This window comes from Cavia porcellus, unplaced genomic scaffold (genome assembly GCF_034190915.1).
Source record: "Cavia porcellus strain 051 isolate PalLab524CR breed Dunkin Hartley unplaced genomic scaffold, mCavPor4.1 scaffold_12, whole genome shotgun sequence".
Classification (NCBI taxonomy): domain Eukaryota; kingdom Metazoa; phylum Chordata; class Mammalia; order Rodentia; family Caviidae; genus Cavia; species Cavia porcellus.
The window spans coordinates 7,874,644-7,946,732 of NW_026947495.1; the positions used below are offsets into that span (position 1 = coordinate 7,874,644).

At 38.2% G+C, this 72,089-nt stretch overlaps 1 long non-coding RNA gene across 1 annotated transcript; it reads right to left on the minus strand.

Annotated features, from left to right (window-relative positions):
- Window positions 1–15,771: 15,771 nt before the first annotated feature.
- Window positions 15,772–46,319, minus strand: LOC106025372 (uncharacterized). Its single transcript, XR_001198971.2, has 4 exons — window positions 43,017–46,319; window positions 42,827–42,861; window positions 42,314–42,522; window positions 15,772–16,938 (listed from the first exon to the last, which is right to left on the minus strand). It is a non-coding gene; the product is annotated as an uncharacterized LOC106025372 (long non-coding RNA).
- Between the last annotated feature and the right edge of the window lie 25,770 nt (window positions 46,320–72,089).

The window sequence follows — 72,089 nt, forward strand, 5'->3', positions numbered from 1 at the left end:
CTGAGCCCTCATCCTACAGGACTGACTGCTCTTCCTCTTTCTCCTTAGGCTTATCAGGAAATACTCCAAGTCAGTATAAGACAGAGTAACATGCAAAGTACCAGTATTTGGCATTGGTACTTCATATTTTGTTTTACAAAAAATATCAAATTTCATGACCATATTCTTTATGTCCTTACAGGACCCCACCTGCCTCTTCCTCCCCCTTGCATAGATCATCAGCACTCTGGAGTTGCACCAAATTTGGAAATTCATATGCAACATACAGTACTTTCCAGGTGCTTATAAAAGCAACAAAAATAGCATATTACACTTTTTCTACACAAAAGCTTTATTGTCTAAGATTCGGTCATGTGGATCTGTGACCTGGCCTGTGGGTAAGTCCATGGAGACCCTAGAGGGGGAGTGGGGATGAAAAAGGGACAAGAGACACAAAGGATGGAGACAAGATGAAGAAGTCCAATCAAGTCTTGTTTATTCAAGGAATGAGTATCAAATATATAGGGTAATGAGAAAGAGGGATTTGGGTTCTGAGAGGTCAGTAGGTAACTTAGCAACAGTGGCAAGACCTAGGGTTATAGGTCAATTTAAATTTCCCTGGATAATGGGCCAGGCTAAATAAGCTAGGCAAGGTGCTGCTTAATTACCAAACTTAACTCCTAGAGGAAATTAAGGCGGTGTGGCCTGCAGATATAAGGTGGCAGCCAATTACAGGGCTTCCCACAGATCTGAACCATGCATCTAAATCTATATAGGATATGGGTGAAAGAAGATAACACAACTCACTTGTTTTCTCACCGATGCCATGTTTAACCAGCTTCCCATCATTCTAACAAAATGCTGAGGTCATTGACTTGAAAAGAGTAAAGGTTCACTGTCTGGAGGGTGCAGTCCATGGTCAGTTGTTCCCGTTTCTGGGCCTGTAACTAAGCAGACGACACAGCAGGAACACATGGAAGGGAAAGCCACTTACTCTGCAGCACCAGAAAGCAAAGAGAAAGAAGAGATTTCCCTTCACAGGGCACACCTCCAGTGACCTCAACTGTTCTCCAACCTATCTCCCATAGTCTCACACTGAGGACAAACTTAACCCACAGGCCTTAGGGAGGATCCCAGATTTAAACTATAGCAGGTGTTTTGTTTCCATCTAGCTGATTAGAGCATTTGAGGATAGGCTCCTTTCACCTGCCTCCCGTTTTCACCACACAAGCCCTGGACACTATTTTCTTGTGCACACCACTTATCAGGGTGTACAGCTCCTATGCACATGTGTTTGCACATGCTCCAGCACAGCACCAGGCCTGTCTCCTGTCTGACACCTTGCCCTGTCAGATTTATTTTGCCCCACACAGGTGAGGGTGAAGCAACATCCTTTCGTGGTTTTGGATGCATTTCTGACTCTTGTGTGGCTTAAGCATCTCATCAGATTTGTTGGGTGAGCCTAGCCTTTTCTCCTTTGAATCACTGGCATGCACTGTCTCTGTTCACTGTGATGAAATGCTTTCATTTTGATCTCCAGAGTCCCATAGTACACACCTGTAGTCCTAGCACTTGGGAGGCTGAGGAAAAAGAATCCTAAATTTGAACCCAGCCCGGGCAATTTAGGGATTTAGTGAGACCCTGTTTCAAAATTAAAAAAGGATTGGGGAGGTAGTTCAGTCCAAAGACCCTCGGTTCTAACCAACTGCCCCCCCCCCCAAAAAAAGAACCTAATAAAAGAAATAAAAGGAAGAGACTGGAAATGCAGCTCTAGAAAAAAAGAAATATAGGAAATATATGGGATGTGTCTAGATTGGACAATGTAGATCAATAAGAACACAAGTCCAAAATGCCAGAGAAGAGGCAGTAGAGCAACAAAACCCCAGATGAGACCGAAGAAGCGCTGCAGTCAAGGACCCAAAACCCCAAAACCGAGACCAAGCAACATAGCGATGGATCCATCCCGAGCAGAGCCATGGTCACCTGACCAGAAGCTCTGAGGAAACAACAGGGCCATGAGCAGACTGGAAAGAGACCTGGGGTGCAGGTCTGCGGGCTCAGAGCCCCTGGACAGCAAAGCCAAATGCGTCCTCAGAGCTGAGATCGCCTCCCCTATGGTGACCCCCCTCCCTTCCCTTCGCACAAACATTTGTACACTGTCCCAGGGATGTGGGGGAGATGAGTTAACCCCAGGAGGTCACCGATCAAGGTCCTGTCAGCAGGGGGAAGACAGACAGCCCTGGCTTTGTCTTTGCTGCCCTTCAACGCCCTAGGGACAAGACATTAATTCTAAATGTTCTGAGGAAAAGAGTAGAGTGTTCCAGGAAAACCTCGCTAGATGAGACATCTCGAGGGCAATTCATGGCCAGAAGTAACAGCATCTTGTACTCAGCTCAAAAAGGAAACAGTACAGCTAAAGGCCACAAGCTGCCAGGGCAGCCAGCTGGAAACTTAGGAAGGAGGAGGCCGGTGTGGGGCATGGGAAGGCTCGAGGTCCTCAAACCCTGGTCACAGAAGTGGAGTGTGGCCATGGGGTGGGGACAAGCCATGCGATGACTGGCCAGAGTCCTGAGAACACCCGTGTCCTTCCCATCTCTCATGGCCTCTCTCCCGCCCTTAAGGAGATCTGTTACATGACAGATTTCTTGTATGAACAGACATGTCATTGCAAGCCTACTAATTTGACCTCCACAAATTATTATTCTATTAAATTCTAGTAATAGTAGACTTTTAAAGACTCAGTGTGCTTATCTGTATATTCATTTCACTCTCATAAAATGATGTATTCAACACTGTACTGGCCTAAATTACAGTAGGTATTTATAAATTATGGGATTTGAGGAAAATTGTTGTTTCAAATATCTGTTTCTTCTCACTTTGGCTAGTTAAACATAATGATGGGGACAAATATGTCATAATTAAAGGTAAAGAAGAAAAATGCATTATTTAATAGTGGATGGCAGAACCCATGGAAGGTCTTTGTTTTCTTTGTGTGTTCATTCATTTGTTTTTTCAATACTGGAAATACAAGGCCTTTTTGCTAGGGTAAAACCCAGCCCTTTTAACATTTGTATTTTGAGAAAGAGTCCCACTGTGTTGCTAAGTTGCCCAAGCTGGGCTAGAATGTTCAGTCCTCCTGCCTCAGCCTCTTAGAGTGCTTGCTTGGGTTACAGGGCCACCAGCATGTCTGGCTTCCCTGTTTCTGTTCTTATTTGCATTTTTGAATTTCCCTCCCTTCCAGTGACCGCTTGTGAGGCGTGAGGCCCCAGGAGGAGTATGCACAGGCACTGTGGAGCTGCCCCTCCTTGAAAGACTTACTCTCCTCTTGCTGACCCCAGCCCAGGCTGAGTCCCTGGCAGTGATGTGGAGTGTCCAGGGCAGCACATACACCATGGGGAGCTCTGTGCATCTCCTGTGCCAGCACACGTACCCACATGCTAGGGCAAAGGCTTTCTCTGTAGCTTGCTGTGAACAGCTCACTCAGTCATTCTGCTGGGCTTGGCAGAGACAGGAAAGCTGACAGAAGCCAGGGAAAGCTCTCAGTAGAGGAGAGAAGGAGTGGCTCAGATGTGCCAGAATCTAATTCTCTGGCTGAGAGTAAAAGCAAGAGTAAAGGTCTGCACTGAAGTCCTGGCTCTTCCCGGCCTTCGACGGAGCTGCCTGGCCAGCCTTGCAGGGTGTGCAGCTGAGTTCTGGTACTCTCTGTCTGACCACTGTCCATTTCCACGTGTGGCCTGCCCTGAGGCCATCAGCCACCTTTGCTCCACAGCCCATATCTGCTCTCCCTGACAGCAAAGGAGAAGCCAATGTGTCAGGACCTGAAAAACATCCACAGAGGCCACTCGAGGGGATGTCCACAGTCAGTGTGCCATCCCTTGGGTAAGTCAGTGAGGACAGTGAGGCATGGGAGGGGCTTTAGGAAACTAAAAATGTTTCCCAAGGCCTGAGGGTAGGAGGAGGGAGACAGCTTGCTTGGCAGCATGCCAGGGGACTGGCAACAGCTGCCCCAGGCAATGGACCAGGCTGGCAGCAGGCGGAGTGGGAAGTGGGGAAGGAAAAGACAGCAGAGGCTTGGAATCTGCAGCAGGTCATGACAAGAAAGGGTCTGAGGGAAAGGAACTCACACAGCAGTCACCATGTGGGAAGGAAGGGTACCACTGAGGCATGGAGGAGCGGGTCAGAAGGGAGGAGCAGCCATGGTGGGGAGGCTGCAGTTGCAGGGGGAAGAGCAGAGGTGGGGCTACATGATAGGAGGTCCAGGGCTTGGGGGACACATCACAGAATACCTGGAACCACACTGGAAGCAATGCGAAGGGCTACGGCCGGCTGGACAGAGGCACGGGTGGGCAGCACAGCCAAGCCGACCTTGTGCAAGTGATGTGGAAGATGCCACCCTCTGAGTCAGGTGCCCTGGAGGGAGGCCATTCCCTGGGTCTGCTCCTGCTCTACCTGGCAGCGACACCACAGAGCACTAAAATCTGCTTCACTAAAGGTGACACAACGTCCACCACATTTATTAGATCACTCCTCAAACGCTGCAGCAATCCTAGAAGCAACCTACCTGCCGGAAGGTGCCCATGCTTTGAGAAAACCCAAATTAGCCCACCTGTGGAGACAATTTAGGAACATAATAACAGGGTGTTTGCTATTTTAAGCCACTAGATTTAGAGACATTATGCAGCAATTGATAAGCAAACCTCTTTAGCACTGGTTACTCCTCATTTAATCAACCAGGAAACTAGGGTTTAGAAAGGTAACTTCCATAAGATAAGGCAGCTATTGAATGAAAAAAACTAGCTGGGGATTTAGCTCAGCAGCACAAGTGCCTGCTTGGCAAGCACTAGGTCATGAGTTTGATCCCCAGGATCCTATAGCGCTTATTGGAGAAACCAGAAAGAGAAAAAAGTACCAGGGGTATTAGGGTTTTGTCTCCTGAAGCCTCATGTGCTTATAGGTAGGGCTTTTGGAAAGTGACTGGATTATGGGGGTGTGGTCCTCATGGGTGAATGAGTCCACTGGCGGGTTTATAACTAAATGTGAGGTTGGAAGGTGCAGCTTGGCTGGAGGAGGTGGTCCCTAGGGGCGTGGCCTGGCAGGGTCTGTCTCCCCCCTCCTCCCTTGATCTCTCTCTCTGCTTTTTATTTCTCTTTCTTCCATGCCCCTCTACCAGGCTGCCCCACCTTGGAGCCAGCAGAAGATGGGCCAACACCTGTATAAACTGAGCTGAATAAACCTCTCCTCCTTTAAGTTATGGATGTTGGGTATTGCTTGTCAGGAACCAGACAGTAAAGAGGGGCAGATGGGGCTGTGCAGGGCCTGCTGTCATTCAGGAGTGAAATCTGTGATGCTCCCAGAGCCAGCATTGATCTTTACATTGTCCTCAACAGTCCTTTGCTCACTGAAGGTTTTCCTTTCAGTTCTGCAGTGACTATTTCCTAAAGTGCAAAACAAAGTGTGAAAACCTCTTCAGTAAAATATGTAATTATATTGTATTTCTTTCACAGATTCAATAATAACCAGCACCAAACTAGGGTAATTGCAGGTGGAAGAGGTCCTTTCGTCTCAGGGCCATTCCTCCTCCAGGAAATGATAATGGAGTTGGCACAAGTTGAAGCAAAGTCTTTCTGCAGAAAGAGGCGTTGCCTTCTAGATCCCTTCCAAGAGAAAAGCTTCCTCCAGTGCAGAGGCCCAGCAGCATGGCTCCTGCTTACCATGGAGTCCGCATCTGGGCTGCGGGATTGCAGTACCAGCTGTACTCATCCCATATCCCCTTGTCCTTCTCTGCTGCCACCACAAAACAGCCTCTGTGGAAGTCTCTATGCTTCACCATGGAGCTGTGCTAGAACGTTTTTAATAAGTACTTTAAAATCCAGCTGTTTTGTTCCTCTTTGAATATATATAGTAGAAAGAAGGATGCACAGGCTTAGCTATGTGTCTTTCAGCAATAAAATCTCAAGGGAGATTTGCTGCTTGCATAGAGATGTGTTTGGGGAACAGAAGGAAAATATGAGGTAGGTGGGGCTAGGATTGTGTGGAGAGACAAAGCCATTGGGAAATCCTCTCAAGAGAGCTGACTCACACAGGTGAGCTGGGAGAACAAACTTCAAATCGCCCCTCCTGGTTTCCCTGGAAATGGACCATGCAGTGCACTACTGCTGAGGCAAAACATAGTGTTTCTGTGGCTGTACTCTTCTGCTGTGGTCAGTGATGGATGCAATGGAGAACAGACTAGCATGTCTTCCTGTGTGTGGAGAAGAAAGGCTGCTCGCTAAGTCAGCAAGTCATTTGCCATGATGGAGACAAATCTTACCTCAACAACGTATTTCTTTGACAGATCCCTCTTATCTTCATTAGGAGATGTTGCACAATACCTCACTGTTTAGCATTTAATTTTAGGATCATTTTTCATACCAGAATACTTTTGCAAGTAGCATACAATTCTGTTAGAATTTATGAAATATTACAGAGAGTACCAATCGCCACTGTGGTTAGCAATGTCCTTACTTTAAAAATCCTTGTTTTCTAAGGGATATAGTGTAACATGTAATTCAATTTCTATGTGCAAAACCATTTCCACTGTGGAAATAATCTGGTGGCTTGAGGAAGAAATATTAAATAGAAAATATATTTGGTCAACATAAATTTATGTAATTGGTGCACACGTTTTTAAGGATATCTCAGTCTGTTTTCTGTTCCTCTAACCAAATATGCAGACTGAGTAATCTCAAGTTTATCTGGCTCATGATTCCGGAGCCCTGAAACCCCAAAAGCACAGTGCTGGCATTTGTTTAGCCCCTGTCGGGCATTTCCTTACTCATAACATGGCACAAGACCTCACATGGTGAAATCTGGCCCAAGTGCTAGCTCAGATCTCTCTTCTCATGAAGTCACTAATGCCAGCCTGAACTCCAACACTATGCAGTCATCTAATCCCATTACTTCCCAAAGGCCAAACCTACAAATATTTAAGAATCAAATATCATCAGGAAAGTTGGGAATTAAATGTCTGTTGCATGAGCTTTGGGGAACATATTCAAACCACAGCAAAGTGTAAGAACTAAGGTTTACTGGAAGACCACCACTGAAACTGAGGAGAGTGGAGAGAGCTGTGGTCTAGTGTGATGACCCTCACACTTACTGAGCTGCAGCAGAATCTCTCATCCCAGACATCCAACATGGTTGTTGGGCCCCATTCCCAGAGCTTCTAGTTCAGCATGTGTAGGATGAGAACCTGGCAAACGCACAGGTGGTGCCATGTTAGCAGTGAAGGTGCCACTGGTACTAGGATGATGCACTCATCTTGATGTCTGTCTGTCTGAGGCTGCAGTCCTGTAAGTACTTGCAGGTCAATGGGACTGTGTTTTTGATTTCCCTAATTATGGTTTTCTTCTCTTAGCCAATCCCAAACAGCTTTCAAGATAATCAGAAAGATGAAATGAGACTGTATAAATGTCTTAGATGAACGGCAGCAGTGTAGGTATTTAATCAGCAATCATGATTTTGCTCACTCTTAATGAAAGGGCTTAGCCAATTAAATATCTGCCTTTTAGGAGGTGGATAAGCAGATAGGGGTGTCTCAGCACTTAATATATGACACATTGTTTTTTAAATTTTATTAAAAAAATAAAACAGTAAAAAGGAACAAGTAATACAGAATTTCAAAAAATAAACAGTAAGAAATCACTAGCTAATAATTACATATTGTCATCTTAGAAATAGTTGTTCAACTTACAAAATTAAAGCATATAAAGTGGACATTCAAACAGTGAGACTGCAAACAGTTATGTTCAATGATCCAACAAAACCTTAGTAATATGGTCATTTATCTTACACACCTAAACACGCTTGCAGTTGTATCTTTTAGAACACTTTCTTTTCTTCTCTTTTTTGCAATAGCAACTACACATTTTGGGTTTTATTACTCCCACAGTTCTTATTATGTTTTTTTGGAAGAGAATAAAACCAAATGTGACAAAACAAAGCAGAGTCAGTCAAAACAAAGGAAGGGCATACTACATGATATAAAACAGAATTCAAGGTAATGAGCAATAGTTACCATAATGCCTCGTGCTACCTTAAATAGAATTGCCTATATCATCAGGTATAACAAAATTGAACAGAACAGAACAGAACAAAACCAATAAAACCTAAAGATTAGAGACATTACAGGAGACAAAGGAAGATAATTGTCAAACAGTAATGGACATCATAGTGAATCTTACTGCCTTCAAAATAATTGCCTATACCCTCAACCTTGATACTATCAAACAAAACAGAGTAGAGTAAAATCTGTCAAACCAAGATGGTGAGAGCAATACAGGGCTTCAAATCAAGTTAATAGGAAATCAAAAAAGTTACTATAATATATCCTGCTGATACTTTAAAATTTTCCCTTAACTAAAAAATAATAAAAATAAATAAATTTTTATAGGGGGGATATTGAGATAAAAGAAGACATAACAACATAACAGTACAGGTCAAAACAGAACACTTTAAACAACATAGTATTTCACCACAAGATAACCTGACTTAATAGTAGTTACCATAGTGTCTCTTTCCTTGGAATATTTGAGTATAACTTCATACACTATAGCATCAAACATATCAAGAAAGTGTGAAACCAATCAAGAGGGTGAAAGTATTACAGAGTATTTAGAACCAGCTAACAGAAAAGAAACAGTAGTTTCTATATTATATCTTGGCCTATAAAAATTTCATTTATACTATCACATATAATAAAATCCAATAAGATACAACATGATAAAAGCAATGGAGACAGAAGAACAACAGTTTGATGGGACTTCAAAACAAGATGATATTAAATCGGCACTAGCTATTATGATGTTTTCATCAAAATAGCTGTTCATATCATCACAGACAATAAAATCAAACAGTCAAGAATAAAACCATTATAATTAATGAGTGAAAATGTGATAAGGCTTCAAAGCCACATAATGGGGAATCATGATTACCACATACTTTTATGTATTTGTATCATTTCTTACACTAGGGAAACTAGTCAGTATTCATATATGTGAGTTTGATTTATTTCACTTATTAGTATGGACTTAAGCTGTGCTGATTTATTTATAAATATCTCTATGTGATCCTTTTTTGTAGTGGAGTAGTACTCCATTGTATAAAAATACCACAACTTTTTTAGCCATTCCTCAGTTGATGGACACTTAGGTTGTTTCCAAGATCTGGCTATTACAAGTTGTGCTGCTATAAACATGGGTGCACATATATCACTGTGGTATGATGCTTTCCGTTCTTCTGGGAATGGCCTAGAAGTAGAATAGCTGGAACAAATGGGACTTCCAATCCCAGCTATTTGAGAAATCTCCAGACTGACCTCCACAATGGTTGCACCAGTCTACACTCCCACCAACAGTGCATGAGAGTTCCTTTTTCCCCACACTTCTGCAGCATTTATTGTTGGTGGTTTTCTTGAACCTGGCCATTCTTTCAGGAGTGAGATGGAATCTCAGTGTGGTTTTAATTTGCATTTCTCTAATGAGTAATGATGTTGAACATTCTTTCATGTATTTATTTGCCATTTGTATTTCTTCATCTGAGAATTGTGTATTCATCTCAGGCGCCCATTTTTGGATTGGATCTTTGAATTTTGGGGGTCTGATTTTTTAAAATTCTTTCTACGTTTTAGATAGAAGCCCTTTGTCTGAGGGACAGTTCACTAAGACTTTTTCCCAGTTTGTTGGTTTTCTTTTCACTATGCTGGAGATTTCTTTTGACGTGCAGAAACTTTTTAATAAGTGGTCCCAGTTATTGATTCAGGGAAGTATTTCCCATGTGGTTTGAGTCCTGTTCATGAATTCTCTGCCTACCTCTATATCAATTTGTCTTCCAATAGATTTAGTGTTTCTGATTTAATATTCAGATCTTTGATCCATTTAGATTTTAATTTAGTACATGGTGATAGGCATGGGTCTAGTTTTAGTTTTCGGCATATGGAGAGCCAGTTTTTCCAACACCATTTATTAAAGAGACTGTTGTTCTTCTGGTGAACATGTTTGGCCCTTTTATCAAAGATAAGGAGGTTGAGTGTCTTTGTGGTTGTGGTTGTATCTTGTAATCTGTTCCATTGATCTTCGGCTCTGTTTTGATTCCAGTGCCATGTTGATTTTCCTACTGTTCCTTTGTACTGTAACTTCAAGTCAGGGATTGTGATGCCTCCTGCCTTGCGCTTGCTGCTTAGAACTGTCTTTGCTCTTCTAGGTCTCTTCTAGTTCCAGATGAATTTTAGGAGTTATTTCTCTAGATCTGTGAGGTATTTTGATGATATTTTTTATTGGGATTGCATTGAATCTGTATAACAGTTTTAGGAGAATGGTCATTTGCACAATATTTATTCTTCCTGTCCATGAGCAAGGGATGTCTTTCCACTTTCTGAGATCCTCTTCAATTTCTTTTTTCAGTGTATTATAATTTTCCCTGTATAGGTCTTTCACTTCTTCTGGGAGAGTAATTCCTAAGTATTTCAATTTTTTGGTTGCTAGGGTGAAGGATGTGGTTTCTATTATTTCTTTCTGTGATCCTGTTAGTGAATAGGAATGCTACTGATTTTTGAGTATTGATTTTGTATCCAGCTACATTGCTGAATTTATTTATTATATATAAGAGTCTTTCAATGGAGTTTAGGGGGTCTTCTATGTAGTGTATCAGGTCATCTGCAAACAATGATTATTTAATTTCTTGTTTTCCTATCTTTACCCCTTTTATTTCTCTCTCTTGTATAATTGCTCTGGCTAATATTACCAGTACTATATTAACTTGGAGAGGTGATAAGGGACATCCTTGTCTTGTGCCTGATTTTACAGTAAAGGCCTTCAATTTTTGGCCATTTAGTATGATACTGGCTATTGATTTGTCATAGATGGCCTGTATTATATTGAGATAAAGACCATCTATTCCCATTTTTTGTAACGTTTTTATCATAAATGAACGTTGGACCTTCTCAAAAGCTTTTTCTGCATCTATAGAAATTATCATGTGATTCTTACTTTTGGCTTTATTGATATGGTGGATTACATTTATTGATTAACATATGTTGAAACATCCCTGAATGCCTGGGATGAATCCCTCTTGGTCGTAGTATATCATCTTTTTGATGATTTGCTCCATCCTATTTGTCAATTTTTCATTGAGGATTTTTGCATCTGTGTTCATTAGGGAGATTGGTCTATAGTTCTCTTTTTTAGTTGAGTCTTTCTCCAGTTTTGGTACTAGGGTAATATTTGCTTCCAGGAATGACTTAGAAAGGATTGCTTCCCTTTCTGTTTCCTTGAATTGTTTGAGGAGTGTCAGCATTAAGTCTTTGTATTTCTTATAGAATTCTGTGATGAATCCCTCTGGGCCTGGGCTCTTCTTTGTAGGTAAGGACTTAATTACATTTTCAATTTCATTAATAGAAATTGGGTTTTTCAGCAGTTTTACATCTTCTTGACATAGTTTTGGTACTTCATATGTTTCTAGAAATCTGTCTATTTCTTCTGTGTTATCAAACCTTTGAGAGTAGTGGTTTTCCAAACAGGTGTTGATGGTCTTCTGTGTTTCTATAGAGTCTTTAGTGATTTCACCTTTTTCATTTCTTATTACATGAATTTGAGCTTTTACTTCCCTTTTTTAATAAGGTTGGGTAGGGGCTTATAAATTTTATTTACTCTTTCAAAGAACTAACTCTTTTTTTATTTAAGAAGAAAAAGAGAAAAACACAAAACAAAACAAAGCAGTATAAGGTTACACATAATACAGAACTACAAAAAAAACCATAACAGTAAGAAATCACCTGTTAATAGATTACATATTATCATCTTGGAAATAGTTGCTCAAATCACAGTATCAAAGAATACAAAGTAGACATTCAAACAGAGAGACTGCAAACAGCTGTGTTCAATGATCCAAAAACATTAATATAGTCAGCTATTTAACACCCCTAAACACACTTGCTGTTTTGATTCATTGATTCTTTGGATTGTGTTTTTAGTCTCTATTGCATTGATTTCTGCTCTGATTTTTATAATTTCCTCTCTTCTTTTGACTTTGGACTTGACTTGCTCTTCTTTTTCTAGATGTTTGAGGTGTAACATCAGGTTATTTATTTGTATTCATTCTGTTTTCCAATGGGGGAACTCAGTGCAATAAGTTTTCCTCTGAGGACAGCTTTCATTGCATCCCACAGATTCCAGTAAGTTTTATTTGTGTTTTTGTTTGCTTGTAGGTATTGTTTAATTTCTTCTTTAATTTACCCTGTGACTCACTGATTACCCAAGAGTGTGTTATTCAGTTTCCATGTGTTTGTAGGATTTTTGCAGTATCTCTTATCATTAATTTCTAATTTCATAGAGCTATGATCTGACAACATGCGAAGGATAATTTCAACTCTTCTGCATTTATTTAAATACATTCTGTGAGCTAAATATGGTCTATTTTAGGGAATGACCCATGTACTGCTGAGAAAAATGTGTATTTTGATGTTGCTTTATAGAACACTATATATGTCTATCAAGTCCGTTTGTTCACAGGTGTAATTTATTTCTGTTATTTCTTTCTGATTTTCTGTGTGGTTGATCTGTCCATTGGTGTCAATGGTGTGTTAAAGTCTCCTGTTATAATTGTATTACTGCTAATTTGGCTTTTCATTTCTGTTAATACCCATTTTATATAACTTGGTGCTCTGGAATTTGGTGCATATATATTTAAGATAGTTATCTCTTCCTCTTGAAGTTTTCCCCTAACCAGTATGTAGTGACCTTCTTTATCTCTTCTGATCATTATTGATTTAAAGTTCACATTGGCTGCAAACAGAATAGCTACTCCTGCTTTTTTCGGGCTTCCTGTTGCATGAAGTATTGTTTTCCATCCTTTGACTTTCAGTCTATGAGTATCCTTTTAGGTTATATAGGTTTCTCGTAGACAGCATATGGTTGGATGTTGTTTCTTGATACATTCTGCCAGTCTGTTTCTTTTAATTTGTGCATTGAGACCCTTTACATTAACGGTTATAACTGTTGTATGTTGGTTTATTTTTGACATGTTATCTTTCTGCCATTGCATCCTTATCTTTCAGTTCTGTTTAATTGTCTGCTTTGCTTAGTGGTTTTTTTTTTTTTTCCTAAGTGTATCTAAACTGTCTTTTAATATTCTTTGCAGGGTTGGCTTGGCAATCATGAAGTTCTTGAGCTATTTCTTTGTCGTGGAAGTATCTATTTCTTCATCAATTTTGAGGTACAGTTTTGCAGGGTACATCAGTCTAGGTTGCAAATCATTTTCCTTTAGGATATGAAATACTTCATTCCATGCTCTTCTTGACTTTATTGTTTGTGCTGAGAAGTCTGCTGTGTTTCTGATAGGTTTTCCTTTATAAGTGATCTGTCTTTTCTCTCTAACAGCTTTTAATATTCTATTCTTACATTGGATTTCTGTGATGGTGATTATTATATGTCTGGGAGTAGTTTTATTTAGGTTATGACTATATGCTTCACTGATCCTGATGTTATTTTCCATTCTCATGTTTGGGAAATTTTTAGCTATTGCTTCTCTAAATATCCTCTAGACATCATTTATGTTGTCTCCTTCTTTTTCATTTATCCCTATCAATTTTATGTTGTTTTACTTTGTGTCATCTTGCAGGTGTTGAATTTTTCTTTCCTGGCTTCTTGTTATTTTTGAAAGATCTTTCCTTTCCTGTTCACTAGCTGCAATCTTGTCTTCTAGGTCTGAAATTCTATCTTCACTTTCATTGAGGTGGTTTTTATAGCTTTCAATGGAATTTTTGATTTCCTGTATATCTCTTTGCGTGTGCTTTATGATTCTGTTTGTTTCTTATATTGCTCATCCAGGGATTCTATCTTTTTGTTTAGCTCCTCCGATTTTTTTAACTGTGTCTTCTTTAGATATGTTCAGCATCTCCTTCATTTCTTTTATCATTTCTTCTTTTACCTCAGAGTTTATTTCTAGTTTGAATTCCTTTAAAGCTTCCCAGAGTTGCTTCTTTATTTCAGTAGTTATTTTGTCTGATATTTCAGGTGTATGGCATACATAGCTCCTAAGTTTTCTTGAGATGTGCTGGAAGTTTGAGATAGTAACTTGGTGTTTCGTTTTGTTGTTTTCCTTTATTTCTGTGTTTCAAGTGTTAGTCCAAGGCTTCCCCAGGGTCTGTTGGAAATCCTCTTCTATGCCCTCAGCTCCTGAGACTCTGGCCATCCAGTTCCTCAGATTGAGAGAGGATCACTGTGTGTGGGGCAGGCCGGCTCAAGCCCAGCCTCCGGAACTGATGGTGCCTGCTTACTTAGAACACCAGAGTCCGCAAGCATGACCAGGAGTGGGAAGGCTATTCCAGGCCCACTCAGGACCTGCTGCACTGGCCCAGTGCTGACATATTCTTTAAAGAACCATTTGAATTCATGCTATGTGTCATACATGAGGCTAGATAATGGATTTGGCATAATCATATCATTATTTTACTAACTAGACAATAAGATTTCCTTGTGGACAACTTTTTCTTGGAATAAGCCGAGGAGGAGCACAGAGAGTCTCCATAAGCAGGACATGCCCAGAGACCTGGAACTGTGGCTGCCAAATCCCCATCATGGACAGAAATCGGAACATGGAGTGAGTGGTACCACATTCACTGAGTAATAAAAACTCTCAAGATGGCTTCGTTCTGTGCACCTCCACTTTGTGTGTTGGAATTTCATGGCTTCTCCCTTTAGACAATAACCTAAACTCAAAGATAAGTACTTCTTCTAATGGGCTAGAAACTGTTTTTTCTAGGTAGAAATTAGCTACAATCCTGAAGAAAACGTTTTGCTGATATAAACATTGAAGTCCCCAGGTGATGCGCAGAATCATGCTATTTTGAGTCTCTCCCTATTTCTTTCTCCTAACTGACTTTGGGGAAATTTCTTGCCTTATCTTTCCCTTCTAAAAAATACAGGAAATTAAATTTGATATCCTCAAGACTCTTAGAATTACAAGAACTAATTTATATGAAGCAGTTTTATGATTTTTTCCTCATGGTTGAAATAGAACTCAGGGCCTGCTGCGTGCCAACCAAAGGGTCTGCTGTCAGTAGGTACGGCTGTGATATTTAAGGTGCACACATGCTCCTAGAGTTCAGTATACCTCAACCCCAAGACTTTCTCAACCTCAGACTTCACTCTTCAGCATTTGTCCTAAATTCCACCTACTTCCTCTCCATGCCTCTTACTCCCCAAAGCCAAGGCTCTTCAATCATTCTGCCAAGTTATTTGCCATTCATGAAGGATGAGGTCAGAGGAGGATGGGTATGGCAGCATTCCAGAGACTCTTGGGATCCCAGAATTTCAGGAAGATCCATAAACACACTTCAGGGTATCCTACCTATTCCTGAGTTCTGCCTCTCACCTGATGCTTCAGCTCCCTTGGAGTGTGGACATTTATGAAAACCACCTTCTGCAGACCAGCTTTCCCCAAAGCCTGGCTGGGAGGTGGCATTTCCTGATCATGAACATATTCATAAAAGTATACTCATTAGTGGCACTGCTATGGCAGTTTCCCTTCCTGGGAAACCCAGAGGTAAGGGGGACTTGGGCTTTGGCACGGCAGTCCCCAAAGACACAATACCTAATGCCATATTCTCAGTGCTGAAATCCCAAAAGATCAAAGCCTTAAATGACCAAAAGGCAGAAAATATAATTCTAGAAACTATAACCTAACAAGTTATTTTAAGGACATTTATTTATATTTTAAAGGAAATTTATTTTGAGAAATCTAAAAGCATGACAGAACACTTCATAAGCCACTCTACACAATAAAATAAGAAACAATGATATATATTTCTACAAGCATAAACACAACAATCATCACAAACTGCTTATTTTGCAAATAGATCAAAAAGAAAAATGTAGAACTTCATTCTGCTTGGCCACTGTGAAAATCCAGCTTTGCAGCCAGCTCCTATGGAATAGTATGATGAATAATCTTAGTCTTTCAACAAGAGTAATCACAAACCATTGTTGATTACTATCACATATGCAAAGATTTCACCCCAAAGTATGATCTCCAGAAGTATTGTCTGTCTCTCACAAAAGGAGTTACGCAAACAGTATATCTCTTTATGTACTGAAGAAGATGCAAGGTTTGTATGCATGCAGTGCCCCATACAATCAATATAGCAATAAAGTACTTTCAGAGTCAAATTTGTGAAGAATATTAAAAAGAACTGGAAGTCTCTAAAATCTTTAGTTTATACCTTCAACATGGGAAATGATGTCAAGATGGAAATTAATTATTAAAAGAAAAATAATTATTCAAAGAAAAAGAAAAATAAGTTCTCTTCTCAACAAACAAAAGAAAATTTGCTAAAAAGAACATTTGATGTAAAAAAAAAAAAAGAATGTAAGGGGCTGGGGATTTAGCTCAGCGGCATAAGCACCTGCCTTGCAAGCAGGCAGTCTTGAGTTCGATCCCTGGTACTGAAAAAGACAGAAAAAAATAAAAAAGAATGTATTACAAGGCTAGATTGTGGGCAGTGGCAACTTTTAATCATTGACTCTACTTTGAAGTCTTGCATGACAATGAATAACTGCTTTTCTTTTTCTTTTTAAGGCAAAGCTCTCTTCAGGGAACACATTCACATTCATTTCCTGTGTGACATTGCTCTTTTTTGCAGTTATTCTAATTAGGTATACATGAACATGTGAATTTCCTTTTAAATTTTCCCATCTTCCATGCTATGTTTCTATGTAAATTTGAGCATTCAGAAATTAATTTCTCATGCATTCATATACAGACAACAAATTTGGCAGAAATAATAGTGGTGACTGAAAAGCAACATGATTGCATATCTTCTTATCCTTCCATGCACATAATTATTTGCAAACTAGTCAGTAACTTGGCTGGCTTCTTCAGGCAAGTGCAGCTTTAATTCATTAGAAGCTCCTGGAATTTCTTCAGCTGGAAAGAATACCAATGCAGAGAAATGACACATTTTTAAATTGAAAATTTCCATGTTGCTATATTATATGGCCAAGCTCTCACCCAGAACTTGGCTTTCCGTTCCCCCTTATGTAATATTTCTTAAAAATAAGAATTACACTCTTTGAGATTTTAGTCTTCAGAATCGCAACATTCAGGGTAACATCTCCAAGATTTTAAACTTTAAAAAAATAATTTTTAGACACTAGGAATCTTAGACTAATGAATTTTGATCATGCAAGATTACAATATCCCCATGATTTTTAGAATTGTGTTTTTCAGAATCATGATCAGTAACAGAATTTCAGAACAAAAGCTCTTATGCATGCAATATTTTCCCATTTTCTAAAGGTATTTTTAAGGTTATTTATTCTGGTGTTAGTACTACTCCTTTCTAATGAATCATCTCAGTTTCTCTCAATTTTTGCTCATGACTAGAATTAGAGTAAAGGCCAAGGTGTATACACGGTGAATAAAATGGTAAGAAACTGCAAATAGACACTGGAAAAGACAACTCCCTAGCACAAACAAAACTTTAAAGGACATTCATACAGGTCTTAAGTGACTTTATTTCTATTCAAATATGTAAAGAATTTAGATCACTCCAGCGCTCAACCTAAGAAAACCAGGCTAGGCGTGGTTACACAGGCTGGGCATGGTGGTGCACACTTGCAATTTCAGCACTCTCCAGGAGTTCAAGGTCAGCCTGGGCTACATAGTGAATTCAAGGCCAACCTAAGATAAACAGCAAGACCCTGCCCCAAAAAACAAACAAAAAAATAAAGAGGAAAGCAAGCAAAAAATCAACACCCTTTCAGTCCCATTAGACAACTGATACAGCAAAGCAAATTCCCACTTCAAAATACGCAGAGACTACCCTTTCAATGTGAGATAGTCAGAGATCTGTTGCCACATAAATGGCAATTTTGACATACTGCTGAAGGCTAAAAACAGACTGGGCTCTTTGAAAAAATGAGGATCACAATCTGAGGTGACCCTAAAATTTTGTGGGCTGGATCAGAGAGGCTGAGGAACAGCCAAAGTTCCTCAGGATTTACCAGGGAAGGATTTACCAGCACTGTCACCCGGGGGGAGGAGGAAGGCAATGGCCCCTGCACACTGGAGTCTCACGCATGAGCCCTCTCAGACATAGCCTGGCACAGTGGACAGTGTCCATGGAGAAATGCCTATTCAGGTCACAGGCCAGAGAAGTACTAAGACTCTTAAGATTATAGAATGCCATCCCTAAGCCCTATTTCACCCTTATACCAGATGGCTCCAGCATGATGGAGGAGCAATGAATTAAAAGTGAAAAAGCCACAAGGCAGCTGCTCTGAAGAGACATGCACAGGGAAGCCCCAGAATCAAGTAAGCATGAACACAAGGTGCTAAGAGGAATTTGAAGGTCTCAGTATGTGCAACCACAGCAAACAGCAAATATAGCCACCCATCAACCAGTTGGCACAGGTCCTCGATTAAAGGCCTGCTTGCCTAAGGGTCCACTGCCCAATTCAAAATGGTGAGAGTTCAATAAAAACTGATTTTCATGCCAAAATCCAAAAAAGAAATACAGTCCAAAGTAGGAAACTTCTATCACCACCTGATTTAGATGTGACACAGATGTTGGAAAGACCAGACACAGAATTTAAAAACAACTACAATAACTTTGTGAAGACTTGTAATTGGAAAAGAAATGGGTACTGTAAGCAATAATAAAATCCTTATGGATGCATTAAAAAGAAATACAGTAAATCAAAAACACTGGGGAAAAAACAAGAAAATGTTTTCAGTGTACTCATTATTCTTTACATGGCCAAAGAAAATATCAGCACTGTTGAAAACAAGACTAAAGAAACTTCTCAAAATGAAACACAAAGAAAAAACTTAACGAAAAGATTTATGATAATGTTAAACGCAAAAAAACCTTCAGGAAAAAGTGAGACAATATTAAAATATGTAACACATGAGAAATAAGTACAACAGAAAAAGAGTACACCAGAGGACCAAACACAGACAAACAGATAATAGCTGAGAATTTATCTTTCAAACTATAAAAAAATACCAACTCATAGCCTCAAGAATATCAGAGATCACCAAGCAGGACAAATACTGCCTGTTCCGAGGTACATAATAGACACATCACACTCAAACTTCAAAACATGAAGATAAAGAGAAAAAAATAATGCCCAGTAGAGGGAAATTATATATTGAGGAACAAGATTAAGAATTTAAGTGACTTTTTAAAAAATTTTATTTAAAGAAAGACTAAACATAACAGAAAATAGGTAGAAATAATACACACATTCAGAGAAAAAAAAACAGTAAGCAATCACTAGTTGATGTTTACATATTGTCGTTTTACAAATAATTGTTCAAGGTACAAGAATGGAACATGTAAAGTGGGAATTCAAACAGTGAGACTGCAAACAGTTCTATTCAACCGTCCAACAGAAACTTAGTAACATGGTTGGCAATCCTATACACTTAAACATACATGCAGTTATTCATATCTTCATTTATGTTTAGATTAAACAAACTAAAGCAGGTTAAAATAGTTCTGAACAAAGAATAATAGTATTGCTAGATTTCACATCATGACACTCTGTGATCAGCACTGGGTACTATAGTGTCTTTTTTTAAAATTTAATTTAAAGAAAGACTAAACCAAACAGAAAACAGGTAGAAATAATACACAATTTCAAAGAAAAAATAAACAGTAAGAAATTACTAGTTGATGATTACAGATTGTCTTCTTACAAATAGTTATTCAAAGTACTATAGTGGAGCATATGAAGTGGGGATTCAAACAGTGAGACTGCAACCTGTTCTGTTCAACTATCCAACAAAAACTTAGAAATATGGTTATCAATCCTATACACTTAAACATACATGTACTTATCCATATCTTCAATTATGGTGAGATTGAATAAACCCAAGCAGTCTAATATCACTCTGAACAAAGAATAATACTATTGCTGGGTTTCACATTATGACACTCCAGAATCAACACTGGGTATTTTAGTGTCTCTTTTTCTTCAAAGTATCTGTTCATTTCATCATGTGTCATAAGATCAGTTCTCATGAACTGTTTAATGGATTCTACACATACATGATTCTTAACATGTATTTCTATCCTTTCTATATTAGAGGGAGAAACAAAACAAAGCAAGGCAAAACAAAATATATTCCTATAAACACATGAAATGAAATAAATATATAAGACCATTGTACAAAGAGTTCTACCATGGTTCCTGTGTTGTCACTTGTTATGTCCAATAGATTTGGCTATAACATCAGACATAGTATAATTGAATGTATCAGTACATAACAGTATTAATAAAAACACAACTTTGTATATAGTATAAAACTTCTAAAGCAGGCAGTTATCAAACCAGAATGTGTATCGTAGAGTCTTGTCATCTTCAGTGTAGTTGCCTATACTCTCAGAATTGATACTATCAATCATATCAGTTTTGAATAAAATCTTCTCTGCTTCATTTATGTTATGCTCTTTTTTTGTCATCAGTTGTCTGCTTATCTTCTTCATTCTGTTTTCTGCTCCATTCATTGAGGCCTCTCTGCCTCTGTTCCTGGAATCCTAGTACTTTTCTCTCTCTCTAGAATGCCCTGCAGTATTCACTGTAGAGTTGGATTGATTGTTGTGAATTTCCCAAGCTCCTCTTTGTCTTGGAAGCATCTTGTTTCTCCATTAATTTCTAGAGACAGTTTAGCAGGGTCCATCAGTTTAGCAGTCCATATGGGATGAAGGTTATTTTCTTTCAGGGCTTGGAATCTTTTGCTCCAGGCTCTTCTTTACTTAATTGTTTGTGTGGAGAAGTCTGCCATTATTCTGATGGGCCTTCCTCTATAGGTTATCTGTTTCTTATCTCTAACAGCTTTTAATATTCTGTTCTTATATTGAATTTCTGGGACCTTGGTTATTATATGCCTGAGTGTAGCTCTGTTTTGGATGTAGCTGGCTGGAGTTCTGTATGCCTCAGATATCAGAATATCATTTCCTATTCCTATATTTGGGAAGTTTTCCTTAATTATTTCTGTGACTAACTTTTGTAGTTCCTTTGTTTGTACCCCAGCTTCTTCATTCACATTCTTTATTCTCAAGTTATAGATCCTTTTGTCCTCTTCTAGCCTTTGTATTGTTATTGCTTGTTTCCTTGTTATTTTTTAAAAGTTTTCCCTTTCATACTCCCACATTGCAAAATTGTCCTCCAGTTTGAGTAATCTATCCTTAGTTTCAAGCTGATTTGCCATCTTTCCATAGAGTTTTTAATTTCCTAGTGATCTCTTTGAATCTGCTTCATGTATTCTATAGTTTTTATATTCTTTATCAAATGGTTCTCTCCTGTGTCTGAGTTCCTCCCTTCTTCCATCTGTGTCTGTTTGAGGGGTGCGTATCTCTTTCACTAATCTTCTTATATCTTGCTTTATTTGACTAAATATTTCACTTTTGAACTCATCATGAGGTCCCAAAGATATCTCTTTATGTCCACTGGTGCCATGTCTGATATTGCATGTTTGCTGTTCTCAGTCTCCTTTGTATTTACCTGTCCTGGGTCAGTGTTCTCAGGGTGGGGGCCTAGGGACTTTTTGTTGTTGCTTCTTCTTCCCATCTTTTTTGCTTCTTCCAGGAGGCCCCAATTTCTTTCTTTGTTGGTTACAATTCTTCTGAAGTGTGCTGGCTAGATGACCCTTCCCACTGCTGTGTGCTAGTGAGTTGCAGACAGGGACAGCATATGCTGGCCCCTTCCCTCTGGATCAGTCAAGCTGCTGTGGCCTGCACTGTATTACTTTGCACCACCTCTCCTCTGGATCAGCGGTGGTAGCAGCAGTGGGGGTAGGGGCAGAGGCACCAGGTGGGCACTGAGTTGCTCTGCTCCCCCAGCCTCTGGCAGGCCCACAGTGACAGGTTTTGCTGGTGGCCCAGAGGCACCGGAGGTGGCAGCTGGAGCACAGCAGCATGGGGATCAGTCAAGCTGCTGTGGCATGCACTGTATTTCTTTGCACCACCTCCCCTCCAGGTCAGTCAAGATGCTGTGGCCTGCACTGTCAGTCAAACTTCTGAGGTTTCAGTGGGTTAGTGTGGTTAGTGTACCCCACCACTGTAGGGACTTGATTTTGGATAACCTACTGGGTCTCAGCCAGGTCATATGACCCAGGCCCAGCTCACTCTACCATTCCCATTTGGGAAGGAAACAATTGACTGAAGTCACTGCTACCCCTTGAACTTGCCAGTACTGCCTGGTCCCAGAATGTCGTCCACCAGAGCCCCCCTATTTATGAAATGGCTCCACTCTTGTCATTTTCCATTGGTCCATGTAGGCACCCTGCCAACTCAGCTCTTCTTTTGGCTCATGGACTCCCGAACTCAATGTCGAAGAGGCGGGGACCTCGGCAAGTTGCACCTGGACCTCGGCAAGTTGCAGCACAACCTCAGATGGTCAGCAAGTCGCCTTAATTTCTTCTTGGGACAAGAGAATTCATCTTCCTCTATTTGGGGCTCCCCACTCTGTATTATGTTGAATTCTAAGTTGACTATCTCAGGGAGCCTCTGTAGCCAGTTGTTATCTATCTGTCATCTTTTCTCCTCCTAAGTGACTTTTCATTAGGAAAAAAATCCTCAAAGTCTAGACTGAAAAATTGGAAGTCTATGACAAATATACTGTTTCAAATGTGAAAGAGAAATATAAACTTAGAAAACCTTTATTGGAAAAAGTTCTGAAAGAAATTCTTCAGAAAGAAGGAAATCAATGCACATCAGACATTAAGATCTAAATACAGAAAGTATATCATCATATGAATAAATGTATATAAAATCAAATATTTTAACACCCTATTTTGTAATGAATCTAAAAAGTAACTTAGTGTCATGGAATAATAGACACATATTGTATAAATACATGGAAAAGTGAAATGCATGACACCAGTACCCAAAAGGGTGAGGAGGAATGAGGAATGCTCTAAGTTATCTGCACTGCTGGTAAAGTGACTTAATTATTTACAAGATGCAGAAAAAGCACATGATAAAATTCAACAATCTCATTTCAAGTAAGTAGAGCAGGAACACACCTCAAAACAGTAAGTCCATTTATGACAAATCTAAAGCTCACATTGTAGTCAATGGAAAAAGTCAATGCCCTTTTCTTTAAAATCAGCGAAAGGACAAGGGTGCCTGCCTGTATCACTTCTATTACACAGTGTCCCAGAAGTCCTAGCCAGAGCAATCAGGCAAGAGAAACACAAAAGCAACATACAGGAAAGAAGGAAGTGAAATTGGCTCTACATGCTGGTCACATATTATACCCAGAAAACCCTAAAGACACCACTAAAAAGTTTTAGAATTGATTTTTGAAAATCTATCAAAGTTAAAATTAACAAAATCAATAGTATATCTACACATTAGCAATTACTTTTTTTAAAAAATGTTAAGAAAATTCCATTTACAATAGAATAAGAAAACAAAAGATTTGGGAACAAATAACCAAAGAGGTTAAAAAAAAATCTGTGTTCACTACTGGACCTCAGCCAATTCCACACCTGTAATGGTCAAGAATAGCCACAATGTTGAGCCAGCTCTGTGCTTTGCTTCCCCTCGCACAGGGTAGCACAGGCGCTCACCAACCGGCTGACTTGATCTTAGACAAGACCAGGGCCCGAGGCCATGAGAGGAGATGATGCAGCAAACTGTTGCTTGGCAGCAACCATCCACCAACTCGAAGAGGGCTCCAGGTTGTGCTTCCCCTGACCCAGGGCAGAAGAGGTGCAGACTACCCAACTAATCCAGTCCTGGCTAGAGCCAATGCCTGGTAAGGAGGGCCAGCAGACCAACAGATAAAGTACAGATCTGCCCAGCAGCTCGAGGGATTCCAGTGTCAGCCCTCAAAGTAACCATGTAAAACCATGTAGCCAGGAGAGAGCATAGCTTCAACAAAGATCACACGAAACTCTAAAATCAGGCTAAGAAAGCCTAGCCCTGCCCTCCAGAGTGAGAAACCACGCACGGCAAGTGTTGGCATTAAATCCAATAATCTGTTTGAAATTCCCTCCCATCGCCACATCCAGCCCAGAGGCTCAAGGCCAACTGCTTTTCCCAGTACACAAATCTGTTATAGAACTGCACAAAATGTTTTACAATTTTATTTTGTTTTCTATTTTTAAAATTTTTAAGGTTTTGCTTTTTAAAATTGTATTAAAAGTGAAGATTAACAGATTTGACTTTTGAACAAGAATCAAAAGCTTTAAATATTTCTGTTTTCTCCAATTGTGTAACTTAAAAGAAGCAAGGTACTTCCTTGAAAGAGGAAAACTACCGAAACTCCCACAACATGAAAGAAACTAAGTAGCCCTACATCTATTAGACATATTTAACTATTAAACACTCACTGTTCCAAAAAATCACCAAAATAGTTTTACTGGTGGAGTCTTCCTAACATAAAAGGAAAAATGTTGCTAAATCTCCACAGTCTCTTTGAGAAAACAAGAAAGGAAATATTTCGTACTTGTTCTAGGAGGCAGTCATTACTCTAAGATGAAAATCAGGTAACTATGAGAAAAGAATATTGAAAACCACTGTGTAACATAAACATAGTTGTAAAACTCCGCAGCAAAATATTTGAATGTTTCTGGGTGCGGTGGCAAGTATCTGTCATCCCAGTCACTGGAGAGGCTAAGACAAGGGGTCACAAATTCAAGCCCAGCCCATGCGACTTAAAAACAACCTGTCTCAAAAGGGTGGAGGATGTAGCTCAGAGTAGAACATTAGCCTAGCGTGATCAAGGGCCTGGTTCTCACTCTCAGTACCACAAAGGACGGCAGGCAGGTGAGGGAGAAAGAGAAACAGACAGAAACAAAACAAATAGAGGAAAAATGGCCAGTTAAAAATAACAGTGCAAACATAATTGTGCTCTATGACCAAATGAGACATTGTAGCAATGCAACCCTGGATCAGTATTCTAAAATCAATCAGTTCAGTCTACCATATCAACAAAATTATAGAAGAATAATTTCAAAACCATATCACCTCATGCACAGAGAGATGAAAATTTAACAAGCTAGGACATCAGTGAATTTCTTGGCCTTGAAAACATCACCAAAAATCTATACTTAACATTAGACTTAATGGCAAAAAACTAATGCCTTCCTAAAGCCAGGAGAAAGGTAAGATTATTCTCACTAGTATTTAAATCATATTGGCCTGGCAAGAAAAAGTTAAGATATATGAAACAGACATCTTCAAAATATAGACAAGAAAGGTATCTAGACTGAAAAAGAAAATAAAATGGAAGACATCATCATTGTTACAAAGGAAACCTCCAAAAATCTGTAAACACGATGCAAAAGTCTACCACTAATGAGGAGTACAGCAAGATCAACAGATACAGGGTCAACATTTTTAAAAAGGTCACTTGTTTTCCTGTGTACAGCAGTAAGCAACTGGCATTTGAAATTTTATAAATATTAATTATATTAGCACTTTAAAATGCTGCAGTTAGCTATAATTCCAACAATATATATACAGAGAAGGATCTATGCTTAGAAAGTTTAAAACCTTAAGAAAAAAGATCAATATTCTAAACAAATGGAGAGATTCTCCATGTTTATAAACTGGAATGAGATTATGATGTTTGCTACTTCCAACTTGATTGATTAAATGTGATATAAATGAAAAACTCAGCAAGTTATTGTGTAGATATTGACAAACTAATTCTAAAATTCATCCAGAATAGAAAAAGAAGACTTACTACAAAGGCGCAGAAGTCAAGGTGATGTGGTACTGCTGAGAGCACAGGGAAGAGAATCAGTGGATCTGAACAGGAAGCAGATGTACCAATATTTTCCATAGGGTAAGAAAATAAACTCATGAGGAGAGGATATCACCTCCAACAAATGCCTCTGGAACAGTATGACATCACATGATTTGATGATTTTGTCTTCAACCCACTGGTGAAGAAGATCGCCCAAATCAGCATTTTGGCTTTGCCAATCCCAAGTTTCAGACCCTAGACAGGAGAGGCTGACAGGCATCCATCAGTTATAAACAATGTGCTGGCAGCACAGGACACGGAGCCATGCACAGTTCAAAGGGACTGCACTTGGAGAAGCACAAATGTGTGGAGGCAGTAGAAGCAAGGTGCATATAACAAGAAGAGGGAAAGTTGCTGATTCTCTCCAGTGGCTGTGATCGTCTGACTAAGTAATTCCATGGGCTGGCAAGACACTGGACTGCCACACCCAGTCCAGTGTGGCACACACTTAAAGTGAGCAGCAAATATGCCTGGCTCTTGAGGGAGGCGGTCTCTCAGGTAGGAACCATATCCACACAAGCGGAATGAAAAGCAGGATTTGACCACTCAGACCCTCACAATTTTCAGATACAAAGGAAATGCATAACATAGAATTCTAATTTCAAAGTTTTCACCATGTTGTGCAAAATAAGTTATCCTCCACACAAATCTTATATGCAGACAAAACACAAAATTTTCATAAAATTACCTGTAAAAGGAAAAAACTTGGAGAAAAGAAAATTTAGGTGACTTTGATTTGATAGATTTTTAAAACCCTAACCCTAACCCCACTAACTGAAAAGCTAATCCATGTGAGAATAAAATAATTTAGAATTTACTAAAAACTTAAAACTTGTCCAGTGAAAAACACAGATAAAAGCACAAACTTCCAAACCACAAACTGGGACAAAGGATTTGAAAGCCCATGTGTAACAAAGAATTTAAATCTAACATGTATAGTTTTGGGTGGTTTGTTTTTTTGTTTGTTTGTTTGTTTTTGTTTTGTTTTTGTTTTTTTGTCTTTTTCCTTTTTATCAGTACCGGGGATCGAACTCACAACTGCCTGCTTGCAAGGCAGGCGCTTATGCCACTGAGCTAAATCCCCAGACCCTTAACATGTATAGTTTTTAAAATCAGTCACCAGAAAGCAAGTAAGCCAGAGTTCAGACCATCTGCTCATCTTTCCCATTTCCCAGAGCTCCATCCGTGGCTCTTCATCCTTTCCTCCACCTTCAAAGCCAGCAGTGTGGTTTCTTTTCAAAAACCCTCTCTCTCATTCCCCGCTCTCTCTCCCTTTCTCACCCCTCTCTGCTTCTGTCTGTTAATTTACTTATATTTGCTTCTCCTTTCCCCCTGGTCACACCATCTTCTACACTACAGTCAATTCTGCCGCTGCCCTATTTCTAAGTGATAGAAATCAGTATGAAAAGGGTGCACAATGTTCACTCCACTCGTTTGATATAATGAAAAACTCAGAACTGTGGCAATAGGAAGCTGATAGTGTCAGGAGGAGAATGGTGAAGAAGTCATTTTCACTAGGATGGAATCTATTTTTCATGACACTGTAATGGTGGACACACAGTATTTTCAAACAACAAAATTTTATAGCTGAGTGTGTGAACATTCATGTGCAACTTTTTAAAGAATCAAATGTTTGGCACATGCCAGGATGAAATGCAAACTGCAATGAAATAATATATTTTCTATTGCTGAAAAGAATATGAGGAAAGAAAATCTAAGATCTCAAAAAGATTGAAATAACTATGGAAATGTCTGCAGTCTTTAAAGACAGAAAAAAGGAACTCCATAGGAAGAGGAACAGCATGGGAACTAATTTTATATAGATTGTGGGTTAAATAATTATACAATCACTATACCTGTAATTTTAAAAGTAAATAGATACAGTGCAGATAATGAGATCCAAATATTTCAGAGTTAGAATGGGAAATTACGGACAAACAAGAAGAAAAGCTTGACTCATCCATGATGAAGACTGCAGTATGAGCCAATTTTTAAACATATAGATAGATAAAACCATATATTCATCAATATGAGCATATAAACAAGATAGTATATATGGGAATACACTTTGCTCTGTCCGAGAAGAGGCCTAGAAGCAATAATATCGGATAGCAATGAATACATCAAGACCCCAGACCTTGGTTTCTTATACTGTTCACCAGTGAAAATAACCATGTATCCTTGGAAAAATGAGAGATTCCAACCAGGGCTTGGGCACAAAATGTACAGTTGAGTCTGGATCTTTCATAAAGTAATAAGTGCTCGAACAAGCAAGGCCCAATCATGTGAAAGTGACACGGGAGTCATCAGAGAGAGCCTCTCAGAGCCAAAACTGGAACATGGAACATCACAAACAGTGCATTAGACTCGATTCATAACCCAAATTATAACTGAAATACCTATAAGTCCATGCTGACTTAAGGGAATAATTGAATTAATAAAACAAGGAAAGTGTGGACAACTGTTTCATGCAACAGTTCCAAAACTTGCACGAAGATAACTATGTCTCAGGTAGCTGCTGTGGAGCTTCCTGTCTCCTATACAGGCTGTGCCTCATGACTTCTTCCAAAGACTTATTGAAAGGAGAGAAGGGGAAATTCACACTCTTCTCCAACAGGTGGCCAATAATATCAGCGTCACCAGGGCTGAGTCATGTTCACAACGTGTGGCTTTGTTAGGAAATGATGAGGATGGCTCCCTACATCTGTGGTCTTCCATCCCCAAACTCCAGCCCAGTCACAAAGAAAACACCAGAATGTTTCCACTGACTGCCTCTTGATCAGTACTCTGAAAAACTGTTCATCAAAGAGCTAAGCCTGAAAACCTGCCACAATCAAAAGGAACCTAAATTCACTCGATGACTGCATGTAATGTGTTATCCAGCATGGAATCCTGAACAATTCAGATAAAACTGAGAAATTCTAACTGGGGTATAGACTTTAGCTAATAATGATACAGCAGTGCTCCAATAATTGTGAGAATATGTCATGCTAATTTAACTATTAATAACAAGGGCTCAAAAGACTTGGATGACACATGATAATTCTCTGCATTTTATCACAGTCTTTCAGATTTAACAATGTATTACAAAATTGCTTGTATAACAGATTAACAAAATGATAGTTCTACTTTTAATTTCATGTTCATCCCAGGTAACTCTGAACTATTCCTGTTGGGTCTGGAATAATTGCCCTCCTGAAAATAGCAGGTTGGCATCCATATTTCTTCAACTTCCCAGTTGAATCTCCCAGCTGCTGTGAATTTTATCTGTGCAATGAATATCTGCATTCAGCAGTCCTTCCTCTGTATGGAAGATCAAGCCAGACTCAGAATCTAATTAAAAGTCTTTGTACAAGGAACTCAGCGGGAATTGAGGCAAGGAGTATTTCATCATTCTGTGTTCAAGGTGACCATATAGGGAATAATACATCATCTTTAGAATAAAAACTCACTTCTTCCAACAGATTTTAAAGCATGAGCTGCTGTACGTCTAGCATATATCAAGAGGCTTTATTAAAGCTTGTGATTTTATACTTTCCAGTAAATACTACAGAAGCATTAAGTGTGGCTTCTCTTTAAATAAAAAGATAAAATACTCATCTATTCTTATCACCATAACTGTATATTTGAGGATGAGGGTTTGAGGATGAGCAGAACAAAAGTACTTATATGCCCAGTTACTTATATACAACTTACAAATAATTCACCTGTTCTTTACAAATTAACTTCAGAAAAATCAAATTCAGAAATTCTACATTAAAGAAACAAAACAAGATTACAATTTGGCTCAGATATTTTCAGAAACAACTAGTTCTACTTCACTAGCTTTGGAATGCAGTAAGACTATATTGTGCAGAAACTAGTTGCTAAGATTATTCCCAAAATTATAGTACCATTGACTTAATAGCATCCTACATACCTTGACTATTTCCTGTTACAAGAATCTAGAAGTGCTGTAAAACTATTTAATACATATTACATTAAATAGTTTAGTTTGCACAAAGGAATATGAGTAAAAAAGTACTTAGGATCTAAAAGGAGGAAAATAAAGTCCAGATGAACAGACCCAAGAGCCAACAAAGCTAGTGCCTGAGTAGAGGGATGAGCTGGAGAGTCACTTCTGTTTGGCCTGCAAGGCCATTTCAGGGACATCCATCTGTTAGAGCAACACAGGAGAGAAACTTGTAACTAAATATTCTGCATCTGTAGTAAATTACTGAATCTGAAATAATTGAATCACCTGCATAAAGAGATTATAAAACAACCACAAGTGCCACTACCACAACAAAAACTTAGCTCATTTTACCTGGACCCAGGGTAAGAGAAAAAAGAAGTATCCCTTAGATTAGATAGCTAGACTCAATAGATAGACAGACAGACAGACACACAGACAGACAGACAGACAGACAGACAGAAAGAGAAAGACAGACAGACAGAAAGAGAAAGACAGACAGACAGACAGTCAGATAGATAGATGATAGATAGATAGATAGATGATAGATAGATGATAGATAGATAGATAGATAGCACACTGGTTCAGACCAGGCATTAGATTTGTTTTTCTCCCCCAATGAGGTTGATTTTAATTGATAATAGTTGATTTTGATTGTCAACTGTCTCAGGATACTGAGATATTTGGCCACACATTACCCCGTGTGCTTCTCTGAGGGTACTTTTCAGGGAGATCTACAGTTGCATCAGGAAACTAAATAAAGCTACTTACTCTCAAAAGGGTTGGTGGGCCTTATCCGATCTGTTCACAAATAATGAATACAACAAACAATTGACTTTCTCTAAGTAAAAGAGAAGTCTCTTCCCAAATATCTTTGACGTGAAGTATTGTCTTTCCCTGAATCATGATCTGCAGTAAGGGATATCTGCTCTCATCAGTGTTACAATGGCTTCTAATCATCATACTTGAGGTAGGGTGTGCCCTCTGCATATTCTGGACTTGCCAGTCTCTATCTGCTTATGACTCAACAATCAACTTAATGCAATGAATCATTCATACAGTGAACCTGTTGCTTCTGGCTCTATGGCGAACCCTGACTAATCCATGCTGTCAGACCAGTGAATTTCCTGGAGTGTCTGCAGGGCCAGCTCAGAGCTCTCATTAGGACACCCCTCCATGCAGTTGTGAAGGATCCCTACAGGGAATATGTTACTAAATATAAGTTTACCATCCAAAGTGATTAAATTCATAAGAAAAATAATTGTGCACGATCTTTCATGAGACTCAAACTTAAAAGCAGATTAAGATTTCTCTAAATTCGAGTTAACAGCAGAATATGAAATCATTGTATTTGAAGTGGTAAAGCAAAGTTGGCCATGGTGGTGCACAGTGGGAAAGAGAGGCAGGAGGATCACAAAGTAAAACCTAACCTGGGAAGATTCAGTGACTTGGGGACATGCAGTCTCAAAATTTAAATGAAACAAATAAAAAGGGCCGAGGATGGAGCTCAATGTGAAGGGCCTGGATTTAATCCTTATTACCATAAAAAGAGAAAGAGGAGGAGGACAGATAGGGAAGGGAAGGAGGATGGGAGAGAAACACATAAAAAGAAATCAAAACAGGAAGGGTAGAATATCAGATTGAAGACAGTAGTGCAATTAGTGACCATGAAGAGAAAGATAACTTAAAATAAAAAGAGACTATGAAAAATAAATCCAATAATGACAAGATAAAGCAAAGAAAAATAACATAACATCAATTGGAATCAGCTTGAAAAGTGAAGGCAGTGCAAAAACCATTAAAAATTTCTTCACAGAAATAATGGCAGAAAATGTCCCAAACATGCATAAAGAATTTGATGTACAAATCAATGAAGCCTATACAGCTCTAAATATCCATGATCAACAGAAATCTACACCAAAAAATATAGCAATTAAAGTTCCAAAAATTCAGCACAACAACAAAATATTACAAGCAGCTAGAGAAAAGAAACCTACTATCTGTAAAGAAGGCTCATCAAAATCACAACAGAATTCTCAACACACAACATAAAATCAAGAGGGGCTTGGACAAAGTATTTCAAGCCCTAAAGAAAAACAGTCCTCAGCAAAGATTGATGTACCCCATATAATTATCTTTTAAAATTGAAAGAGAAATAAGATGCTTTCATGACAAAGAACAACTGAAGAAATGTATGACTACCCAACCAGCTCTAGAGAATACTCTGTAAGACATTGCAAAGAGACAGTGAAGACCACAAACACAGGAACACATATAGAAAGAAGCAGCCAGACAAGGCAAACAATTACACAGAGCAGAAATACAAGGAACGAACAGCAAGAAAACAACATGAAAAAGAAAAGCTAACACATATCAGTTATAACCATCAATGTAAGTGATCTCAACTCATTAATAAAAAGAAACAGGCTGGAAGAATGGATCAGGAAGTGAGATACAACAATGTGTTGCATTCAAAAAACACATTTAAACCAAAAGAGAAACTCATTGACTAAAAGTCAAAGAGTGGAAAATAATTCTCCGTGCCAGAGGAACCCAGGAAAAAATCAAAGGTAGCTATTCTATTTGAAAACAATGTGAACTTTAAGCCAAAACTGATCAACATAGACAAAGAAGTTCACTATAAATCCATCAAGGGAAAACTCCAGGAAGAGATAACCATCATAAATATTTATGCACCAAACACAGACTCATCCAACTACATAAATTGAATATTAACTTGCATAAAAAATACTAATAAAAATGTAATGGAGGACCTTAATACCTCACTCTCAATTGGATAGATCAACTAGACAAAAAATCCACAATGAAATATTAGAATTAAACCAAACCTATGAACAAATTGGCTTGTTAGCTGCCTAAAGAGTGTTCCAGCCCAAAACATCAAAATAAATATTCTTCTCAGCTGCATGTAAGATGTTCTCCAAAATAGATCACATATTAGCTGAGAAAACACGTTTAAGTAAATGTGGAAGAACTAAAGTCATCTCACGATGCTATCTGACCATAGTGCCATGAAACCGGAAATCAGTGACAAAGGAAACCACAAAAATCACATTAACACATGGAAATTAAGCAATATCTTTCTGAACAACCAATGTGTCAGAGAGGAAATTAAAGATAAAATTAAACAATACATATAATTAAATGATAACATCAATATAGCATATCAAAATTTATGAAATGCAGTGAAAGCAGTCCTATGATGGAAATTTATAGTGATGAACTCACGTATCAGGAAAACAAAGTGAACTCAAATGAACAAACTAATGTTGAACTTCAATCTTCTAGGCAAAAAAAAAAAAGAAAGAAAGAAAGAAAAATGAAAAGAAAATAAATGAAACCCAGGGCTCCTTCAAGGGAGGAAATTATAATGATAAGAGTTGAAATTAATGCAATGACAGCTAAACACAGGATAAAATGTCAATGAATCAAAAAGTTGGTTCTTTGAAAGAATGTGTTTGATAAACCTTTAGTCAATCTCATAAAAAAGAAGAAAGAAAAAACATAAATTCAAGCAATTAAAAAAGAAAGAGGGGATTCGTACTGATTCCACAGAAATTGAAGAGCTCACCACCACCTACTATAAGAACACCTACATTCCAATAAGATGGAAAACACAGAAGAAGTAGACATATTCCATGCAACAGGAACCCAGAAAAAAAGCAGGGGTAGCTATTCTGTTTGCAGAGAGTGTGAACTTCAAACCAAAAATGATCAAAAAAAATAAAGAAGATCACTACATATGTGTCAGGGGAATAAGAAAGATCAACTAGACAAAATGTCAGCAAAAAAATACAGAACTGAATCAAACCTGTGAACAAATGGACTTAGTAGACATTTACAGTGTTCCACCCAACCATATCAGAATATACATTCTTCTCAGCTGCACATGGGACATTCTCTAAAATAGACCACATATTAGCCCACAGAACATTGATAAGAAAATGTAAAGGGGTTGAAATTAATCCATGTGTATTATCTAACTGTAGTGCACTGAAATTGGAAATTAAAGACAAAAGAAATTGCAAAACCTGCATCAATACATGAAAATTAAATAACAACTTCCTGAACAATCAATGGGTTACAAGGGAAATGAAAGAAGACCTAAAATTCAATGAAAATGAAGATACAGCATAACAAAATCTGTGGGACACAATAAAAGTGGTTCTAAGAAGGAGATATATAGCAACAAAATGTCACATCAGGAAAAAAAATAACACAAATAAACAACCTAATGCTACATCTCAAGATTCTAGTAAAAGCAGAGCAAGTAAAGCTCATAGAAGAGAGGAAATTGTAAAGATCAGAGCAGAAATTAATACAAATGAGACTAAAAATGATACAAAGAATTAATGAATCAAAGAGCTGATTTTTGAAAGAATAAACAAAACTGATAAACCTCTAGAAAAACCTCAAATTCATTCAATAAGGACTAAAAAGAGAGAAATTACTACAGATCCCATGGAAATTCAAAAGATCATGAATATCTACTTTGAAAATCTCTACTTACATAAAATGGATAACACAGAGGAAATGGACAGATTTCTAGAAACATTTGAATTACCAAAGCTGACTCAAGAAGATATAACAATTTTGAATAACCCAACATCAGCTACTGAAATTGACAATGTGATTAAAAACTTACCAACAAAGAAAAACCCATGTCTTGATGGGTTTACAGTTGAATTCTACAAGAATTTTAGAGAAGATTTAATGCCAATACCCTTCAAACTCCCCAGTGAAACTGAAAGGGAAGCAATCCTCCCTAATGCATTCCTGGAGACAAGTATAACCTTGATACCAAAACCAGAAAAACACCCAACCAAAAAGAACTAAAGGCCAATCTCACTAATCAACATTGTTGCAAAGATTCTCAATAATATACTGGCAAATAGAATTCAGCAAATCATCAAGATTTCATATCATAACCAAATAGGATTTATTCCAGGAATGCAGGGATGGTTTAACATACACAAATCAATAAATGTAATACACCACATCAACAGAGCCAAATACAAAAATCATATGATCATCTCAATTGATGCAGAAAAAGCTTTTGATAAAGTCCAACACTTGTTCATGAAAAACAAAACCTACAGAAACTCAGAAAAGATGATATCTACCTTAATCTGATAAAGGCCATCTATGACAAACCAACAGCCAACATTACAGTAAGTGGACAAAAACTGAAATCATTCACTCTAAAATGAGGAAAAAGACAAAGATGTCCACTATCACCACTCGTTATTCAGTACAGCTCTGGAAACATTAGCCAGAGCAATCAGACAAGGGAGAGAAATAAAAAGAATAAAGATAGGAAAGGAAGAAATTAAATTATCACTATTTTCAAATTACATGTTATTCTACATAGAAGAACCAAAAGATTCTATCAAAAGACTACTAGAGTTAATAAACAAATTCAGATGTGTGGCTGGATACAAAGTCAGTACTCAAAAATCCATAGCATTCCTTAACACAAACTCACTAAGAGAGAATTTATGGATATAATACCTTTCATAATAGCATCCAAAAGAATGAAATATTTAGGACTCAACCTAACCAAGAATGTAAAAGATGTGTACGTTGAAAATTATACTACTCTAAAAAAAAGAGATTGAAAAGGATATGAGAAGATGGAAAGATATTCCTTGCTCTTGCTTAAGAAGAACCAACATTGGAAAAATGGCCATACTCTTAAAACTGTTATACAGATTGAATGCAGTCCCAGTCAAAATATCATTGACATACCTTACAGATCTAGAGAAAACATTTTCAAAATTCATTTGGAAACAGAAGAAACCTAGAATAACAAAGGCAATTCTGGGAAATAAAGACAAGGCATGAGGCATCTCAATTTCTGACTTGAGATTATACTACAAAGCTACAGTAGTAAAATCAGCATGGTTCTGGCAAAGAAATAGACCTGAGGATCCAATGAAACAGATTAGAAGATGTAAACACACTACAAAGACACTCAGCCACCTTGTATTTGACAAAGGGGTTAAATATGTTCACTGGAAGGATAGCCTCTTTAATAAATGATTTTGGAAAAATTGGCTCTCCACATGCCAAAGACTGAAACTAGATCCATGCCTATCACCATGCACAAAAATAAGACCTAAATATTAAAACAGAAACACTAAATCTAATGGAAGACAAGGTAGGTAGAGATCTTGGAGACATAGGGGTAGGCAAAGAGTTCATGAACAAAATGCAAACCACATGGGAAGTACTTCAAAAAATCAACAAGTGGGATCCCATCTTATTAAAAAGTTTTTGCACTTCAAAAGAAATCACCAACAGAGTGAAAATGAAACCCACAGAATGAGAAAGGATTTTAGTCAGTTGTCCCTCAGACAAAAGATTTATATCCAGAACATATAAAAAATTGAAAAAATCAAGCCCCCAAATTACAAGACCCACTTCAAAAATGGGCATCTGAGATGAACACACAGTTCTCAGATGAACATATATAAATGGCAAATAAATACATGAAGAAAACTTCACCATCACTGGTCATCCAAGAAATGCTAATTATAACACTGAAATTCCATTTCACTCTTGAAAGATTGGCTATCATCAAGAAATCAACCGATACAAATGTCGGTGGGGCTCAGAGAAAAAGGAACACTGCTCCCCTGTTGGTGGGGGTGTAGACTTGTATGGCCACTGTGGAGATCAGTATGGAGATTCCTCAGCAAACTAGGATTGGAAGTTCTATTCAATCTAACTATTGCCCTCCTAGGTATTTTCCCAGAAAAATTTAAAATGTCATGTCACAACAATAAATGTGCATCCATGTTTATAGCAGTACAATTTGTAATAGTTAAATCTCAGAAGCAACCAAAATGCCCACAATTGCAGAATGGATTAAAAAGATGTGATATTTTTACACAGTGGAATATTACTCAGCTATAAAAAGGATAATCTTGAGGCTTTTGTAGGTAAATGGATACAACTTGAGACTATACTCAATAAGTGAAACAAATCAGACTCACATTTATAAATATCATATTGTCTCCCATAATAATAACAAAAAACTGAGTAGTAAGATCTAAAGTGTATAACAGATATTGTAATAAAGGGAAAAAGAAAGAACAACTTGTAGGTATAGACATATAACTGGATGTATGTTTAAGTATGCAAGATGGATAATCATAATACTAATTCTCTGTTAGTTCATCAAAAATAATAATTTGTGCTGTCATTGTTCACTTTAATGCTTAGATTTTATAACTTGAACAACTACTTCTAAGATAACAATATGTAATATACTAACTAGTGTAGATTTCTTACTGTTATTTTTTGAAATTCTGTATTATTTCTACACTTTTTTTTCTATTTTGCTTTCTAAAAATAAAAAAAGAACTACTACAGACTACTAGTGTCTGGGAATACAGATTTTTTAAAAAGCTAGTCAAAGTAAGGCAAATGTGTAGTAAAGGTATTATAAACTATGACCAAGTGGGTTAGTGAAGAATGCAATAGTGTACATTGTGATAGTCAATAATGTATAAATCAGTAGATGACCTATCTGAGGATTGTTACCAACAGCATAAAAGGTGAACTGGAGGGGAAGATGATGTGCTGTTGATTCTCCTGAAGAGGCTTGTCCCCTTGAATTCTCTGATGTGAACTCACCTTTTCTCATCACTGGAGGAGCCTGGATCCTTGCTGTCACTAAGGATGGCTATAGGATTTTCTGGGAAACTCTGTCCTTGCCTTGAGAGTCACTTCCTGGCTCTAGTGCAGATCTCTTGGCTTGCTGGCACAGATACTTTCCCTAATAGCACAGACTTTCTAGCTTCCACCACTAACTTTTGGGCTTTCCCAATGCAGATCCTTGATACACACTGTCATGTGATGTTATCACAGGCTCTAGGACTTCAGCTGGACTTGTGGAGGACATTGCCATGGGATCCAGCCCTCAATTTGAGTCTTTGAGTCTCTAGGGTGAGGGCAGATCTCCTGCACTCTTTTTGGGTTGATATTATAAAGTAATCTTCCTCTAATTTTGGGCATCAGCTATTTTGTCACAGCAACAAGAGAAAAGCAACTAAGACAGAGTGCACTAGTGAAAGAAGAGATGTCTAAATAACCAGGACAATATAGAAACTCTTGATAAAAATTGTCAAATAATCTATGAAAAGTAGCAAAGAGAATTCAGTGGAAAAGATAAACTTGCCACATGCACTGCTGCAACAATTGACCATCAATATGCAAAAGAAAAAACAAGGGCCTCATACATAGAATTCACAACTTATAAAAAAATTAATTCAGACTGACTCAGAGATCTAAATACAAAATTTACGAATCTACAACTTTGAGAAAAAAACATGAGGGGGCCTAAATTACCCTGGATGGTGACTCAGTGTTGTGTAACAGAGGCTTTTTACGTGTGTTATGGTTGATAAAGAAGTTTAGAAATAAGAGACTCATCAGAGAGCCAGGATATTTATTTTGTAAATATACTGAGCCTGTGCAAGAGGAGGGCAGGGAGAAGGTGTGAGTGCTATACCTGCCCTGGACCTGGAGTGGCCTTTGTGCAACATAAAGGAGAAAAAGAGGCTTATTCTCCCCTCTTTATTCTGGCTGCTTTTGGCGACTGCTGCCTTAAAGTGTTGCCCTGGTGCCATGCCATCCTGCCTTGGTGCTAAGTGATTACGGACTGAAACCTCCACAAAGACTGAGCTAAATAAACCTTTCCTTCCTTCATTCTGGGTGTCGGGCGTTTTGCCCCAGCAATGAGAGAAAACCAAGACAACACGCAACAGTAAAAGGATGATCCTTAAAAGGAAAAGACTGGTGAGTGTAATTTTATGAGCCAAAACTACTATATGTAAAAATACTACTAAAAGCATGAAACAACAAATAACAGACCCTGAAAAAATATTAAAAACACTTATCTAAAAATAATACTTGTATCACAAACATACTAAACATTTTGACACTAAACAATAAAAAATAAAACAAACAAAGACCCCACCAAACAAAGGAAAAATCTCAGAATGGCAAATGACCTGAACAGATATTTTACTGAAGCAGATGCCAAACAAGCACATGTAAGAAAGCTTTATATTATTTGGCATTAGCGAACTTTCACACCAAAACTGCAGTAAGATATTATATACCCGTTAGATTGGCTTAAATCCAAAAAGTGATAGTGCTAAATGATAATAGGGATATGGAGTTTTAAAACATGAAATAGCTTCTTTGGGAGACAGTCCCACAGTTTCTTAGAATGCTCTTCTTAGCTTTGCCATACAATCTAAAACTTCCGCTTTTACATCTTAGCTAACTGATTTGAAAATCTATGTCTACATGCAAACCTGCACATAAATATTTATAGAAACTTTATTTAGAATTAAAGCTTAGAAACAACCAGAATACTCTTCAGCAGGTCAATAGATAACTTCTGAAAATTCATCAAATGAATGAAAAAAAAATCAGCAATGAAAGAAATGGCCTAGTAGATCACAAAAATATATATGTGAGTCTTTTGTGGGTGTTCTTAAGTGGAACCAATCTCACCATAAAAAGTTGACATATGGTGTGACTCCATTACATATATATCCTATTAAACTAGTTTTAAAAATTTAAATTAACAATACCAAGTGCTAAGGACACATAACATTTAGCACTCTCATGTTGCTGACCAGAATGAAAAATTGTAAAACTGCACTGGAGAAAAGCATGTCTTTCCCTTATATTTCAAACAAATCAACTGATTAGCACATCTACTAGGCATTTATCTAACAGAAATGGAAGTGTATGTCCAAATAAAAACATGTGTGTGACTCTGTACTACATGTAAAAATAGTACTAAAAGCATGAAACAACAAATAACAGACCCTGAAAAAATGTTAAAAACACTTACCTAAAAATAATACTTCATTATTATTCATTAATGTCCCAAACTTAAAATTATTATTCAGTTATTATTCAAAATTATTATTCAATAATTCATTAATGTCCCAAACTTAAAACAACTCAAATATCATTCATTTTTTAGTGAATAAACAAACAGAGGTGCATCCACCCAGTGTAGTACTGCTCCACTCAAATTAATGAATGAACGCCTCAGTCAGTATATCTCAGAGGCTTCGATGTACACTAAAGAACCAATCTCCAAAACTTACAGAGTCCGTGACTCCATTTACATGGCAATCTGGATGTTAGCACTGTCAGGTCAGAGAAAACCTCAGGGGTGGTTGGAAACCAGAGGCAGGGAAAAGGTTGTTTTGAAAGGGCCAGCACAGAGTAGTATTTTGTGATGAAGGAAATTTCCAGTATTTATAAACTGTACTCCAAAATACAGTCAATTTTATGGTGTATAAATTTTAAGAAATTTGAATTTTAAAAATAAAAAGTTTATCAATATTTCCCCAGTAGTGATATTTTAGGTTTTATTTTTCTGCATTCTCTTATTTTTACTTTAAAACTCTTAAGTCACATTCATGACTTTTATTCTTTGAAAACTACATTATTAAAAATGTGGGTATAAAAATTTAAAAAACAAAAGCTATCAGGATTAGACACATGATACAACCTACATTTTAATAATTCTATACATAAAAAGCAAAGGGAAACTATATGGCTTACATAGAAAATCAACAGGAAAGTCTTGATAAACAGAAATCTTGGGGAGATTAACATGCTGTCTCGACACAAAACTTTCAAAACTAAAAAGTACTTCTATGTAACAAAAACTACAACTAGAATATGTAATGAAGTTCCATTTTCCAAATAGTTATGAGAGTTATAAATCTGCAGGAATACAGTAAACAGTGAAAGCAACTACAGGGAAACCTAACAATTACGACTGAAAGCAATTAAAGGAGACGGCTGTATGGAGAGGTATAATGCAAGTACAGACTTGAATGTCGTAAAATGACATTCATAAATGAATGTCATAAAAACAGACAGAATGAATGTCATAAAAACATCAATTGTCTTGAAATATATAAATTTGATATAACTGATGGAAATCACAAGTTTTCTTTAAATTTCAGTGAACTTACAACGTATAGGGAGAACTCAAAGGGACAGGAAGGACCAAGATGATTTTACAGAGGCAGCACACAAGTCCCTGGCCTCTAGATGTGTGATGACCACCTTCAGGCTTTGTGGCACTGATCAGGAGCCAGAGGTGCAGACTCACTCACAGGAGACAGAAAAGCCAGGCACATGAACATATACACAAAGTACAAAACAATCAGCGGGTAAGGCATGGGCTATCCATGGGTGGAACAGAGTTAATTTGTACTTTGAATGTTCAGTAAGAAACACGGGGAAATGATTCCCTAACTTTCAGCTGAAAAGGATTCCTTAGGAAGGCTCCAAAAAGAATGATCTGTAGAGAGAGTGATAGATCATTTTTAACATGTTAAAATAAAAACACAAGATAATAAATACAGTGAAAGGAAAAGACAGGCAGGGAAAAGATTAGTTATAAATATAGCAGAAAAGGATTGACATCAAATATATACATGTACAGACCTAATAAATAATTTCTTAAAACAATAAACAAATGGCAAAAGGATACAAATGGGCAACTTTAATAGAAAATAAATATGTTTAACCTGCAACAGTAGTCTGGAAAATACAAACTAGAATCATAGTGAGATATGGTTTCTAACCCAAAAATCTGGTAAAGAAAAAAAAACTAAAAACATGAGGTTAGGAAATAAAAACTGCAATGAGTCCGAAGATATCTGGCAAATGGGAAGACAAGCCCACCATGTAGCCAGCAACTGCCTCTTGAGGATGTATCTAAATCTATGGCTTTCACATTCCTCTTCCCTGGACTTGTGTAGAAAATCCATTTTATGTCACCTAACAATATACAAAACACATATGTGCATATGGTATATATGTTTGTGTGTGTATGCATTCCCATGAAAAATATTTCTCTTTACCATATGTGACACACTATAAATTTTATTCTGCCATACCATCTTTCTGTATAGTAGTCTTCGAGACTTACCATTTGAGAAACAACCTGCACCCAAGACTCTTATTACATGTATTAGAAGACATATACAAGGATATTCACCATGATTTTCTTTAAAATAAAAACCATAGTATTCCCATATATTCACATATCTGTATACATACAAGTAAACATATATATATATATACATATGTGTTTGTAGTGAAAGTTCCTGATATGTAGCGAAAGTTTTACGAACACATACAGGAGTATTAAATGCGACAGTGAAGGACCAGGCACTGTGGGGTGGGAACAAGGAAAGAAGAGACACACAAAATCTTCAAACACATATCTAAACAGTTGCAGTGTACAAAAAAAAATTGAGAACCATGATGCAATGCTCACAGCTGGCAGAGTGTATTCTGCACACTTTGTATGTGTTATGGCTTAGAAAGAAGCATGCATCCAGATGAGCTCAGCTCATGCATGCAATAGTGAGCAGAACATGCAGTAGAGTAGTGAGCAGAACAACTACCACAGAACCAACCAGGTCAGGTTTTGCTTTGCCTGCCTGGCTCATGTCTGGAAAGCTTGAGGCATGGGTGCTCCTGTATACCAGTATCTCACCATCTGCCCCTTCTTCTTTCCCTCTCAGAATGGTTCCAGGTGATGAAGATTGTCTTGGAGCTCCTGCCAGGTAGCATGCAAACTCTGGCTTGCCTGGCAATTAAACAGACGTCTTAGCTACAGGACACTGCCTCCACCTCCACCAGAGCAGCATGGGTATGTGACTTGGTGCTCACTAGGTGGTAGAGTGCACAAGCAGGGCTTCCTTCCTAAAACACAAAAAAGAAGAGGTCACTTCCTAAGAAGCTCATTTTCCTGAGGTCTCAGCAGCTCCCTAGGTCAGCCACCTGTCAGCTTGGTACACAGAGAAACCTGGGCCTCTCTCAGGGCCCAGATATCTTTGTGAGCAGTGTCACTCAAGTGGGACCCTGAACTCAGTGTCTCCTGCCAAGAGGAAGCACTGATGCAGGAAGTCTCTGAGGCCTGGGCCAGCAGCACAATGCCCTGAGAGTGGCCAGGCAGTGCTGGGTATGTTTGCTTCTATACAAACAGGGCCAGTACCAGGGGACCTACCTCCTGAGTAGGTTGCTTTGGAAATGCTCTGTGCACTGTAAAATAAGATGCATTTGTAAGCTACCCTTGTCCTTGGCAAAACCACAGTTCGTGCCCTCTGAGAACTGGCTACCAGCTGGAGGACACTCTCCCACTGATCCCCATCTCTCCCACCTTCCCTCACACCCCAACCCCACTGAACCAGCTCTACTCGTGTCTGGCCCTTGGCACACTGGGGCTGTGTCCTTCAGTCTCCACTGGTCCCAGGTTTCAGATGTAGAGCCAGAGCAGCAGAAGGGTCTCTGGTCAGAACGGTTCAGCCTCCTTTCTTCTTCTGGACTCAGCTGGTAAAACACGATCTGGTGTTATCGCTGCTGTTCTGCTCACTCTTCCTGTACAAAGCCATGGAAGAAAATGAAATGCAGAAAATAGATGAGGGATATTTTTAAAGCTGTAAACCCTAGAGTCTAGGCTCCAGATACTAGTGACAAGAGCTATGAGTTCTTGTGAAGGACATCCATGGCGAGTTCTTATTTCACCCACTGAGCTCCAGGTTCCTTTCTTTGGAAGCCAAAACCACTTTCCTTAAATACCAGGAAAGGTCTTAAGTCCTGAAACATGGTCTTGTCTCTTTAAAATGTCATATTTTCTCCATCACTCTCGCCTCTGTCATAGCCTTTCATTACCTGATGTGTGGCAGCTCAGGCTGCCATAACATAGACCACATCTGGGTGGCTCAACAGTGGAAGAGCATTCCTCACTGGCCTGAAGGCTGCAAGTCCTAGGTCAAGGTGTGGGCAGGCCTGGTCTCTCCTGAGGCCATACTCCTTGTCCTGCAGAGGCTGTCATTCCCTGTGTCACCATATAGTCACCCCTCTGTATCTGTCTGGGTCCCAATTCTTCCTACAAAGACATCAGTCTTGTTGGATTGGTGACCACTGGCATGACCCCATTTTACTCAACTCCCCATCGAAAGGTCCCGTCTTTAATCTGACCCTTCCAAGCACCCTGTAGTTATGGCATGCACTGTTGGAGGAGATGAAGATGCCCTGGCCCTTGCTGAGGTGCAAACACCCACTTCCCACTACCTGGACTGCAGTCTCACATAGTCACAGAGGCACAGAGGTGAGCTTCATCTCCAAAGTCACATTCCTACAATCAGAGTCTACACTTTCACTGAGAACAATCAGGAAAATTCAGGAAAGGTAGATTTTACTTACCTTTCATATCTCAGATACAAGTCCAAGAGTTCCTCCTCCTACCTGCCTTCAGTTCCTGCTACCTCTCAGGCTCCACGCTCTCCAGCTGACACCCACCAGCCTCAGCATTACCTTGTTTGGGTCCTACCTTCTGGCCCCAATTCCTCTTGTGTACTGCAGCAAGTATATCTGTCTTCTCTCAGGAAACTGCTACTTCTGAAGGCAGAAAACTTCAGAGATTCAACCCAACATTACCAGAACTTGATATAGTGCTCCACGTAGGAGTAAAATGGTAAAGGAGGTCCCCAGTCAATAAAGATTGTGTCCAAATTACTTTTATCCTAAGTACCTATCAGAGATTGGTTCCAGGGCTCTCTGAGGACACCAAAATTGAGATGCTCATTTCTTGTAAAACATGGTGTTGTATCTGCATGTAATACTCACACATCTTTCCATAGATTTAAAATCACATCTAGATGAGGTATAATACCTAATTCAATGTAAATGCTATGTAAATAGCTTTTATATTGTGTTGCTTAAGGAATAATGACAAGAGAAACTTACACATTGTTCAATACAGACAATATTTTCCAAATATTTTCAATTTGCATTTGACTGAATCTGCAAATATGGAAGAACAGATATGAAAGGCTGACTCTTTTCTTCCTTAAGTACACATTTACTTTTGTAGTTTTGTTTCATTACCTCTGCCCAGAATTTACCTTCTCATCGATGACTAAGAAAACTTTAATCTTATTTGAATGTTTCCCAAGAATCAAGACAGCATCTGGCACACACCAGCAAATTAACTTGTGAGGTCAAAACTTCCCTAGATCACTGCAAACTCTTGAAGATCCCTCCCTGTCAGTGATTGCAGGGCATTAAATCTGTCCTTCATTCATTCAACATGGTACATTGACTGAATCATAGGCCACAGCAACAAGAATACAGTCTTTTCCTCTGGCAATTTCTAGAAATGTAAGTGGCTTTTTCCACCAACAAAGATGCACCCCAGTACATAGGGAGGCTCTGAGTGAGCAGACCAGAGAGAACATCAGGAAAGGAGTTTGAAATTCCACCCAGAAGTGTGCAGGTGGAGAGGACCATGTCTCTCAGCACAGATGACCATTGAGACAACCTGAGTGACACTGTGCTCAACCCAGAGAGGCCTGGGAATTCAAAATGATAGAAACACGGTGGGCTCTGGAAAGGTGAGGAAGATAGGACCAGCAGATGAAGCCATAGCAGAGATAGGAGCCCTCCTTTATCCATGAAGGACACATTCCAAGAGTCCTGTGGATGATCAGAATTGTGGAGAGCACAAAGTCCTGCTTATATGATGATTTGTTCTTATACACAGCATCTCTGAGAAAGTTTAATTTAGTCAAGCATAGCACAAGATTAACAACAATAGCATGCCCTACAGAGCAAAGGGGCCCACATGGTGTGACATCCTCTAGTCCTCTTTCACTTTCATGCACAGCAGTCACAACTGTTCTCTGGTTTTGCTTCCTAAGATTTCAGTTACTCATGGTCAACTATGGTCTGCAAGTATCAAACAGAAAAGTGTAGAAGTAAACATTTCACAGGTTTTTAATTTAAAGCATTCTGAGTAGCTGCTTCACCTCACATGGGATGTGATTTATCCCTCTGTTAGCCAGCGCATCACTGTGATAAAATACTGACATAAACAACTTAAAAGGAGGAGAGGCTTATTTTGGCTGATGGTGTCAGAAAGTTCAGAGAGTTCGACCCATGGTGGACTGACTTACTGCTGTGAAGCCTGTGGTGAAGCAGAAGAGTCCTGACAGAAAGGAACGGAGGAAGAAATCTGCTCACCTTGTGGCAGCCAGGAAGCAGAAGAAGAGAGCTACCACTGAAGGGCTTGTGCATGAGAGATATCCTTCATGGCCTGGCCCCAGAGACTCATCTCTTCCAGCTGCCCCTACCACCTAAAATTTCCTCCACCTCCAAGTAGCACCAGCAGCTGTAGACAAAGCCTTTAACATGGAGTGTTTGGGGGACACTCCAGACCCACTTAATTACAAATGCTACGTACATTCCCAGGCATCAGTTATTTGGTCCTCATCTATATTGTCAGATTGACTGTCATAGTACCACAGTGCTTACGTTCAAGAAACTTTTATTATACTTAGTGAAGGCCTCAAAGCATGAGAGTAACAAGTGATGCTGGAAACTTGGATAGACCAAAGAGAAGTCAGAAAGTAGTCTTTTTAAATGAAAATGTGAAAGTGTTCAAGAAGCAAAGACAGAAGCCATATACTGAGGTTGCTAAAATCCATGGCAAATTATCATTAATTTTTTTTTTATTTAAAGAGAGAAGAAGAAAAAAAAGAAAGGACATAAAAAACAATGCAGTAAAAGGGTACAAATAATAAAGTATTTCTAGAAAAAATATATACAGTATATATATATATATATACACAATATATATATGCAAATATATAATATATATATATATATATATATACAAAATCACCAGTTAACAGGCTACACATAATCTTCCCAAAAAAGTTGTCCATATCACTAAATTAAAGCATATAAAGTGAACATTCATACAGTGGAATTGGAGACAGTTCCGTTCAATGATCCAACAAAAGCTCAGTTATATGGTTTTCCGTCCTACTCTCGAACATACCTGCGGTTATATCCCTTAGTCCACCTTACTTTCTTCTCTTTTTTACAGTAACAATTAGACTTTTAGGGTTTTATTACTCTCACAGTTCTTATTTCTTTTTTAAAGAGAATAAAAACAAATGTGACTAAGCAAAACAGAGTCAGTTAAAGCAGAAGGGTGGGCATAGCACGTGATGCAAAAATAGAATAGCTGGTGATCAAAAGTGGTTACCATTGTGCCTCTTGCTATTTTCAAATTGGTTGTCTATATCATCAGGTATAATAGAATTGATCGAAACAGTATGGAACAAAACCAATGAAATCTACACTGAGGACCTTACAGGACTTCAAAAAAAAAGGATGATAGTCAATCCATATTGGGCATCATAGTATATCTTATTGCCTTCAAAGTGATTGCCTATACCCTCAAACTTGATACTATCAAACAAAATAGAATATATAATAATCAGACAGAACAAGATGGGGAGAGCAATACTGGGGTTCAAGTCAGATTAATAGGACAACAAAGAATAACTATAACATGTCCCGTTGTTCTTTAATTTAGTTTTCCCTTAATTAAAAAAATGAGAGAAAATAGATTAATTTAAAAATAGGGGGAAGATTGAGATAAGAGAGGATATTGTAATAGAACAGTGCAGGGCAGAACCGAGCAATTCAAGCATCATTGTGTTTCACCACCAGATAATCTAACATAATAGTAGTCACCATAGCACCTCTTTCCTTAAATTATTTGAGTGTAACTTCGCGTGCTATAATATCAAGCATATCTAGGCAGCGTGAAGCCTTTCAAGAGAATGCAATAATTACAGGGTATTTAGAACCTGCTAATAGAAAACAAATGATGGTTTCTATATTATCTCTTTCCCTATAAAGAGTGTTTATACTATAGCATATAGTGAAATATAGTAAGATACAACATGTTAAAACCAGTGGAAACAGATGTACTACAGCTTGATGGGACTTTAAAACAAGACGATATTAAATCAGCACTAGCTTTTATGTTGTGTTGCTTTCTTCAAAATAGCTATTCATGCTATCACAGATACTAAAATCAAACAACCCAGGTTAAAACCATTGCAGTTAATGACTGAAAACATTATATGGCTTCAAACCAATATGATTGGGAACTGTGATTACCACATACTTCTATGTATTCTTATCATTTCTTACACTAGGGAAACTATTCGGTATTTATACATGTGAGTGTGATTTATTTCACTTATGAGTATGGTCTCAAGCTGCACCCATTTATTTATAAATGTCTCAATGCAGTCATTCTTTATAGCTGAGTAGTACTCCTTTGTATAAAAATACCACAACTTTTTTATCCATTCTTCAGTTGATGGACATTTAGGTTGTTTCCAAGATCTGGCTATTACAAATTGTGCTGCTATAAACATAGGTGCACATATATCACTGTGGTATGATGCTTTCAATTCTTCTGGGAATATGCCTAGAAGTGGTATAGCTTGGTCATATGGGGCTTCCGGTCCTGAGAAATCTCCAGACTGCCCTCCACAATGGTTGCACTAGTCTACACTTCCACCAACAGTGCAGGAGAGTTCCTTTTTCTTCACAGCCTCTCCAGCATTTGTTGTTGTTGGTTTTCTTGATCTTGGCCATTCTTTCAGGAGTGAAATGAAATCTCAGTGTGGTTTTGATTTGCATTTCTCTAATGACCAATGATGATGAACATTTTTTCATATATTTATTTGCCATTTGTATTTCTTTATCTGAGAATTGTTTATTCATCTCAGATGCCCATTTTTGGATTGGGTCTTTGAATTTTGGGGGTCTGATTTTTTTTTAATTCTTTATATGTTTTAGAAAGAAGTCCTTTGTTTGAGGGGCAGTTCACTAAGATTTTTTCCCAGTTTGTGGGTTTTCTTCTCACCACACTGGAGACTTCTTTTGACATGCAGAAACTTTTTAATAAGAGGTGATCCCAGTTACTGATTCTGGGTAGTATTTCCTGTGCGGTTTGAATCCTGTTCATGAATTCTCTACCTACTCCTATATCTTCAAGGTTTCTACCCAATTTGTCTTCCAATAGATTTAGTGTTTCTGTTTTAATATTCAGATCTTTGATCCATTTAGATTTTACTTTAGTACATGGTGATAGGCATGGGTCTAGTTTAGGCTTTCGACATATGGAGTGCCAGTTTTTCCAGCACCATTTATTAAAGAAACTGTCGTACTCCCAGTGAACATGATTGGCCCCTTTATTGAAGACAAGGTGGTTGAGTGTGTTTGCACTTGTGGTTGTATCTTGTAATCTATTCCACTGATCTTCAGCTCTGTTTTGGTTCCAGTACCATGTTGATTTTACTACAGTTGCTTTGTAGTATAGTTTTAAGTCAGGGATTGTGATACCTCCTGCCTTGCCTTTGCTGCTTAGAACTATCCTTGCTATTCTAGGTCTCTTCTCACTCCAGATGAATTTTAGGAGTGATTTCTCGAGTTCTATGAGGTATGTTGATGGTATTTTTATCGGGATTGCATTGAATCTGTATAAAAGTTTTGGGAGAATGGCCATTTTCACAATATTTATTCTCCCTATCCATGAGCAAGGGATGTTTTTCCATTTTCTGAGATCATCTTCAATTTCATTTTTCAGTGTAATATAATTTTCCCTGTACAGGTCTTTCACTTCTTTCGTGAGAGTAATTCCTAAATATTCCGTTTTTTTGGTTGCTAGTGTGAAGGGTGTCGCCTCTCTTATTTCTCTCTCTGTGACTTTGTTGTTAGTGTATAGGAATGCTATTGATTTTTGAGTATTGATTCTGTATCCAGCTACATTACTGAATTTATTTATTATATCTAGGAGTCTTTCAATGAGTGTTGGGGATCTTCTATATAGAGTATCATGTCATCTGCAAATAATGATAGCTTAACTTCTTTTCCTATCTTTACGCCGTTTATTTCTCTCTCTTGTCTAATTGCTCTGGCTAGTATTTCCAGTAATATATTAAATAGGAGCAGTGATAAGGGACATCCTTGTCTTGTGCCTGATTTTAAAGTAAAGGCCTTAAATTTTTGGCCATTCAGTATGATACTGGCTGTTGGTTTGTCATAGATGGCCTTTATTATATTGAGGTAAAGACCATCTACTCCGATTTTCTGCAGGGTTCTTATCATGAATGAATGTTGGACCTTATCAAAGCTTTTTCTGCATCTATAGAAATTATCATGTGGTTCTTACTTTTGGCTCTATTGATACAGTGTATTACATTTATTGATTTACATATATTGAACCATCCCTGCATGCCTGGGATGAATCCCGCTTGGTCATGGTGTATGATCTTCTTGATGATTTGCTGCATCCTATTTGCCAATATTTTATTGAGGATTTTTGCATCTGTGTTCATTAGGGAGATTGGCCTGTGGTTCTCTTTTTTTTTTTTTTTTTTTTTTTTTTTTTTGTTCTTTCTCTGATTTTGGTGTTAGTGTAATATTTCCTTACAGGAATGAATTAGGGAGAATTGCTTCCCTTTCAATTTCATTGAAGAGTTTGAGGAGTGTTGGCATTAGGTCTTCTTTGTATTTCTTGTAGAATTCTGCAGTGAATCCATCTGGGCCTGGACTCTTCTTTGTAGGTAAGGATTTAATTACCTTTTCAATTTCATTGATAGAAATTGGATTATTCAGTAGTTTTACATCTTCGTGACCTAACTTTGGTACTTCGTATGCTTCTAGGAATCTGTCCATTTCCTCCGTGTTATCAAACCTTTGAGAGCAGAGGTTTTCGAAATAGGTGTTGATGATTTTCTGTATTTCTATAGAGTCTGTAGTGATTTCTCCTCTTTCATTCCTTATTGCATGAATTTGAGCTTTTTCTTCCCTTTTTTTAATAAGGTTGACTAGGGGCTTATCAATTGTATTTATTCTTTCAAAGAACCAACTCTTTGATTCATTGATTTTTTGGATTGCTTTTTTAGTCTCTATTGCATTGATTTCTGCTCTGATTTTTATAATTTCTTTTCTTCTTTTCGCTTTGGGTTTGACTTGCTCTTCTTTTTCTAGATGTTTGAGGTGTAACATCAGGTTATTTATTTGTATTCGTTCTGTTTCCCTGATGTTTGAACTCAGTGCTATAAATTTTCCTCTGATGACAGCTTTCATTGCATCCCACATATTCCGGTAAGTTGTATTTGTGTTTTCATTTTCTTGTAGGTAGTGTTTAATTTCTTCTTTGATTTCCTCTGTGACCCACTGATTACTCAAGATTGTGTTATTCAGTTTCCATGTGTTTGTGGGAATTTTGTAGTATCTTTTATCATTAATTTCTTATTTCATAGCGCTATGGTACAATAGCATGCAAGGGATGATTTCAACTCTTTTGCATTTATTTAGATATGTTTTGTTAATTAATATGTGGTCTATTTTAGAAAATGACCCATGTACTGCTGAGAAGAATGTGTATTCTGTTGTTGTTGGGTGGAATACTCTGTATATGTCTATTAAGTTCATTTGTTCACAAGTGCGATTCAGTTCTTTTATTTCTTTGCTGATTTTCTGTCTGGTTGATCTGTCCATTGGTGTCAATGCTGTATTAAGAAATCCTGTTAGAACTGTGTCACTGTTAACTTGGTTTTTCATTTCTGTTAGTACTTGCTTTATATAACTGGGTGCTCCGGAATTTGGTGCATACATATTTAAGATAGCTATCTCTTCCTCCTGGAGTTTTCTCCTAACCAGTATGTAGTGACCTTCTTTATCCCTTCTGATCATTATTGGCTTGAAATTCACATTGTTGTAAACAGAATAGCCACCCCCACTTTTTTGGGGTCCTGTTGCATGAAGTGTTGTTTTCCATCCTTTGACTTTCAGTCTGTGGGTATCCTTTTGGGTTAGATGGGTTTCTTGTAGACAGCATATGGTTGAATTTTGTTTCTTGATCCATTCTGCCAGTCTGTTTCAATTAATTGGTGCATTGAGACCATTTACATTAATGGTTATAACTGTTACATATTGGTTTATTGTTGCCATGTTATCTTTTTGCTGTTGCATCTTTGTCTTTTGGTTCTGTTTAATTGTCTGCTTTGTTTAGTGGTTTTTTCCTAGATGCATCTAGGCTGTCTTTCAGTATTCTTTGTAGGGTTGGCTTGGTGATCATGTAGTTTTTCAGCTGTTCTTTGTCATGAAAATATCTTATTTCTCCATCCATTTTGAAGGACAGTTTTGCAGGATACATCAGCCTAGGTTGGAAATCATTTTCCTTTAGGATCTGAAATACTTTACTCCATGCTCTTCTTGACTTTATTGTTTGTGCTGAGAAGTCTGCTGTGATTATGATAGGTTATTTATCTTTTCTCTCTTACAGCTTTTAATATTCTATTCTTTTGTTCGATTTCTGGGATGGCCATTACTATGTGTCTGGGTGTAGTTTTGTTTTGGTTATGGTTATTTGGAGTTCTATGTGCTTCACTGATCTTGATATCGGTTTCCATTCTCATGTTTGGGAAATTTTCAGCTATTACTTCTCTAAATATCCTCTTGACATCCTTTATGTTGTTCCTTTTTTTTTTTTCATTTATCCCTACTAACCTTATGTTGTTCCTTTTTGTGTCATCTTGCAGGTGTTGAATTGTAATTTCCTGATTTCTTTTTATTTTTAAAAGATCTTTCCTTTCCTGTTCACTGGCTGCAATCTTGTCTTCAAGGTCTGAAATTCTATATTCACATTCATTGAGGCAGTTTTTACAACTTTCGATGGAGTTTTTGATTTCCTGTATATCTCTGTGCATCTGCTTATATATTCTGTTTGTTTCTTATATTGTTCATCCAGGGATTCTATTTTTTTGTTTATCTCCTCAAGTTTTTTAACCGTGTCTTCTTTAGGTATGTTCAGCATCTCCTTCATTTCTTTTATCATTTCTTCTTTTACCTGGGAAATTATTTCTAGTTTGATTTCCTTTAAGGCTTCCCAGAGTTGCTTCTTTATTTCAGTTACTATTATTTCAGGCATTTCAGGTATGTGGCATATATTTTCTTCTATACACATGCCTCCTAGGCTTTCTTGGGATGGGCTGGATATTTGAGACTGCATTTTGGTCTTTCGTTTCGTCATTTTCTTATATTTTTGCCCTTCAAGTTTTGTTCCAAGTGAGGTAGAGAGGTCAGCCAGGCTGGGACAGAGGTCCCTGCTCCCTCCTTTCTCACTGATTTCAACAGGCAGCTGGATTTTGGGCCCCAGGTGAAGAAAACAGTTCGCTGGCCTTGGGCCCCCGGGGTTCCCTGCCTCTGCTGGTCTTACCGGACCAACAGGGAGCCGGAGGAGCCTGGCCTGCAGGGGAAGAGGAGAGTTCCATGCCTCTGCTGGACTTACTTGACCCACAGGCAGCAAGATCCTGGGCCCCAGGAAATTATCGTTAATCTTGATAGAGCCTGATTGTATATTATGCTTTCTCATTGGTTTTATGCATGAGGGTAAAACATTGTGCAAGTAGGGTCTGTTACTGACTGAAGTTTTCTGGGTACCCATTGGGATCCTGGAATACAGTCCTCACAGAGACAAACCTGGCTCTGCTCTGGCTCAGACCTGGAACCCAGACAAATTGGGAAAAGAGCCCCAGGAAAGGCAAACACAGAGGACATGGTGGGGCTGTGTGGCAAGTGAGCCTGGGCAAAGATGGTGACAGCTGGGTGGGAGCCATGGCAGTGCAGAGGAGGTGAATGTGGGTGCCAAAGCCAAGGAGAAAGCTGTTTGTATTTCTTTGCCCTTTAAAGTGCTTATTCCACTCCTTATCCCAATTACTACTTCCTTGCACTGTAGATACTGGTGAATCCTGATCTCCAGGGGAGGGAAGATATTTACTTTATTCACCTTCTCACCCTGTAATTCCAACAAAACTACACTGAATGGCTGAATAAATAGTGTCCAGTGAGATGTCGGGCTGATTTTCTTTCAACCTCCCTAATTTTCTTTTATACACCAAGCAGGCCCAGAATTCTGTAAAGACATATAAATCAGCAGTCATTTGATGCAAAAAAGGCCAGAAGATATTCCTCTAAGAAGAAAAGATTTTGAAAATAAAGTCAAGGCAAAGAATATTGGGTTTTTATTTGTTGTAAGCTCATGGAGAGCAGAGGCCAGATCACATTAGGTTGCCATTTAGCATACCCACTTCATGCAGGAGAAAGTTCATGCTTGTGTATTGAGTGAATAAAAAGCATGAATGGCTTACAACAATGACACACAGAGAGAAAAACAAGGAGAGTGATGAGTGAGTTAGTTTCATATAATTGTCAAAGCTGCCTATCTGGTATGAGGAGTCCTAAACCAAATCAAAGAGCAAGGCTTTCAAGAGTGTTGACTGAATTCCAAGCTACTTCTGATGAATTTAGTTCATCTTGACTTATTTAGGGATCAGATTCTCAAGGACTAGTCTGCCCTCAGTTTTCCTTAGGCACACAGTCAATGGTCCCCAACAGGGGTTTCCTACAGCATCATGGGATGAGAAGCTCAGAGCAGAGAGCAGAGTCCCAGGATAGAACAGAGATTTCTGCTGTGACTCTGAGATGGTAGAGTCTAAGTACATCTTTTTTTTATTTTAGCTGAATACCACAGACTGAATAATTTTATGTAAAAAACATTTACTCAGTTCATAGCTTGTAAAGGCTGAAAAGTACAAGGTGATCAGACAGTCTCATCTGACAAGAGCTTTCTTACTGTGGGCACAGTCCCCAAAGTTCCCAATGGACAGAGCACATTACACAATGAGACCAATTGTCGTACCACCATTCCCTGTAAGGCCACAATCCCCCTGCACTGTGCCCCCACCCATATAGTCTCATTTAACCTTAACTTCATCCCCAAGGTTCCATCTCTAAAAGCCTAAATTAGATTAAATTTAACACAATAAGATTACAATTTCAGTGTGAGTTTTGATAGTTATTTTTCCAAAAGTACAGTGAGCCCTTCAATGTACTGTAGCCTAAAAAAATCATTCAACTTTTGGCTCAACCAACCAGTCTGAAAATGCACACATGCTGATGAATAATAGAGAAGCAATTCAAAAGAGTACACCTTTCAGTTTCATTTTCTCCTGAAAACTAGGTATGCTCACTTGATCTGTAAATGCTATACTGGCACACTAGAGAGCCCAGGAAAATAATGTTGGAACAATGTATAGACGAGCCAGTAAATAAGTAATATTGTACACAATGTACTTTATGAGCTGTCAACTGTCATCAGCTTTCCTTTCCGTTGACCCACTTTGCACTTGTACATGTTACCCACAAGTGAAGCAGTCAGAGCAGCAGCATCTGGTAGACAGCTCCAAGCGCCCAAACAACCATCTCCCAGCCTTTCCATCAGTCCCTAATGCAGTGCTCCTGTGGAGAGATCTTGTAGATGTGAGTTAAGTTCTAGTTCACTGACATAAGGAAGCAATATTAGACACCATGCACAAGGTTGTGGGGACCAGAACAAGAAGCCAACCATTTCTTGTCAGTCTCACCATTGGGGGCCATGGACAGGAGAACAAGAAATCAGCCACGTCAGGCCCCCAGGCTGGGAGAGAAGAGTCACATACGCCATCACACCCTCTAAGCAACTGGCTGAGATGATAGCTGTTGTAAAATACAACTTAATGCCTGCAGTGTTTAGTGCTTCATTGACTTTTCAGGCCAAAAGCCAGTACTTTGATCATTTATTTAGAGGATAACAATATGTAGTAAAGCATCTATGGGGAAATTTCCTTCTGAAGATGGTAGCCAACATTAATTCCCTATTATCTTGTTTAAAGTCCATATTGTATTCACTGTTTTGTTTAGTTTGTTTGTATTGTGTATAGTCTGTTTTATTTTATTATATCCAATGGTATGGGCAGCTGTTTCCAAGATAAAAAGATATAGTATGGTAGCCATTTTGGATTTACTACTATCTGACATCCTTTATTTCATTCATTGTTTTGTTTTTATTGGTACTAGTTTGTTCCATTTTATTTTATTATGCCTGATGTTAAGCTATTTTGAAGACAAGAGGCATTATGGTAACCATTGTTGATTTCCTATTGTCTTGTTTTGAAATCCTGTATAACTTATCCTGTTTTGTTTTGATTGGTTTTATTGTTTTATTTTGCTTGGTTTTATTATCTCTTAAATTAAAAAATTAAAAATTAAAAATAAAACACTAAAAGAAAATGAAACCTGAAGGAAATCACTATTTTAAAAAAGCAATATTCATTCCCAATGGTCAGATCCAATGACTTGCAACCTTCCAAAGACCTGAGCTCTTCCTCACAGAAGAAACTGGAAGGGTGAGGACAACTCAGCTTTCGGGAGGTTTCACCTGCTGACTTGGAAGATGTGGAAGACTCAGCACAGAACCTACCAACAACCAGCAAGAAAAGAAAACCTTAGTTCATACAGCCACAAGGATTGGGTTTGCCACATCACGGAGCCTGGAAGAGAATCCTGGGACACAGCTCTGAAACTCTTTCAGATGGGGATAAGGATCTGTGGGCAGTGCCGACATCTGATGTGTAGAACTGAGATATGTGCTTTTAAGACACTGAGTTTGTGGCCATCTGTTACCCAGAAATAGAAAGAAGCTGTGCCCTTCCTTCGCCTTTCACTTCCTTATGCTTTAAAAGCTTTCCTACCTTAAACCTGTCATAATAATATTTCCAGAAGGAGACATGTCTTAAGGCAACACTCTTTAACACCTTATAAAAGATGTCGAAGTAATCCCACCAAGGAGCTGTCTTCCCATCATCTGGTGATGAGCAGTGTGTTACCTTTGTTTCCTTTGTGTATGGTTGGTTTTCCATGGGCAATGTGGACTTGTGTTTGTAGAAAAGCTTAAAGTCTCATAAAAGTAAAAGTAATAAAATACAAATCACCAGTAATCCTATCTTCAGAAGCCAAATTTGTTAACATCTTGACAGCATGTATTTTTTTTCGATATAGTCACGCTTCTACTTTAACAAAGTTAAAACCATAATACAACTTTTAGAGTTTTTTTGATCACAGCCCAAACATCGATTTTGTATTATTCAAATATTCACAAAACAATACTTACCCTTACCAATTACAACAAATTCTGAGTTTCTATTCTGCTACTTTATAAAAAAAATTCTTCACAAACTACTAAACTGATTACAAGATCAACTAATGTGTTATTATCTCATTTCTAAAAATATTGCTATATGCCATTTCTACCTCACATTGTTTGCCTAACATGTCCACAAGCCATTAAATAATTCCAAAGCTTTTCATAGCTTTATGACATTTAATCTTACTGAGATATTATGTTTATTTTACTTATTCATTGGCCTATGTTTAAAGATTAGGTTGCTTCATATTTTCTAAAATGAAATAAACATATTTTCACCTGTTACTCTTTTGAACATTTTTTCATGCTGTGAAGTCGCTTGAGCTTTCAGATGAGTGTATCCCTTCAAACAGTGCTGAACCAGACCACAAACCTGCATCTAGTCACTTCCGGCCTCTTCCCCAGAGGCCCACAGCGCTCACACACGGTGCCAAGGGAACTGACTAGAGTGCGCAGTTCATCTCTGGACCTGGTTGGCCACAGGGCTGGAAACACTGGAGCACTGTGTGGTAAGAAGACCAGAGAAGCCCTTCGCTGTGCTGCCAATAAGATCACCAGCCCCCACAGCACTGCCACAAAGGCTGGCTGCTGCCGCTAGATCAGGTTGCCTTCTGATCTTCTCCAGGTGGTGCCACAGGGGGCCAACCGGCCTCCTCCAACACACTCCCCTACCTGCCCTCACTGCCCCAGGCAGCCTTGGGGTCTCCAGGACTGCAACTCCATGTTGATCTGCTGCCTCCTGGAGTGCACTCTCTGTCCCAGCTCCCACTGCTCTCCCATTTTATTACTCAATGCAGAACAGCCACTTGTCCCAACTGTTTAAACACAAGTGCAGATTTCTGAAATAAGCAGATAGGAGACTGTTTCCATGGGTTCCCTGACCCTGTGTTTGTTGTCTGATGGCACAAGCAAATCTTTGGCAGGGAAAGAAGGCATCAGACACAGCACAAGCCTTGGCAAAGGCTCTCATGTTTTGAGCCAAGGCTGCAATTGCCCAAGGCTGTGCACAGCATAAGAGTCGGGGTCAGAGTCAAGTGTGTGTCCATGTGCTGTCAGCACATCTTCTGTTTCCATGAGCATGGGAGTGCATGGGTCCTGCCTCAGAGCTGCTGGGTGTGTGCCATTCTCCCTATTCTGGGTTGATCCCTACTCATGCTGCAGGACTCAGCCCAGGCGTGTCCAGGAGATCCTCCTCTGACTTCCCTTTCCTGTCCACCATGCTGCCTCCCACGCCTTTTGCCCTACTGCATAATTACCTGTCTGTTTTTCTTGACTACATCTTTGTTTACTTCAGTAAATCCAGCGAAGCATCTGCCATATAGCACACACTCAGTTAAGTAGGGCACAGCAAACTGAAAATGTTCAGAACCAGCAATGCTCACCTTGATTTTCCTGTAGAAAAATGGATATCAATTGCTTTCCTTTTCACTCTGGCCTCCAGGTGCCAAAGGTGTCATTACTAATTGTAGACACTAGGGAGGTTTCCACCTTGTCACTTATACACAGACAGGTACTCTTTGATTTAGGAGGGAGTTACATCCTGATAAGCCTATTATAAAATGAAAATATGGAACTTCAAACACGTATGGACTCTACCTAACTTACAAACACTCCTGCCTGCAACACAGATCTCTATGAAGCTCTCGTGGCTGACGGAGTCCTGGCCCATGGCTGCTGCTCAGCATCAAAGCCAGTGTCTTCATGAGCTCTGTGCGCTGACCTTCTCTCTATGGGGTTCAGCTCACCCTGGTGACCGTAGCTCTGTTTCCTGACCTCTCTAGGGGGTTTGGCTCACCCTGATGACCTTAGCATCCCTGGTGACAGGCACTTGGGAAGCACCCTGTATTACTGATTGCACAAGCTTTTTATAAAATATTACTAACTATATCTACAATGACCATATTTCTGAATAAAGTCACATTCTGAGGTACCTGGGTCTTTATACAGATTTCAGGGGGAACATAACTCAACATATAGTGTATGCTAGGTGATGACTAAGAACATTTACTCCTGGGGACTCCCAGCACCTGCTAGATTTGGTTCCTGTCCATTGATGACTTGGACAGAGGGCAGCAGAATGGAGAAAACAGGATGGGGTAGGCAGCACAGTTTCCACACACAGGGGGCCTCCTGTCACTGAAAGGGCACAGTCCCTCAGCCATGTTAGGAGGCCCCATCCCCGAAGGTAGCTCTTGTTTCTGGCCCTTGTTTGATGGGTATTGCGAGAAAGCCACTTCCAGCCTCCAAGGCCATATGCTGATTTCCACACCAAAAAATATTTTTAAACATTTATTTAAATCAAATAAGGAGCAATAAGAGCATGGTAGGATTCAACAGCAACTGAAATACAGCTGTGCCCAGGGGGAAGGCATTGCTGCTAATGACATTAATCAGTGCTAAACAAACACAAATTTTCTTCTGCCAAATTAGTGAGAATTGTTATTTTTCACTATCACATTTAAGAAGCAGCATTTCTCTTTGCCATGGAGATATCTTCTCAGTGGCGGGCATCAATGTCCTCCTCTGCCCGCAGAATGCTGTTCAACAGTCCCTAAGGCTGCAAGTGACACAACTCACCCAAAATCTGGGGAACACAAATGGCAGAGCCTGGCATCAGAATGGAATCTCTAAACTGTTGAAAGAAAAACAAAACTTCCTCACCTGGAATCCTGTAACTAGTAAAGATGCTCTTCACATTTGTAACTGAAATAAAGGCATTTTCAGATGGAACTTAGGAATTCTTGTTTGCCAGCAAAGCTTTCCCTCAGAGAAATAATAAAATCTGCAAACTAAGCAAAAATAATACCAGCCAGAAGCAGTTTTATGGGAAAATGAATGGATGTGCACCAAAGAAGTATGTGTGCATGTACAGTGCAGATGAGAACATGGACAAATAAAATCTATGCCAAGGACACATATTGTATGAGAGTATGAAGGGAATCACACTGTTCAAAGTTCTGAGAAAGATAGTATTTTAAATAGGCTATAAATTAAACCTATTTAAACACTAGGTTTAAATTGCATAAACACTAAAGTTAAAAGACAACACTAAATAGCTCATATAGAAAATAAGTGATATAATAAAGTTCCTAAATTTTAAAAAAACAGGTAAGTAAGAACAAAGGAACAGAAGGGCAAATAAACCACAAATTGCAGGATGTTACACTTGAACACTGCTATGCCGGTAACTACATTAAGTCTAAATGATAGACATTGTCAATGTGTACATAAAGGAGACCCAATTATATGTTGTTTACAAAACACAATTTACATGGAAAAACAAAGCCACCATGAAGTTCAATGTCTAGAAAAATAAGTAACATGTAAATATTACGCACAAGAAAGCTGATATAACCCTTTTTAGAAACTGTCATGGTTTATGTTGGTGGCCCCCAAACCTCATGCCTTTGCATTATGCATTTGTGATTGGTTTATTGTCTAGTGCTTGGATTGGGGGAGTGAGTGCTATACCGGCCTAGGGGTGGAGCCAGGATGTGATGTAATGGCAGGAAAAAGGCATGACTTGCCCTCTTGCTCATTTCCTGCTTGATGTGTGCAGCCACCATAAACTGCGGTCCCACCATGCCACCCTGCTTTGGAGCCAACTAAATATGGACTAAACCCTCCAAAAACTGTAAGAAATAAACTTTTCCTTTCCTAACTTTGGGCATCAGGTATTTTGTCTCAGCAACCAATAAAAAATAACTAAGACAAAATTTGGTACTGAGAGTGGGGGTGTTGCTGTGACTATACCTGACCATGTGTTTTGAGAGCTTTAGAAATGGCTTGTGGGTGGTTTAAAAAGGTTTAGACATGTCACTTGGATGCAGAGAGCTGGAGAATCTTAGGCTGTTTTGTAGAGGAGATTCTATTCAGAGCTCAGGAAACCATAAGGCTGATAGAAAGCCTGATGGTAAAAAACAGGCTTGGGAGGTTTCTGCTGGGAAAAAGGACTGCACTGATTGTTGGACTCCCTATCATATATGTTATGGCTTGGCAGAAAGTTTGTCTGCATTTTGCTCATACCCAGAGACTTTGCCTAAGACTGAGGCTAAGGGCAATAGACTGATTAATCTAGCAAAGAAAATTTCAAGGCAGTAAAATGTTGAGGCTGTGGCATGGCAATTGTTGGGGGCTTTTAGCCAGATACATATTACAAATCAAGAGCAAAAAGCCCAGCGGGATAATTTAAAATGCTATGAGTTTGGCCAGAAGGAAAACTCCAGTAAAGCTGTGGATTGTAAAGATAAAACTGAGACTTTGATTGTTGAGAAAAAAACAGAGAGATAAAAAAAATGGCACAGGGCATTCCAGGAAGCAGCAGGTCTCCACCCTTTGCAGCCTCAAAACTGCAAAAGTGAAAAAAATTTGCTCAGAGGAAAAAGCTGCAGAGCACCATGCTCCAAAACGGTGATAGAGGCCACATGAGGACCCAAAACGGTGGCAACATAGAGAAGCTTTTCTTCACAATCAGGCTCACAGATCCCAGCAATCCAGGCAATTGATGCCTAAAGTCAAGAGAAGAAAAAAGAGAGAGAGAAAAAAAGCCTGGCTACTGCTCCAACTGGCAGCAAACCTTGGCAGCATCCACATGGCACTGATTTTAGGTGCAAAAAAAATGCACGTATTCTTAGGGCCAAATGGCTTCCACTTCAATTGCAAAGGGCCTGGGAGGCCAAACAGTGTGCCCCTAAGAGGGCAATTGTAAAGGTGTAAAGGTAAAGCCAAAGGTGCAATAGAGACCCCAAAAGTTTAAAAAAGCCCAAAATGTGGATCATCCAAGGAAAGTTGCAAAAAGTGAGCAGACAGGGTTTAAGAAAAAAGCTTCGAGAGCTGAAATCCCTAGAAATGCTGTGGGGGTAAAATCACCCAAGCCTTTTGGAGCTTGCAACTAGATTGCTTCAAATGCTGAGCATAAAACTCTAGGACTTAATGTTCACCCTGCTGGATGTTGGGCTTGTTTTGTTTCCAATGCTTTATTTTCCCATTTGTAACTTTCAGAATGGTAATGTTTATCTTGTGCCTTTTCATTTCAGATATGTTTAACCTTGTTTCATTTGTACAGGGGGTTACAGTTAAGAGTTTGCAATAGGCATCAGAGGATACTAGGGACTTAGACTTCTTAGCAATGCTGAAAATGTTAAGACTTTAGCAACTCTTGGAGATGGACTAAATGTCTTTTATATAAAGGATGTGTGTGAGTCTTTGGTGGAATGTCATGGTTTTATGTTGGTGGCCCCCAAACCTCATGCCTTTGCATTATGCATTTGTGATTGGTTCATTGGCTAGTGCTTGGATAGGGGGAGTGAGTGCTATACTGACCTAGGGGTGGAGCCAGGATGTGATGTAATGGCAGGAGAAAGGTATGTCTTGCCCTCTTGCCGGTTTCCTGCTTGCTGTTTGCAGCTACCATGAACTGCGGCCCCCCCATGCTATCCTGCTTTGGAGCCAACTAAATATGGACTAAAACCTCCAAAAACTGTAAGAAATAAATGTATCCTTTCCCAACCTTGGGCATCAGGTATTTTGTCTCAGCAACCAATAAAAAATAACTAAGACAATAACAGGTGATCAAGGAAAATTTGAGTTAAGTAAGGGCATCTGATTATTAAAAAGGATCAATCTATCAGAAAGACATAGATGTGACATTTCTAAATCTCTATGTTCCTAACAAGATAGCTCCACTGGGAAACAAAACAGGAAAAATACACAAATTCACAAAGAAAAACCACACAATTTTCCCCACCTATCTAAAAAAATTGATAGAAAAGGAAGACAAAAAAATTAGTAAATAGGGAGGAAAATTGAAAAATATTAAACAATTTAACCCCACTGACAGCCATACAATTTTATGTCCAATCATTGCAGGAATAAACATTCCTTTCAAGAGTATGTAGAATATGCTACCAAATAGGCTAAAAATCTTCTTATGATGCAAATCCCAGTGTGTCCCAAGGAACTATAAAAAGAGTGTGCTTTTAAATGAGAATGGGATTGTTTAAAACCAGTAAAACAAAAAGCCAGGAAGTTCTAAGATGTTTGGAAGTTAAATAATGATTGTATTATTAAATAACCTGAGAGACTAAAAAGCAAACAGAAATTAGAAAGTATCTGGAATAAAATAGAAATGAAAATACACATAGGAGAATGAAGCAGGAGTTAGGGGAAGATTTCTAGCTCCGCATGCTTGCAGTTTATTTTAGAAAAGAAGGAATGTTTCAAATTGTTTTGATTTTCTCTCAAAACGTTGGGGGAGTCTCAAACAAACACAAGTAAAAAGGAAGGATGTTTAAAGATGAAAAAAGTAATGAACTAGAAAACAAAAACTAATGAACCCAAAATTTGGCTATAAATAAAGCTCAACAGAATCAGCAACTTTTAGCAATACTTACTTAAGAAAAAGGAAAACATAAGTTACTAATTTGATAGTGATAATATTATAACATTTAAAAATTAATAGGAATTCTAGAATAGTGAGTAAGAAGTTGGAAGAACTATCTTCTCAACAAAGCAGTTTTTTAACTGAACAAAATGTCTTATTTTCAAATAACAGCTTAAAACCCTCTGTTTCTTATTTTTCCTTAGTCTGTGAAGACTCAAAATAATAAACAGAGAAGCATTTACTCACAAAAATTGCAATATATCAAACCTCAATAAAACCACATGATACAATGTTTGAAGCACAATACACTCTCCCCCAACCTCAGGTCCAATATTATATAACCTACTCCAAGACTTCTAGTTCCTGTGAGATAAACAAGAAGACAAGTGACATTTTCCTCCCATCTCCCAGCCTTGGGCCACAGGTCACAATGGGAAGGTTCAGGTGATGGCTGTGTCTCCTTTCCTCCAACTTCTGAAGCATTATACAAGTGCTATTTGGGCAGGATAAAAGGCAAAGACTAACACCGTACACAGGGCAGCAGCTCTATCCTAGATGTGGTGGATAAAAATGCTAGAGTCAGATCACAGCTACCTCTTCTGAAGCTCACTGCTCATAGGATACAAGGCACATGTTAAGAGCAAACAAATATGACCATAGCTGCCTCCCATCCTTTGGCACCACTAATTAGCACCCTGTCATAGACAGTGGTGCCACTCTGGGATAAGTGAGGAGCTGTCTGTGAGAGGACAAGTAGGCCGTAGCAAAGAGCATGAGAGTCATGGCTAAAGGGTTTTGTTTAAAGCATTTAGAGTACTTAGGTATTTTTAAGGGTAGAGGAGAGGAAAAAGCAAGAGTAGGTGAAGATCAGAATAAAGAGAAATCAGGAGGCAGGCAGAAAAGCAGTGGGCCTTGAACTGTGATGGACAATCAGTGAAAGACAAGGCTGAAACAGTGCTTCTACAATCAGTTACAATGCCACCTGGGGCTGCTGTATCCACATCATAGGCCAGATTGCATAGGTGCAAGGCTGATCTCAAAGCATTGCTGCAGACGCATCTTTCAGTCACCAGAGGCAACAGCACAGCCTCTCCCCACAGACTGGCTCAACAATAAGCTATAATAACCTAAAGACAGCACTGAAGCTAATTCAAAAATAAAACCACACACATTCTTGGTGGTCTGGAGTCTGTGCATCCCACATGGCTGAACCCACCCAAAAGTATCCAGAGAAAGAAAATAGAAACTATTCTCCCTGGCTGAATGAGGAGCAACACAATCCACAGATCACGATGGCAGACTCTAAGTCATACACATGCTTCATGGTGAAGGACAAATATGTACTTTGCCAAGGGGCCTTGCACAGCCATTAACTAAAAGTAAAAGGGCTGATGCAGGGTAAAGACTAATGAAAATAAAATAAGTAAATCTGAGTGGTGATAGCCAGGGCTATGTGCTCTAGAAAGGAACACCAAGTAGACAAACCAATTTCAGTCATGTGGAAATCGTGCAAAATATGTTCTCCAACCACAATAGCACAAAGCAACAATGGAAGGAAAGCTGTGAAATTCTTTGGCAATTGAGCAATATTTCACAATAACCGATGACTCAAAGGGAATTCACATGGAAAATCAGAATATACCCAGAGATGGATGAAAATGAAGACACACTATCCCCACACTTAGTAGACACTAAGAAATCTGCCAACGCTCAGCTGGAACCATGGCTGTGTCTTCCTGCACTGGAGAGAGGACCTCGGAGCAGTGACCTGTGGGAGTGTCTCAGACTTGAGAAGCAGAGCAACGTGGGTACAAAGGAAAAGAAAGCAGATAAGCATCACAGTAGAAATAAGTTAGAGGATAAAAAATAGGAAATTATTTTTAAAAGCTAATATTTTTAAAAAGATAAAACTGACAAATGTTTTTCTACATGGCCTCAGAAAACTAGAATTACCAAAATCAGTAATGAAAGACAGCATGAAGCTATTTCTAACCTTACAGAAATGAAAAGGATAATAAGAAAATATGAACTCCATTTACTGAAATTATTGATAATTTAAATGTAATAGACAAATTCCTACGGTGATACATACTAGTAAAACTAACTCAAGAATAGATAGAAATTCTGAGCTGACCTAGCAAGAAATTTGATCAGCATTTTAAATCAGTAATTTAAACAGCAAGAAATTTAATCAGTAATTTAAAAATCCCCCCCCAAAAAAACTGAGCCCCAGTTGCAATGGTATTTTCTGTTGAATTTAATAAAGAAGTAATGCCAATCTCTCACAAAATTTTCCAAAAAAAATTAAAAGAAAAAGTGAGAGGGGATGCCAATAAACTCACTTTATGAGGTATATTTATCTTGTTACAAAAAATGAAACAATGAACAAAGACATTACATTCAGCAACAAACTGATATCCCATCATTGTAGACCCAAAAATTCTTTACAAAGCACCAGTAATTGAAATCCTGCAACATATATAAAGAATCATACACCGTGACCAAATGGAATTAATCTCAAAGATGGAAGGTTGTCGTAGCATGAAAATTAAACAGAAGCATAAATAATAAAAGTTATACGTTCATCTAAATAGATACAGTGAAACATTTGATAAAATCAATAGTCATTCATAATTTAATTACAACCCAAAAGATCAATAAAATAATTAAAAGTAAAAAGAAAACATAAAAGAGAAGTTTATTAACCAATTTAAGGTATCTCCTTAAAACTCTCAATTACCACATGTGCTTGCTCTGTAAGATTATGGAAGATGGAAGTGTGTCTGCTTTTGCCACCTTTTAACACTACACTGGAGGCAATTCAAAACAATTCAGTAGGAAAAAGAAATATGTTTATAGAAATCCTAAAGCTGAATCAAGCTAATACCAATTTTGATAACTTTGAATTATCAGACCTGCAAGGTTATAGCACATAAGGTCAATATATGTCAGTTGTATTTTAAATATTACCATAAGCAATCCAATAAATAATTAAGAAAAAAATTCCTTTTTAATAAGATCAAAAGGAATAAGATATTTAGAAATAAATTTTAAAACATAAATGCAAGACTTGGACATTGAAAACTTCAAACATTTTTTAAAGAAATGGAGATCTAAATAAATGGAAATGCAGTTCATGTTTGTGAATCAGAACAATTAATATTGTTAAAATAGGATCAAGTCCCAAATTGATGTAAGACGCAATCCTAACCAAAATCAAATATTGCATATTAGTTGTCAGTATTGGCAAACTAGTGCTAAAATTTATGTGGAAGTACAAAAGATTAAGAATAGCCAACTTAGGAAACAAAACAAATTTAGAAAATTCACATTTCTGAGTTTCAAGACTTATACAAACTACAGTAATTAAGACTGTTATTGGCATAAGGATGAATATGGAACAGTGATACAGAACTGATCATCCAAAATATATGCATATAACTGTGATCAAGTAATTTTTGACAAGGACAAGACAAGTCAGTTGCAGAAATAATAGTTCTTTTAAAAATCATTGCTGAGACATTTACACATGCAAAAGAAGAAAATTAGACCTATTTCTTATTCCACACACAAAAATTAATTTAAAGTAGATTATAGACCTAAATGTATGAGTTAAAATTATGAAGCATTAAAAAGAAAATAAAGGAGTAAATTTTCATCTTGGCTTAAACAATGTTTTCTCAAAAAACGCCAAAAGTACAAGCAACAAAATAAAAGTATTTATACAAATTGAATACACTCCTTATTCTTTAAAAAAATTATTTAGTTATTTCTTATGTTTGTTTTAATTAAGGGGAAAAATTTAAAAAATTAGGATATATAATAGTAACTCTTTTTGATTTCCTAATAACTTGTTTTGAAGTCCTGTAATACTCCCACGATCTTGTTTTGACTGATTAGACTCTGTTCCATTCTGTGTGATAGTATCAAGTTTGAGGCTATAGACAACTACTTTGAAGGCAATAAGATTCACTAAGATGCCCATTCTGGTTTGACTATTGTCTCCTTTGGAAGTCCTGTAATGTTTACAATGCCTAAGTTTTATTGGTCTTGTTCTCTACTGTTTTGTCCAACTTTATAATATCTAATGAGATAGACAATTCTTTTTAAGGAAACAAGAGACAACGTTGATAACCATTGTTGATAACCTTGTACTCTGTTCTACATCATGTGCTATGTCTATCCTTGGTTTTGACTGACAGCTTTGTTTTGCCATATTTGACTTTATTCTCTCCTCCCCCAAAAAAGTAATAAGAACTAAGGAGTAATAAAATCCAAAATGTGTAAATTTTGTTGTAAAAAAGAGAGGGGGAAAAAAAAAGAGCTCTAACGGATATAACAGCAAGTGTGTTTAGGGGTGTTAAATAGCTGACTATATTAATGTTTTTGGATCATTGAACACAGCTGTTTGCAGTCTCTCTGTTTGAATGTCCACTTTGTATTCTTTGATACTGTGATTTGAGCAACTATTTCCAAGATGATAATATGTAATCTATTAACAGGTGATTTCTTACTGTTATGTTTTTTTTCTTTGTAGTTCTGTATTATGTGTATCCTTACACCGCTCTGTTTTGTTTTGTGTTTTTCTCTTTTTCCTCTTAAATAAAATTTAAAAAAAAACAAATTGAATACACTTAGATTAAAACCTATTGAATCACAAATAATACTACCAAGAAAGTAAACAAAAATTACTCAGAATAATAAAAGATACTTGTGAATCTAAATATGATAAGGAAATTATAGCAAACTCTTTTTTCAACTCAATAATATAGGCACAAATAATTCAACTTTAAAAATGGGTAATGGAATCAAAGAGAGATTTCTCCTGAGTAGGTAAAGGTAACCAATAAATGCACATAAAGATGTCACTAGTGATAGCAAATTTCCCAGAGAAACACACATTAAGCTATAGTCAAGAGAAGCAGGCTCACAAAAGCCTTCTATACTTATTATCATTGCAGCACTACTTATGATAGCTACAGGGTAAAAATAAGTCAAAATGTGTCAATAATATTATGAGTGAATGAAAACCTGGAGAGTCACACAATGAATTGTTAGTTGGTAAAACCAAAGAAATACTAAACCAGCACAGCATGGACGAACCCAGAAAATGGTATGCAAAGTGCAAGAAGCCCATCACAGGGCCACAGGTTGCATGGTTTCCTTTCTATGCAACTCCAAAGGGGACACAGTAATACTGGGATTGTTCTTTTTGCTTCAGACTTTTTCCATGCCACTAGTCCTATCTGTTCATCCTGCACATCCTAGTTGGGACTTTAATCTGTTAATGGCATTCTCTCTAGTTTCTGGACCTTCTTGTGTGGTTCGCCCTAGTTGTGGAAGCAGCCAGAGGAGGGACTTGCCCCTGAGCTTTCCCTCATTGTTCACCTGGATTGCAGCCATGACAATGGGCGGGGTCATTCTCCTGATGTTCCTGTATGGTTCACCTGGATCACAGCAGTATGATAGGAGCAACCATTCTCTTTCAAAACATTTGAAATAGACAGCTTAAATGGTTTAGAAAAGCAAATAATACTGGAAATAAATACTTTATTGGGAACCAAGAAATTAGTAGAATTTGAGAGAGCTCAGTATACAAAACAGTATAGAGGAAATGGACAGGTACAGGGGCTAGAAGATCAACTTGAGGCTGAAAGTATTTCTTGACACTTGATAAGACTCAAGGTAAAGGAATTTAAAGAACTTGGAAAAAAGAAACAGAAAACATTCAAAGCAGATACAGAAACTGCAAAATGAAAAGGAATTTCTTTCTATTCATCTGAGCATAATGGAAACTAAAGCTGGAGGACATCAGGAAGAACAGCATTTTGAATGGAACCAAGGTAGCAAAGAAGCTGCTTCAAGAAATAGACAGGAGCCACTGTTGATATCCAGTTGTCTTATTTGAACTCCTATGTTGCTTGCATTGTTCTGTTTTGATTTACCTTGTTCTGTTTTGTTCTCTTAAAAAGTATTTTTAAAAAGATGAGCCTAAACAAGTGACTGATAACCAAAGATATTGAACTATTTAAAAAAAAGAGATAACTGATAAAATGATGCAAGCAGCCCCTCCATGAGAACATCTGGGCAGGCCTGGGCCACCTTAGACTGCCACCACTAGACCCACCCCTCAGCCTGGAATACCTGGGATGCTCCCAGCACAGTTTAGCCATCTCAGACTGCTGCTGCCGGCCCATCCCCCAGGGAACCCATCTACCTCTTGGACCTAGTACTGCAGTTGATCTTTGGATCCAACCAATCTCCTAGGACTTTAGACTACAGTGGATTACCATGCTGTTTTGGGTTCTCTCCTAGATCCCCAATCTCCCAAATGAGTGTACAGCAGAGGTTAAATAAGAAGAGACAAATTGTATGATTTGTAGGGCTCCAGGAGGGTCAAAACCCTTAATTAAGCTCAAAGGTAAAAACAAAAGCTTCTCTGGATCAGTGCACTTATATTAGGACCAAGGACAAAGGGTAGAGATACTGAGGAAAATGCAGGCAGTGAGCAGGACCTTGGTAGTCACTTCAAGGACATCTCCAAGTTATGAATCAAGTCAATTTAGTAGCACTGTCTTATCATGAAGACATGGTAGAAGTGAAACTGCAGGAGTAATCTTTGTAGCTGCAGTCTCTACCTTGTTAATTAGGGTTGGACCCAGAGTACCCACAACTGTGGCCTTATCTTGCCCTTTGAGGTATCTCTGGCCTCAGCCAGGACCAGTGATTCATAGAAGATCACTTACTATGAATCAGCTCCTGTCACTTAGGCCTAAGACAGACTCACAGATAAACATAGAAAGCCAATTAGTAAAATTTAAATCCTGCTCAGAGCCACTTCACCTCATAGTCACCTCTGGATAGGAGACTCAGGAACCCCTCAGCCAAACAGAAGACCTCAGCAGGCTCCAGTCAGTGTGGTGACTTTGCCCCTAAAATAGAAGTCTTCAGTGGGTAAATATGAGCAAAAGTGAAACTCTCTCTAACTGTAAGACCTTGAGAAACCTGGCAAGAGAGTGGGTAATCCCCTCCTCCACACAGCGAACATCAGACAGGTTGAGGAGTGTACCAATGAGGCCTCTGCCAACTTGGAGAAAATTAAAAGACATTATGAGACCCCAGTGACACAGTAGGGCCTCAGCAGACACAAGCACTATAGACAGGGAGAGCTGGTGACCTGCAACAACCTGAAAACATAGCAACAGTAGTTGCTAAGAGTTGACCTATCTCAATACTTCTAGGCTAGTTATCCCAGAACAAGTATAAGACTCACCCAACAGGCCCTGTAGGAGGAATTCAGGTGACTGGCTCTCCTCTTCATTGTGGTAGCCAGCAATTGGACAAGCATCAACCACAAATAGGACCCTAAAATTCACCCTAAAGACAGTTGAGACTGTTGGGATTGAAAGACCAAATATTTACCCAAAAGGTGAAAATGACAAAATGAAAAGGCAAAATGCAATCTCAAACATCTAGTCCACCAGGAACAAGTACAGATGACATTGAAATAGAGGACTTTGAAAGTGATACACCAGGAATCTCTGAAAAGATAGCAAATGAAGTAAAGTAGCAAATCCATGAGGCTACAAAGGAAATCAAATTAGAAATAATGTCTTATGTAAAGAGAGAAATAACAAACTTAATAAATAAGTTGCTCAACATAGCTAGAGAAAAAATAGATTAAAAAATACAGGAGCATGAGAAATTGATTGAAACACTGAATGGACAACACAGGAAACAAACAGAATCCATGAAACAAATTCAAAGAGACACCCAAGAAACAAAAAATTCCATTGAAAGCTGGCAAAACTATTTAAATGAAGCTGAGGATAGAATTTCAGACCTTGAAGACAGGATCTCAGATGAAAGGGTAGAACTTATAAAAACAAAAAAGCAGTATTAAATAACAATCCAGCAGCTTCAAGATAATACCAAGAGAAACAATATAAAACTAATAGGCATCAGTGAAGATGCAGGAGTCAGTGCAAATGACATAATTAAACTTTTTACAGAAGTAAGCAGAAAATTTCCCACACATAGATATACAAATCTAATATACAAATAAGTGAGGCATACAGAACACCAAACAGTCACAACCAATGTAAATCTACACCTAGACATATAATAATTAAGACCCCAGACCTACAGCATAAAAACAGAATACTAAAGCTGTTAGAGAAAAGACACAAATCACTTATCAAAGAAAGACTGTTAGAATCATGGCAGACTTTTCCGCACAAACATTCAAGTTAAGATGAGCGTGGAGTGAAGTATTTCAAGCCCTGAAAGAAAACAACTTTCAACCCAGACTGATGTATCCAGAGAAACTGTCTTTCAAATTTAATGGAGAAACAAGATACTTCCATGATAAAGAACAACTGAAGGAACTCATGTCCACCAAATTAACCCTAGAAAGAGTACTTGCTAGATAGAGATAAAAATGACCACAATCTCCAGAACAACAACAGAAAGAAACCACCAGGATGGACAAGAAATTAAACAAGGGAGAGAAGAAGGAAACCAACAATCAGAACACAACATGGCAAAGTCAAGCTAGTACATATCAATGATATCCATAAATGTAAGTGAGATCAATTCACCTATGAAAAGAAACAGGTGAAAGAATGGATGAAGAAACAGGATTCTATAATATGCTGTACACAAGAAACATGTCTGACTCAAAAAGAAACTCATAGATTAAAGGTCAAAGTGTGGAAAACATTATTCCATGCAACAAGAACCCAGAAAAAAAGCAGAGGTAGCTATTCTGTTTGCAGACAAAGTGAACTTCAAACCTGAAAGGATTAAAAGAGATAAAGAAGGCCATTACATACTTGTAAGTAGAAAACTACAAGAAGAAGAAATAACAATTATAAATATATATGCACCAAATACAGGAGCAACCAACTATATAAGACAAATACTAATGGACATGAAAAACCAAATACACAAGAGCACAATTGTAATAGAGACCTTAACACCCCA